At 39.2% G+C, this 72,089-nt stretch overlaps 3 protein-coding genes across 9 annotated transcripts; 2 read left to right on the forward strand and 1 right to left on the reverse strand.

Annotated features, from left to right (window-relative positions):
* Positions 1-15,184: 15,184 nt before the first annotated feature.
* Positions 15,185-46,355, reverse strand: LOC148874873 (regulatory protein RecX family protein). 3 transcript variants are annotated; one of them, XM_088965609.1, is made up of 6 exons: positions 46,070-46,355; positions 45,657-45,931; positions 42,985-43,210; positions 41,487-41,579; positions 23,477-23,564; positions 15,185-15,708 (listed from the first exon to the last, which is right to left on the reverse strand). In XM_088965609.1, exons 1-6 carry the CDS (start codon positions 46,135-46,137, stop codon positions 15,643-15,645), a joined length of 816 nt encoding a protein of 271 aa, XP_088821735.1. In that variant the 5' UTR covers positions 46,138-46,355; the 3' UTR covers positions 15,185-15,642. The 3 variants fall into 3 exon arrangements, with proteins under 3 accessions (XP_088821735.1, XP_088821734.1, XP_088821736.1); XM_088965608.1 differs by lacking the exon at positions 15,185-15,708 and adding an exon at positions 22,312-23,045; XM_088965610.1 differs by lacking the exon at positions 15,185-15,708 and adding an exon at positions 22,312-23,088.
* Positions 15,981-21,194, forward strand: LOC148874874 (LRR receptor-like serine/threonine-protein kinase RGI3). Its single transcript, XM_088965607.1, has 2 exons — positions 15,981-18,951; positions 20,585-21,194. Exons 1-2 carry the CDS (start codon positions 16,125-16,127, stop codon positions 21,049-21,051), a joined length of 3,294 nt encoding a protein of 1,097 aa, XP_088821733.1. The 5' UTR covers positions 15,981-16,124; the 3' UTR covers positions 21,052-21,194.
* A 12,892-nt stretch (positions 46,356-59,247) lies between the features above and the next one.
* On the forward strand, positions 59,248-65,135 carry LOC148874875 (protein disulfide isomerase-like 1-6). Of its 5 annotated transcripts, XR_016096057.1 has the most exons (9): positions 59,257-59,377; positions 59,672-59,744; positions 62,086-62,126; positions 62,370-62,439; positions 62,562-62,681; positions 63,615-63,684; positions 64,128-64,225; positions 64,322-64,529; positions 64,679-65,135. XR_016096057.1 is itself a non-coding variant. In XM_088942103.1 (6 exons), exons 3-6 carry the CDS (start codon positions 62,102-62,104, stop codon positions 64,350-64,352), a joined length of 303 nt encoding a protein of 100 aa, XP_088798229.1. In that variant the 5' UTR covers positions 59,257-59,377; positions 59,672-59,744; positions 62,086-62,101; the 3' UTR covers positions 64,353-65,135. The 5 variants fall into 5 exon arrangements, 1 of the variants encoding a protein (XP_088798229.1); XR_016096063.1 differs by lacking the exons at positions 63,615-63,684; positions 64,679-65,135 and having other exon boundaries at positions 59,248-59,377; positions 62,086-62,155; positions 64,322-64,462; XR_016096051.1 differs by lacking the exons at positions 63,615-63,684; positions 64,679-65,135 and having other exon boundaries at positions 64,322-64,462.
* The last annotated feature ends 6,954 nt before the right edge of the window (positions 65,136-72,089 follow it).

The following is a 72,089-nucleotide window of genomic DNA, read 5'->3' on the forward strand; positions in this document are numbered from 1 at the left end:
TATGGCTTTCATGCTTCTTTATTCTTTACCAAATAGAACAGGAAAGACCATGACTCCTACTATCACACCACAAAGAGCCATCAGACCCAAACCTACTACAAAAATAGGGTTTTGGAATATATGGATCTATTTTGGGTTACTCACTCAACCTTAATTAGAAAAGGTTATGTATAAATAGGAGGTCCCATGTTGGTATGTTTGACCAGTTTATGTAAAAGTACCTTAATTTTTACTAATTTGTCACAATTCACAATCTATCTGAAATTTTTTCTTTGATTTTAAGCACTTCTTTTCATCTCTTCTTTTATTTAATGAATGTATACCTTTTCAAAAAAGGGAAAAAATCACCATAACAGTAACATACATATACTTTATCCATTCAAGACTGAGAGCCTAAGCCAATATATGTTAGACAGTGTATGCCCTTAACTCCAATCGAAATGATGTACCTTATGACATTTATTGTAAATGAATAAAGTACATATTTGATTCATGTTATTATGATGTGTTTCTATGTAATACCCTTAAACTGGACACATATGAGACTCGTGTTAGTTTAGAATGTTCATAGCCGTTGGATAGATCTGGGGAGATCTATCCTGATAAGACTGACATTGATGTGCCGCCAAATTGGTTGGGGTAGCCTGTCTCAGCTGTCAGGGTGAGACCCGAGGTACATGCAGTGTAGGTTTACTTGAAACCCTGAACCGGACCAAAATTCCAGTATTGCCTTGGACCTTGGTGATTATGGGCAAAACTGGAATGTTACACCTGACCCCTATACTCAATTATGATATTACACTAGGTGTCGGATTGGGCTGTATTTGATATGCCAATCAGTGAGATCCTTAAAGGGGGTCAAAACATAGGTATGTTGGAACAGTCCGAGAATTCATCTGAGTGAGTGATCATAGTGACAGGATCAGCCCCTTTGTGGACAAAGGTAATGATCAGACATGCACTCTCTTTGATGGAAACCAAAGCTGCCGACAACCGATTTCAATCGTTGAAATTTTTTTTTGCAAAATATATTTATATAAAGATATACATATATATTACGGTTTCAAAATGTTTGCAAAAGGTTTTAATTCCCGAGATCCATGTGAGTAGAGAGTGCAACACTATTCCTTACAACCGAGGGAGAGGTCCTCTCTTGTCGGGCAGTGTTTGATCATTAGGAGCTCTCTTAAGGATATAAAAGGAGGAGGAGGGCGAACCTCCATTCATCCCATTAGATCAGATCCTAGATCACAGAAAGAGAGAAGACAACTACAGTAAGACTGTGCCATCTTCTGCTCTTGCGCCCTCCTCTTGCTGCCGCTATTTTCAGTTCAATCTCCACTGTAGGAGCAATCAAGAAGTGTTCTTGATATCAAATTTTGGAGAAAAGCTGATCTGAAGTCGTGCTCACACACCCTCCATCGAATTCTTGCTAAAGGATTCGGTTCTTGTGAAGAACCTGTTGATTCTGCTCCACCCTACGTTGTGTCATTTTCAGTGGGAGCAGTCTTTGGAGTTTTCCTTGGGTGTGAACACCTTCGTTGGGATTTATTGTTACTCCGTATCAAGTATATCCCTCTCCTACCTTTTGGTTTCAGATCTGGTTCGGTTCTTGGTTCAAGATTGATCTTTGAAAATACAAATTTTCTAAAATAGGGAATGTGATTCCCACATGGGAGAGAGAGAAATTTTTGAAATTTCACCCTACCTTCCTGTAGGGTTTGGCTATCCATATGATTGATCTCTCATCCCTTCAGTGCTATCAGAGTCATGGTTCAAATCTTGAACTGAAATAAATCGTATCTGAACCTGCGCAAATGGACAGTAGGCGTTCTACCCGATTTGCGCAGATTCTGGTTTTTCTGGGAAATTGTTTCCCAGATCAAGGGCAAATTATTTGAAATTAATTCTTTATAAATCTGGATTTTATTTAGAATTGTTCTTTATAATTTTCTTGATTTACGTGTTGTTTGTACAAAGGAGATCGAATTATTTATTGGCATAGGATATCTGTGATTTTGCAATTCTATTAATTTTGATCTGTAATTAATTTTTTTTAATTTCTAGACTGGATGTATAGGAATTTGGTCTTATGTAATATTAATAGAAAAATTAGAGTTTTCTATTTATTTTGTTTCAAGATCGAAGCTGGATACGCAGGAGAAGGAGATTTTGTAGATGGAGAAATCAGTATCTTTAATTTGCAATTTATGAAACTGTAAATTGTGATCTAACATCTGTTTTGCAGGTTTGAGATGTGAGAACAACCCTGTTACTGATTTCTGATTGTCTTTGATCAGTAATTAATTTCAGATCGTTTTCATGAATTAATTCTTGAATTAAAAATCAAACCCTAGACCCATTTGAACCAGATTGGACCAAACTGGTTGGATCGAATTTGTCGTTCGATGATGGCTGTTCTTAGCCCTAATTTCCCACTTTTGGGTCAAGGGATTGATGTTTAATTGTGAGACTTAATTCGGCCCACACTTGTAAGGCCCAGTTTTAAGGAGTTAAAACTGCTAAAGCTCACCAACTGCAAAAAAACTATATGGGCCGAACTGCTTAATGCTATTCAACCCATGTGCATAGATTATATTAATCAGTATATTATGGATTAAATTGGGCTTTAATTATGGGCTTTACATATATAAATTGATTGTATCAATTCTATCCTTGCATGTGATGTAAGGATGTGTGATGTGCAACGTACATGGGCCATAAGCACTTGGCCTATGCAGATACCATAGTGGCTCTTACGCACACCATGGCTGAATGCACATCATTGCCATGGTGTTCCTAAAGATCAGTAGATGATCTCCCTTCGTGGTGGACCCCACACCTCCCTAAAGAAGATCCCTGTGGAATCCTAGTCGTTTAGGGGCCATCTAAATATGGCTTTATGAAAGTCAGTGGGAGCCACTTTGGTTTGATATAAATCAAAATAGGGCATAACTTTTGTTCCCTCTTGAAATATGAGTGCATGTGATAGGGAGATTCATATGATGAACTTTCTAAAGGCCTTCCATCATTAGCATGAATATGGGTCCTTCGGTAATGAGGAAACTCACCATAAAATTGGGTTATCCATTTGCTGTTGGACTTGTTTGAATGTTTCATAAGATGATAGGGGCGTCATAGACCAATGTGGGAGGGACCTATCCTAAAATGGAAGACTCTCTCACCGTACCTTGGCATTCACGAATATGATGGGTGAGCACTCACTGGACAGAAAAGTTTAACCTAAAATGGCAATGAACCTTGTTTGACAGAGGCCAATGGGAAAGCTCATACGATGAGTGGATATGATCCTTCACAAAAAGGTGGTGGGGTTGTGCAGCTGAAACAGTTGGCTCCATGCACCCTATGTGATTTCCCACATTTCCAGAGACATAATTGCAGTCTCCGTCACCGAGATGGGAGGGAAATCTCGGAGATTAACAAATGAAAATGGAACATAGATTAAAAGCCATATCTATGTATATAACATGAATCAAATTAGGTTGTGGACTGATGTTTGCTTTTTACCATAAATGGCAAATAGACAATTTGCAATGATGTTGGATGACAACAAACATAAAGGACTAAACTATGATGACTGGTACCGTAACCTTATGCTGGTCCTAACTTTTGAGAAGTTGGACAAGGTGGCTAAACCCTGCCCCGGAGCGTCCGGGAGATAGGGCTTCTGAGGCCTGTAGGAGGGACTACCAAGAGTGGGAAGAGAAAAATTCCCTGGTGCTATATCATTGCCTCCCTGTACAATCCGATATAAAGGCAGTTCGATCAGATCGAGCTGGCCAAGGACATATTGGACAGTCTAAAGACAATGTATGAAGAGTAGAACCGTTCTACTCGCCAAAAGGTTTTGAAACAATTCATGACCGCGCAGATGTCCAAGGGCTAGCAAGTTCATGACCATTGTCTTCAGAAGATGGGGTATATCAATGAACTTGAAGCTCTTGGATCCGGGCTGGACAATGTCACTAAGGTAGATACCATCCTGAATTCTTTGCCTCCTTCTTTCAATCCGTTCATCATGAATTAGAACATGAACAAGATGAATGTCAACATTCATGAACAAGCTCTTGGATCCGGGCTGGACAATGTCACTAAGGTAGATGCCATCCTGAATTCTTTGCCTCCTTCTTTCAATCCGTTCTTCATGAATTAGAACATGAACAGGATGAATGTCAACATTCAGGAACTCAACAATATGTTGTAGAGGGCTGAAGAATTGATTAAGAAAGATGAGCCTCTTGCTATGCTTTTTGAAGTTGGCAAGTCGGACAAGAAAAAAATGAAGGCAAAGAAGAAGCCCTAGAAGAAAGCCACCAAGTCCAAGAAGCAGAAGAAGGACAGAACTTCGGATGCTTGTCACTTCTGCAAACAGACCGGCCATCGGAAGAGGAACTGTCCTTAGTACTTGGAATCCAAGAAAGGTAATTTCAAATCCTGTGTCATAGAAACCAATTTGTTGGTAACGCCTGCTTCCTGGTGTATTGACTCTAGGGCATCGACTCAGGATAAGCAGAAGACTGAGTGACAGAGAAGTAACTCTTTACTTGGAGACTTCTGCAAGTGTTGCAGCTACGACCATAGGAACCGTAGAGATAATTTTCAGAGAAGGAATAATTGTACTGAAAGATTGTCTTTATGTACAAAATTTGAGAAGAAATTTGATTTCTATTTCAAAATTGTGTGCGGATGGATATTCTATTCTTTTTTGGTAATACGATTACTATTAAAAAAATAACAAACTAATCGCATACGGAGAACTTGATAATGTTCTCTACATTCTCCATCCTTCTCTAGAAACTAACATAGCTGAAACTACGTCGGTTGACATCCCTAAGAAAAGAATCTGTGATACAGTTAATCCCACATGTCTGTGGCATTACCGATTTGGCCATATTAATATAGATCGTATCACAAGGTTGGTAAAGGATGGTCCTTTGGATTTTCTAACTATAGAAGATCTTCCCACTTGTGAACCTTGCCTTCAGGGTAAGATGATGAAACGACCATTTAACAATAAGCCCGAAAGATGTACAGGCACACTTGACCTTATACATACTAATGTATGTGGTCCCCTGCGTGTTAGGACTCGTAACCAACACATGTATTTTATTACATTCACCGATGATTATTCTCGGTATGGTTACGTGTACTTAATGAGACACAATTCTAAATCATTTGAAAAGTTCAAAGAGTTCAGACAAGAGGTCGAGAAACAGCTAGGGAGAGAAATTAAGACCCTTCGATCGGATCGAGGTGACGAGTATCTCTCTGACGAATTCAGGGACTATATGAAGGTCAATAGGATAGTATCACAGTTGGCTCCTCCTGCTACTCCACAACTAATTGTATTTCAGAGAGGAGGAATAGGACCTTATTGGATATGGTCCGGTCACTTCTCGTACACTCAGAGTTACCCACATCCTTTTGGGGTTTCGCATTGGAGACTGTGATATACGTACTGAACCGGGTTCCAACCAAATCAGTTCCAAATACTCCATATGAACTTTGGACCAGAAAGAAACCAAGTGTCAAACACTTGAAGATTTGGGGTTGTCCGGCACACGTTAAAAGATTGAGTGCAGACAAATTGGAATCCAATACTAGTTGTTGCCTATTCGTAGGCTACCCCAAAAGGCTCAGTGGGTTACCTTTTCTATGACCTGGGAGAACAAAATGTGTTTTGTAGCCGAAATGCCCATTTCTTGGAGGATGATTACATCCTGAACAATCATCGTCAGGAAGTTGTTCTTGATGACGCGAGCTTAGGGTCAGTGGGAGATGTCCCACAAATTCCAAGTAATGACCAACTTAGAAGATCTACCCAGGTTTCCAGGCCTCCGGTTCATCTCGACTATGACCAGGATAGTTATCTGGTGGAAACTACGACTAGTGAGGAGGATTTTGTGACTTATACAGAAGCTATGTTAGACGTAGATTCCCTGAAGTGGTTAGATGCCATGAGAGTTGAGATGGACTCAATGGAGACCAATGGAGTCTAGACTCTAGTAGATCTGCCCCCCAGGGTAAAAGAAATTAGTTGCAAATGGATTTATAAGAGGAAGAAAGGCCCCGATGGTAAGGTTGAGACCTACAAGGCTCGTCTGGTGGCAAAAGAGTATACTCAGAAAGAGAGCATCAATTATGAGAAAACCTTTTCGTCGGTGGCCATGCTTAAATCCATTAGGATCCTACTAACTGTAGCAGCAATACCATGACTATGAGATTTGGCAAATGGATGTTAAAACCGCGTTCCTGAATGGAAATCTTACTGAAGATATCTATATGCAGCAACCGCAAGCTTCTAGGAGTTGGAACATCCGATTTGACTCTATTGTCAAAAAGTTTGACTTTGAGCAGAATCTGGATGAACCCTATGTTTACAGAAAATCCAGTGGAGATAATGTTACATTCTTGGTTCTGTATGTGGACGACATTCTACTCATTGGGAATGATGTAGGAATGTTGACTACGGTGAAAGTGTGGCTTTCGCAGCAATTCTCCAAGGAAGATCTTGGAGAACCCTCCTATATACTGGGTCTTTGACTCTATAGAGATAAATCGAAGCGGATAATAGGATTATCCCAATCTGCTTACATTGACAAAATAATCAAGAGATACATCATGGAGAACTCCAAGAAAGGAAATGTTCCTTTCAGGCATGGAGTCACTCTCTTTAAGGGCATGTCTCCCAAGACTCCTAAGGAGATTGAGGGCATGAAGGACATTCCTTATGCCTCAACCATAGGGAGCATTATGTATGCCATGTTGTGCACTCGTCCTGACATTGCTCAGGCAGTGAGTGTGGTAAGCAGATTCCAAGCCAACCCAGGGCAAGAGCACTGGACTGCTGTGAAAAATATACTTAACTACATTCAAAGGAAAAAAGAGTTTTGTCTGGTATTTAATGGTAGCTCACTACAGATCCAGGGGTACACTGATACCAACTACCAGTCAGATCCAGATGGTAGAATGTCTACATCTAGTTATATCTTCACGATAGGATCGTGTGTTGTTTGCTAAAAGTCAACAAACAGGGGTCCTAAGTAGTAAGAATAACAGTCCACAACCCAAGACGAACACATTGTCATAAGTGAGGCTTCCTAATGAATGAGGGTGTTCATTCAGGAATTTGGAATTCTGCACATCACCCATTCCGTTGTTGTATGACAATACTGGATCTATGGGAGATTGATGTTAAAAGGTGTTATCAGCGGAGAATGTGGCAAACCCATTGACTAAGCCACTGACACAAAAAGTGTTTAAGAAACACGTGGAAAGTCTGGGACTCCGGCTTATACCAGATTGAACCTAAGTGCAAGTTGGGAGCTATTAGATAGTATATGCCCTTAGCTCCAATCAAAGTGATGTACCTTATGACATTTATTGTAAATGAATAAAGTACATATTTGATTCATGTTATTATGGTATGTTTCTGTGTAATACCCTTAAACTAGACATATATGAGATTCATGTTAGTTTAGAATGTTCACAGCCGTTGGATAGATCTGGGGAGACCTATCCTGATAAGACTGACACTGATGTGCCGCTAAGTTGGTTGGGGTAGCCTGTCTCAGCTGCTAGGGTGAGACCCGAGGTACATGCAGTGTAGGTTTACTTGAAACCCTGAACCGGACCAGAATTCCAGTATTGCCTTGGACCTTGGTGATTATGGGCAAAACTGGAATGTTACACCTGACCCCTAGACTCGATTATGATACTGCACTAGGTGTCGGATTGGGTTGTATTTGATATGCCAATCAGTGAGATCCTTAAAGGGGGTCAAAACCTAGGTATGTTGGGACAGTCCGAGAATTCATCTGAGTGAGTGATCATAGTGACAGGATCAGCCCCTTTGTCGGACAAAGGTAATGATCGGAATGCACTCTCTCTGATGGAAACCAAAGCTGCCGATAGCCGATTTCAATCGTTGAAATTCATTTTTGCAAAATATATTTATATAAAGATATACATATATATTACGGTTTCAAAATATTTGCAAAAGGTTTTAATTCTCGGGATCCATGTGAGTAGAGAGTGCAACACTGTTCCTTGTAGCCGAGGGAGAGGTCATCTGTTGTCGGGCAGTGTTTGATCATTATGGGCTGAGAGGTTAAGTGTAAGACCATTGAGGGTAATACCTGATGGGTTAATCTTGCATCTGCCCATAGTCCCTAGGTTTTTATAAGGTGGATTGGCCCAAGGACCACTTAGTGTAAGTATTGGGCCCATTAAGAGACCATGGTGATGGGCTTAGGGGTTTACTGCCCATAATAGTAAATTCGGCCAGGCCTTGTAACAGAGGCTAGGCTGAATCCATGTGGCTGATGTGTAGATCAATGTTTGGGTCCCACGCCATACAAGGAAACCCAATTGGGCAGCAGTCTGGAAGGTTAGTGAGCACATGGACTTAATGGGCCTAAAGCCCAAATTGAACTGGTCTAATTTGATTAGTTAAAGAAGAGGACGGATTTGGGATTTGGATCAGCAGATAGGATAGGGAGTTATCCCTATCCACTCAGAGAGTCTAGATCCAAATACAAATTTGGATTTGGAAACTCTTAATAAGATTAGGAGGGCTAATCTAATCTACAAATAAGATAAGGGCTTATCCTTATCTCTTAAAGGGAAGTCCTAATCCAAATATAGATTTGGATTAGGAAACTCCTATTGAGATTAGGAGCTCTCTTTAAGGTTATAAAAGGAGGAGGAGGGCGAACATCCATTCATCCCATTAGATCAAATCTTATATCACAGAAAGAGAGATGATAGCTATAGTAAGACTATGCCATCTTCTGCTCTTGTGCCTTCCTCCTACTGCCGCCATTGCCAGTTTGATCTCCACTATAGGAGCGATCAAGAAGTGTTTTGATATCAGTTTTTGGAAAAAAATTGATCTGAAGTCGTGCTCACATATCAGCCTTGTGATTCAGTCAACACTGATATGGCCAAGTCGGTAATGCCATAGGCACGTGGGGTTAACTGTATCACGGACTCTTTTCTTGGGGATTTCAGCCGACGCAGTTTCGGTTATGTTAGTTTCTAGAGAATGATGTAAAACATAGAGATTGTTCTCTAGTTCCCCGTATGCTATGAATCTGTTGTTTCTTTTAATAGTAATCGTATTACTGAAAAAGACAGAATAACTATCCGCACACAGTTTTGAGACAAAAATCAAATTTCTTCTTAAATTTTGTACATAAAGACAATCTTTTAGTACAATAGTTCATTCTCTAAAAATCGACTCCACAGTTCCTATGGTCGCGGCTGCAACACTTGCAGAAGTCCCCAAGTAGAGCGTAACTTCTCCTTCACTCAACCTTCTACTTACCTTGAACCCCTACAGCGAGTTACCCGCATGAGTTGAAGCCCCGGAGTCAATACACCAGGACGTAGAAGCTACCAATAAATTAGTTTCTATAACATAAGTTTCGAAATTACCTTTCTTGGATTCTAGGTAGGCAAGATAGTTCCTTTTCCAGTGGCCAGTCTTTTTGTAGAAGTGACAGGCATCCGATGCTTTGTCTTTCTTCTGCTTTTACCCTTAGTGGCTTTCTTCTGAGTTTTCTTTGCCTTCCTCTTTCTCTTGCCTGTCTTGCTAGCTTCAACAAGCATAGCTACAGGCTCATCCTTTTTAATCAGTTCTTCTGCTCGTTGCAACATTTTGCTGAGTTCTTGTAAGCTGACATTCAGTTTGTTCATGTTATAGTTCATGATGAACGGATTAAAGGAAGGAGGCAAAGAATTAAGGATAGCGTCCATCTGGGTCGCAAGGTCCAACCCGGATCCAAGAGCCTCCAGTTCGTTGATGTAACCCATCATCCGAAAACAATGGTCATGAACTTGTTGGCCCTTGGACATCTGCACGGTCATGAACTGTTTCAAGACCTTCTACCGAGTAGAACAATTCTGCTCTTCGTACATTGTCCTGAGACTGTCCAATATGTCCTTGGCAAGTTCGATTTGATCAAACTGCCTCTGCATTATGTTGTCCAAGGAGGCAAGGATATAGCAACGGGCAAGGGAGTTTTTCTCCTCCCAATCTTGATAGTCTCTCCTTCGGGCCTCAGAAGCCCTATCACCCGGACGCTTCGAGACAGGAATTTTAGCCACTTTGTCCAACTTTTCTGAAGTTAGGACCAGCATAAGATTCCTGTACCAGTCAGCATAGTTTGGGCCCTTCAGCTTGTTGTCATCAAAAAGCTTTGCAAATTGTCCGTTTTCCATTTTCTGATAAAAGAGAAAACATCAGTCCACAACCTAATTTGATTCATGTTCATTACATAGATATGGATTTTAATCTACGTTCCATTCCCTTTTATTCATCTCTGAGATTTCCCTCTTATCTTAGTGACGGAGACTACGAGTTGTCTCTGGAAATGTGGGAAATCACAAAGGGTGCATGGAGCCAATTGTTTCAGCTGCATAACTCCACCACCTTTCTGTGAAGGATCATATCCACTCATCATATGAGTTTTCCCTTTGGCCTCTGTCAAACAAGGTTCAGAGTCGTTTTCAGGTAAACCTTTCTGTCCAATGAGTGCTTACCCATCATATTCGTGAACGCCAAGGTACCATGAGAGAGTTCCCATTTTCTAGTGAAACCCCTCTCACATCGGTCTATGACGCCCCTATCATCTTATGAAACACTCAGACAAACCCAACAGCAAATGGATAGCCCATTTTCTGGTGTGTTTCCTCATTACTGAAGGACCCATCCTCATGCTAATGATGGAAGGCCTTTAGAGAGTTCATCATATGAATCTCCCTATCACATGCACTCATATTAGCTGGAGGGAACAGTAAATTACACCCTAGTTTGATCTAGGTCAAACCAAAGTGGCTCCCACCAACTTTCATAAAACCAGATTTTGGTGGGCCCAAATCGGCTAGGGTTCCACACGTAACCTCTCCATGAGGTGTGGGGCCCACCACTGAGGGAGGTCATTCAATGACCAAAAAGGACACCATGGCAATGATGTGCATTCGATCGTGGTGTGCGCAAGATCCACTATCGATTGAGCATGGGCCAAGTACTTATGGCCCATGTACGTAGCACATCACACATCCAAACATCACATGCAAGGATAAATTGATCCAATCAATTAAATATCTATAAAGCCCATTTTTAAATCTATAATATTAACCATTAATATTATCTAGGAATATGGGCCGAATTAGGGTTGATAGGTTCGGCCCATATAACTTTATCTGTTAAGTGGGCTTTTAGTAGTTTTAACTATTTAAAACTAGGCCTTTACAGGTTGGGCCGAATTAAGCATTCAATTAATTATCAATCTTCATGCCCATTTTGGGAAAAATTAGGGCTGACATTCAGCCTTGATCGAACCCTAGATTCGGTCCAAACAATTTGAACCAATCTTGTTCGAATGGGTGTAGGGTTTGATCTTTAATTAAATCTTTAATTCAAGAAAATAATCTGAAATTAAATACTGAGAAAATCAAGAATCAGTCAAACAGGGTTGTTCACACAATCCATCCTGCAAAACAGAGGTTAGATCACAGTTTGCAATTTCATAAACTGCAAATCGCAGATTGCGATTCTCCCATCTATGAAATCTCCTTCCTTGCGCCGCCATATTCGATCCAAAATAAAATAAATAGAAAACCTAATTTCTATTAATAATTACATCAGATCGAATACCTATACATTCAGTCTGAAAAAAAAAAATTATTTTACAGACCAAATGTAATAAAATAATCCAGAAACTGCAAAATCGCAGGTTCCCTGCGCAAATCAAGATTTCAATCTCCTTTTGTACGAACAACCCATAAATCAAGAAAATCATAAAGAAAAGTTCTAAACAATAATCAGGTTTATATAAAAATTAATTTTAGATTATTCACCCATAATTTTGGGAACAATTTCCCAAAACTTTTATCTACGCAAATCGAGTAAAATGCCTTCTGCCCATTTGCGCAGGTTCAGATCTGAAAAGAATTGATTCAAGATTTGAACCATGGCTCTGATACCACTGAAGGGATGAGAGATCCATCGTATGGACACCTAAATCTTGCGGAATAAGGTGGGCGAATTTAAAAAAATTTCTCTCCCTTCAACTGGGAATCGCATTCCCTATTTAGAAAATGATATTTTCAAGGATCAATCTTGAACCGTAAACTGAACCAGATATGAACAAAAGCAGTAGGAGAGGATTATACCTGATACGGAGAAATAATATCTCCCAACGAAGGTGTTCACGCCCAAGGAAGGATCCAAAGACTGCTCCCACTGAAGATGGTGCGGTGTAGGATGGAGCAGAATCAACAGTGTTCTCTCCAAGAACCTAATCCTTTGCAAGTAGCAGGATGGCACGTGAGCACAGTTTCCTATCAGTCCCTTCACAAGGAACTGATATCAAGATCGAATATTGATTTCTCCCACTAAAAAGAAGGTTGAACTGGCAGGTGAAGTGGCGGCAGGAAGGAGGCGGCAAGAGAGAATTTTCGCAAGTATGATGAATTCTCTCTTCTATGATTTCAGCTCTAAAGACTTGTAGTGATCTGATGTTCTTGTGATGTCTAAAGGCTGCCGCCCCTTCCTTCTTTTGTAACCTTAAAGGATCAGCTCCTAATCCCATTAGGAGTTGCTGATCCAAATCATATTTGGATCAGACATCCCTTTAGGTGATAGGGATAAACTCTTATCTTATCTGTAGATTAGATCAGTCTTCTCCTAATCTCATTAGGAGGTTTCCATATCTAAATGTGATTCAGATCTAGACTCTCTGAGTGGATAGGGTTAAGACCCTATCTTATCTGCCAATTCATTCCAGAATTTGCCCCATATTTAACTACTTAAAATTAGCCTAGTTCGAAATGGGCTTTAGGCCCATTAAGGTTATGTGCTCACTTAGCCTTCTTAACTGCTGCCCAGTTGGGCTTCCTTATATGGCGTGGGACCCAAACATTGATTTACACATCAGCCACATGGGTTCAACCCAGCCTTTGTTACAAGGCCTAGCCGAATACACTGTTATGGACAGTGCACCCCCTGAAACCCATCATATGGGCTCTATGGGCCCAACACTTACCCTAAGTGGTCCCTGGGCCAAGCCACCTTATAACACCCAGGGACTGTGGGCAGATGCAAGATTAGCCCATCAGGTATTACCCTCTATGGTCTTACACTCAACCTCTTAGCCCATAATGATCAAACACTACCCGACAAGAGAGGACCTCTCCCTCGGCTACAAGGAACAGTGTTGCATTCTCTGCTTATATGGATTCTAGGAATTAAAACCTTTTGCAAACATTTTGGAAACTATAACATAAATATACTTTTATATCTCATATAAAATATATTTTGCAAAACAAATCTCAACGATTGAAATCGGCTGTTGTCAGTCTTGGTTTCCATCAGTGAGAGTGCATACCTGATCATTACATTTGTCCGACAAAGGGGCTGATCCTATCACTATGATCACCCACTCAGATGAATTCTCTGACTATCCCAACATACCCAGGTTTTGACCCCCACTAAGGATCTCACTGATTGGTACATCAAAGACAACCCAATCCGATACCTAGTGTAGTATCATAATCGAGTCTAGGGGTCGGGTGTAACTTTCCAGTTTTGCCCATTAATCTCCAAGGTTTAGGGCAATACTGGAAATCTGATCCGGTTCAAATATTCAATTAATCATACACTACATGTGCCTAGGGTCTCACCCTGGCGGATGAGACAAGCCACCCCAACCAACTTGGTGGCACATCAATGTCAGCCTTATGAGGATAGGTCTTCCCAGACCGACCCACTAGCTGTGAACATTCTAAATTAACACGGGTCTCATTAAGTGTCCAGTTTAAGGGGATTACATAGAAACACACCAAAGGAATATGAATCAAATATGTACTTTATTCATTTACAATAAATTCATACTATACATCATTCTGATTGGAGCTAAGGGCATACAACTATCTAACAGAATCATCGACCCGAAAAACGATGGCCAGAACGGTTCCGTTTTTTGGTCGTATGAGTCACACACTCGAATGACATAACACGTATGATACTGCTTAATGGACCTCACAAACTCAATTTTTTTACCTGTAATTTTTGTTGTCAGAATGAATCGTCCGTTCGAACCGAATGATCAAACCGTCAGTTGTCAGAACGGACCATCCATTCGAACCAAACTATCGAATCTTTTATATATATAAGATGTTGATATATTGATTATAGGAGTTCATATATGCACTCACTTGCAAGTTGCTACCTCCAATGAAACATGAACAGACCATAAAAAGAAATAAATTCAACACATATCACATTAAATTTTTATTTTAATCACCGAAGTGTTCGTATTTCATTGGCATTCACAAGGGAACGGTCGCAACAAATATGCTCTGCTTTTATTATAGTAGCATTTTGTGATATCATTAGCGAGTGTCGAAACTTTGTTGAGTTTTTTAACCTTAATATCATATTCAAGCATATGTATTGGGAAACAAATCAATTGGCTGATTTGTTACTTTGTAAAGCTTTTAATAATCGAGAAGGTAATAATGAGTTTAGGACATGTGATTTTAATTTTATTTGTAAAGGATGTAAGGAGAAGTGCTACTCCCAAGCTTGTGTAGCTCACCTTTTTCCATCAAACAAAAAGAGAAACAATTGCAAGCATGATTTTCAAACTACTGTTGACCCAGACGGACGAACCATTTGGCTTGGAAATCGGACAGGCAATTGATTTCGTTTCACCCCTAAACCATTCTTTAGACAAAAAAAAAAAAAAAAAAAAAAAAAAAACTGTTTATTTGATTAATGATCTGTCAATCCATTTAACCCGAACAACAGTTTTTGACCATTTTATTATTTGAATTTCAACAGGCCAATCCATTTCGACTGGGAGGTCGAACCGGTGGCAAAAACGGTTCCGGTTACATGCAGGTCGGTTTTTAAAACATTGATTGCAAATTGTGAGTTCATGCTGGTGCAGATGTTCCTTGCACGTAAGTCCATCAATATTTTTTGCAGGTTTATTCTTTCTTACATGAAAAGCAGCCGGACAACATGATCAGCTTTGCATTTTATAAAAGCTATTCTTTGGCTGTTCCTCGCTTCCATGTGCAGCACTTCACTGCATTCTGTAGACCCGAGACACTCTATAGTCTATCCTGGTCCATGCCATAAAGCAATAGAAAAAATCCAATTCTTTTATAGATTTAACCATAACAGATCCCTGACTTTGAGCCTTGTTCATATTATAATAAATCCTATCGGACCTCTCCTATGTTTTTCTTTTGCAATCTACAATCAAGATCCATTTAAATTTCCTTCTCCAATCTCTTCAGTCTAACGAAAAGCTTATCTATTTTCTAAGAAGCATGTTCTTGTGGTTGATGCATGCTCTCTAGTATAGTTATTACCCTCCTGAACACATATAATGGAATCATGGATCATCAATCACCAATTGTTCCAATGTGGGGTCACCTCAGTCTTTCACTAGACAATATATAGCCTTCAAAAAGATGGTCTATTGATGAAAACAATCCCAATTTGTCTTGATAGAGAAACATCTTCCGGGTCTTATTAGCTGAAGACAAAAGTTTATCATCTTCTCCCTTTTTTTCTGTTGGTTCCAGCTCTTTCTTGCTTATTTAAATCATTCCGTCACTAAAGTTCAAGAAGAAAGCATCCACCTTCAACTCAAAGATAAATTTTGCCTGCCCAACAACAAATAAAAATAAAATAAAAACAAATGCCTGCATCAATCATCGAGGCAAACAAATTTGACAAAACAAAAGAACCCAAACAGTGAAAAAGTAGAAAATAGAAGCCCTGTTTTTTTATAGAGCACCCAACTTCCCCATGTGACAATTACCCAATGGTGAATTTCACACATTTCATACTTGCTCAATTGACAGGAGCAAACAAAGAACCCACAAACACCTCCATAAACTAAACAGAAAATCTATCTGCATCACCAGTTCTCAATTGACAACAGCAATAGCAATAAAAATAATATTAGAAAATAAGTTGCTATTGGATCTAAATCTGCTGCTTTCTTCTATAAACAAAACATGGGGTTCACTCCTCTACAATCCCAAAACAGATCATCACCTGTTTTCTATCATCAGCAATGCCTGCAATTCCAAAGAATCTCCTTCTTTCTCCCAATATCTTGTCTATCACCTTTCTTGTTTCAATAAACTCCCTCTTCTTCTTTAGTTGTTTATCCATTAATGAACAGGGCCAAGCTCTTCTCACATGGAAAAACAGCTTAAACAGCTCTGTAGACGCGCTGGTAACATGGAATCCTTCAGACTCAAAACCCTGCAACTGGTTTGGGATCATTTGCAATGCCAATGGCGAAGTAGTCCAGCTTAATTTGAAGTCAGTCAATTTGCAAGGCCCGTTACCTTCAAATTTCCACTCTCTCAAGTCTCTGAATACTCTTATCCTCTCAACAACCAATCTCACAGGCCCAATACCAAAAGAGTTTGGAGAATATCAAGAGTTGAATGTCATCGATATCAGCAACAATGCCATCTCTGGAGAAATCCCGACTGAATTTTGTAAGCTGAGCAATCTGCAAAGTCTCTCTCTCAGTTCGAATTTGCTGGCAGGCAGTATCCCTCCCAACATTGGGAACCTTTCAAACCTTGTCTACCTTGCTCTCTATAACAATCAACTCAGTGGCGAAATTCCAAAATGTATTGGAAGGTTAAGTAAGCTGAAAGTCTTTCGAGCAGGCGGGAATCAAAATCTCAAAGGGATGCTGCCTTCAGAGATAGGAAATTGTACTAATTTGGTCCTGTTGGGACTTGCAGAAACCAGCATTTCAGGAAGCCTGCCTCCTTCAATCGGTTCACTGAAGAAGATTCAAACTATAGCAATTTATACATCTCTTTTATCTGGCCCTATCCCGGAGGAGATTGGTAGCTGCAGCCAATTGCAAAACCTGTATTTGTATCAGAATTCTATCTCAGGTTCAATACCAAAACGAATTGGGGAGCTGAGAAAGCTTCAAAACCTACTGCTGTGGCAGAACAACCTGGTGGGTACGATCCCTGATGAGCTTGGACGTTGTAGAGAGCTCTTGGTTGTGGATTTATCAGAGAATATGTTGTCAGGCAGCATACCAAGAAGTTTAGGGAACCTCTTGGAGCTTCAGGAACTTCTGTTGAGCATTAATCAGTTGACAGGTACGTTGCCTACTGAAATCTCTAACTGCTCAGGTTTAACACACCTTGAGGTCGACAACAACAACATTTCTGGTGAGATCCCAGCTGTTGTAGGCAAACTAAAGAGCTTGACACTGTTCTTCGCCTGGCAGAATAAGCTTACAGGAAAAATCCCAGAGAGTCTAGCAGATTGTAAGAATCTTCAGGCTCTTGACCTATCATACAACCAACTAATCGGACCAATTCCGAAACATATTTTTGGATTGAGAAATCTCACCAAGCTGCTACTGGTATCTAATGATTTATCTGGTTTCATACCACCGGACATTGGAAACTGTACCGACTTATATCGGTTCAGAATAAATGACAACAGGCTCGCAGGAGTGATTCCAGTCGAGATTGGGAATTTGAAAAATTTGAATTTCCTTGACATGAGCAATAACCGGTTTCTTGGTGGAATTCCACTGTCACTGTCTGCCTGTGAGAATCTGGAGTTTCTAGATCTCCACTCCAATGGTCTTACTGGATCTATGCCGGAAAAACTTCCAAAAAGCCTTCGATTTCTTGACATTTCAGATAATAGACTAACAGGGCCATTGACTCCAAGCATTGGGTCCCTGACAGAGCTGACTAAACTCATTCTCGGCAAGAACGGATTTTCTGGTAGAATTCCACCGGAGTTGGCGTCTTGCTACAAGCTACAGTTATTGGATCTCGGTGACAACGGTTTGTCAGGCGAGATACCCAAGGGATTGGCCGATCTTCCTGCACTCGAGATATCTCTCAATCTCAGCTGCAACCGCCTGTCAGGTGAAATCCCAGCTCAACTCTCCAGTCTTCAGAAGCTCGGAATCCTTGACCTTTCCCACAATGCGCTCTTGGGGAAGGTTGACATGCTTGCTAGCCTTCAAAACCTCGTCGCCCTCAACATCTCCTACAACAGCTTCTCCGGCGAGTTACCCAACACGCCATTCTTCCGGAAACTCCCACTGAGCGATCTAACCGGGAACCGGGCACTCTACATTACCGGCGGGATCGTGACTCCCGCCGACCACCTGGAGCCCAATGGGCACACCAGATCGGCATCAAAGCTGGTGACGTCTGTGCTAGTCAGTGCCAGTGCAATGTTACTCTTACTTACAGCATACATCTTAGTACGTGCTCGTGTAGGTAGTCTTGGGGATACAGAAAACGATGCTTGGGAGATGACCCTTTATCAGAAGCTCGACTTCTCGATCGATGATGTTGTTGGAAATCTTACGTTGGCCAACGTGATCGGAACTGGAAGCTCCGGTGTTGTCTACAGGGTGGAAATCCCAAATGGGGAGACGTTGGCAGTGAAGAAGATGTGGTCGACAGAGCAACCGGAGGCATTCAAGTCTGAGATTCGGACACTGGGCTCAATCCGACACCGGAACATTGTGAGGCTGCTGGGGTGGTGTTCGAACAAGAGCATGAAGCTATTGCTCTACGACTACCTCCCGAATGGGAGCTTGAGCGCGCTCCTTCATGGCTCCGGGAAGGGTGGAGCAGACTGGGATACAAGGTATGAAGTGGTGTTAGGAGTGGCGCATGCGCTTGCCTACTTGCACCATGACTGTGTCCCTGCTATCGTGCATGGGGATGTGAAGGCTATGAACGTGTTGCTGGGTCCAAGATTTGAGCCGTATTTGGCTGATTTTGGGTTAGCCAGACTTGTGGATGCATCTGATGCTGGTGATGAACTTTGCAAATTGAATTTGAAACCTCAGCTTGCTGGATCCTACGGGTACATGGCCCCAGGTAATCAAACTATTCATCTCCTTTCCTTTCAGAACTTTTTTTTTTATTTTTGCTTTAATTCGTGAAAAATACTTGGCTGCTCCCACGTTGGAAGGATATGCATCTTACCATAGTTTAGGATTTTGGGGTTTACAGTTTAGAATTTAGGTTTTAGATTTAAGGGCTTAGAGTTTAGGATTTTGGGGTTTGGGGAACTAAAGTTTAAATCTATAAATCAGGAGGTATAGTGTTGCCTGTAGTTGGTGAGCCTCAGTCTGGTGCATGAATAGTCTACTAGAATTAGGTGTTTTACTTGAGATAGGATTAACCGAACACAACAGCTGGAATCATTACTAACACTCCACATCAGTCATAAAATGGAACGGGATCTGCTCTTCGTACATGGGCACCTAACAGGCACATCCACCTTGCAATGGGAACATCTACTGAATAATAATTTATCCCAATGCATTGTAGGATGTGAGTGCGAGGTCGGTGTGAGCTGCCCTGTGTGAAGAGTAGATTAGGTCTCTCATAAAATACATGGAACCTACAACCATTTACCCTCTCAATGAAAGTCCCATGTATTTTTTCACTAATGTGGGTAGGGGTGTTCACGGGTCGGGTTGGGTTGGGTCGGTTTATTGGGGTTTTCCCAACCTGGTCGGGTTACCTGAAGTGGAAAGCAAAACCGACCCACTGATAGGTCAAACCGACCTGGTCGGTTTGAGTCGGATTGGATCGGTTTCAATTTTACTCCTGTACAAAAAGACACCTAATTGAATTCTAATTGTAATTGCCTAGCGGGTTGCCTATTTGGTGTAAAAAATTATAGAAAGTTAGAAATTATGATAGATTGCCTATTCTAATTGTAATTGCCTAATGGACCTTCTAGTTCTAGTAGAAGATTAGTTATAGTTGAGTAAGAAACTACTCAAACTAAACTACCGAACTAGTTCTAGTAGAAGATTAGTTGTAATTGCCTAATTGCCTAACCGACCCGATATATCGATTTATACATTTGCCCAACCCGAAACCGACCAATACAGATGAAAACTCGGCTGACTCAGGTTGGTCGGTTTGGTCGGGTTGGGCATTCTTATGAATAGCCCTAGGTGTGGGTCCATTGCCTGCTACACAGTGGCATTCATGTGAAATAAAACCTGGTGTGGGGCATTATCATTGGTTCCCACACCAATCATAAAATCAAGGCCATTTTTTATTGGTGGGTACCACAGTAATAAATCCAAGGCCTTGATTTCCGATTTTACCCTTGAGCTAATGACTGTACCGTAGCAAAAGTGAACTCATTCAAAGGGGAACATCAGACCTGTTTCACCCGCAGTGTATTGGAAACATTTCCTGATGATAGTATCAAAATCAATGATGTCATCATCGGGAGATGTTCACATGGCAGAGATGTACTGTGGGATGTTGTGGGGCAGAGATGTGAACTCAAGGAGGGCGGATTCAGTCCTCACACTGTTCTGTCATTTCCAGTTGTGCATCGGGAACATTTCCATACTTATATCTTTTTATTCATGGAGAGATACTCCCAATGCAGGGGCTGAAAAGGGCCGTAAAACTGGTGTGAACACAGCTTTGTGAGCACCAAATCCGATTTCACTTCTCTAACAATTTTGGGTTTGTACAGAGCATGCATCCGTGCAACCTATCACAGAGAAGAGTGATATCTACAGCTTTGGTGTACTATTGATGGAAGTCTTAACTGGAAGACATCCCCTAGATCCAGCCTTGCCCGGAGGGGCGCATTTGGTTGAATGGATCCGAGACCACTGGCAGAGTAAGCGTGACCCCATGGAAACCCTCGATCCAAAGCTTCAAGGGCAGACCAACATTCAGATACACGAGATGATTCAAACACTCGCAGTTTCATTTCTGTGTGTCAGCACTCGAGCACATGACCGTCCTATGATGAAGGATGTTGTAGCCATGCTCAAGGAGATCAGACATGTCGAGATTGCAAAGATTGAAATGGACCAATTCAAAGGTGGAAAGGGAGCTTTTTCATCAACAGCACTCGCATCCTCTCCTGCACAGACTAGGGTCTTGCAAGTATCTTCCAATTGTTCTTTTTCTTTCTCTGATGACTCGATTTGAGGGAAGAGGAAGACGATCATGGGCTTGAATGCTTGCTGTAAGTTTTCCAAGTTGGCGGAAAAATTCCCCTAAAGGAAGCGCACGCCTCTGGATTTACTCCATTAAAAAGAATAAAAAAGAGAAAAGAAAGAAAAGAAATTGAATTTAGGGTTATACAAATCCTGTTTCACCAGTACATTGTATCAAGGGCTATATATCCTTCACCTTCTATCATTAAAGTTCCATCATATACATACAGATTATAGCAACTAAGTTCAACCTCTTAATTTTTTCCACTCTAAGCTTACGCTTAAAACCAAAAAATCCTAATCAATTTGAAGATTCAAATGTTCATACAAGACCTCAAATTAGTGGGGTTCTTCATACAATCACTCTCAAAACAACGGAAAAAAAAAGCATCCACTTCAAGAACATTTTTTTTTCATGCACAATTACCTCTATCAAGTACTCACTTCAAATGATATGAGAACCCATATTAATAATGTCGAACCTTTCTCATTGAAATTTAATCAAAGCACAAAGAGTTAAACTGAAAATCAACCAATATCATAGAAGTGGTAACCAATCAACTGGTAGTCGTCAAAATTCACCCAGGGCAATCTAATTGGTCAACCTCATGTCATACGTTTCCAGCATCATTGACATTGAGAAGCACAACCCACAGTGTAGAACCCAACCAATTAAAGTTTCGCTTAAGTTGAGATATCTTTCTTAACATCTAGTTTTTCAACTCAAATAAAAGCCCCAACCCCAACAAAGCTTTTTTAGTCTTAACAAAAAATACACAAAAGCTTTCAATACCTGGCATGGGGGTCACATTACTCTAGATAGAGTGTATCATTATTCACAAACAAAACCTGATTTAATCTCTTAAATCAAATAAAGAAAATCTAACATGAATTTATCATATGGATAATTGGTCCTAAATAGGTGGCCAACTGCCCATTAACTAGTATCCTAGATAGGGAGGAGTGGACTGCCAATACGATGATGGGTATGACCAAGAGAAATACTCTGTACCCAAGGGTCAACTTCCCTGGGATGAACCTCCTAAATGTATAGATCGACACAAAAATCTTGTGCATTTAGACTTCCAATCAAGCTGACCTTCACTATCTTGGTGAAACCGTCCCAATTCCAATTCACCAATTGGTAATCCCTCGGTCTTATTTAGATTTGAGAAACGCCTCAGTCGCATGGCTGCTCATCATCCATAAATAATACAAGTATGGCTCATCAAAAAGCCGATGCCTACACAAATTGCAAGAAATGGTGTTTCCATTAGCAATATCAAAGATTACATAAAATAAAGAATTCTTCATTCATCAAGGAATGTGCAGCCAATCCAACTGCCAATAAACTCCAAAGGTGATGTCTGCTTGATATTACAGTTGACTCTGCAACCAGATCATTTTAAAAAGAGCTTGTCATACAAGATGGCAGCAGGTAGGTTGACATATAACGCAGCATGGAGAGCCATGTGTAGCTTTAGTCTTGGCTACTTATGCAACCTTTTATATGATGAACAGATTGCCAGAATGTAGGGCATTGCAATTATCCCTGATCCAGACTTTTGCATGGAATCCCTGGTCCACCAAATCAAATTTTAGGGAACTAAACATGGAGGTACCAAGATCGTCTCTCCTTTACATTGCAGGGAAAATGAATGTGTGAAGTTACACGAGAATCCCCTAGTCAGGTTGTCAATATACTTAGGGAGGATGCTTGGATTCCAACCTCTTTACAATGTAGCTGGTAACAGCCCAGTTAAACCCACGGTACTGTAGCCATCTAATGATCCTTGATTTCCGTGTCTCATGAGGAACATCTCGACCCTGCAACCACTGCTTTGAGGCCTTAGTAAATAGGCTTTCGAGTAAAGACTTTGACATACCAAGATTCAACTCCTGACTGCTCCCAGAATCATCCTGCTCGAAGACAAGTTTCATTGCCTTTTCTGCGTCTGTTTCATTCACTCCCTTCTGGAGAAGTGCCTGATTCCACAGCATTGAATCATCCCCAGGTTTCATGTATTTTCTTAACAATTATACCAGAAATGAGGCATAAATAACTATAAAAAGTTGTTAGTTTTTTTAATCATTTATAAGTTTTAACTACTATAAACAAACAAGGATCTTCAACTTGTTAAATCTTTTCACCATGTAGTAATGAAAAGTACACCTTGATATGTCCATTTTATTGTGAAACAAACACTGCCTTGACATTATTATATATCTATCACCGCCATATTTCATCTATAAACTCAGGGAAAATACGCAAATTTAATTAAAAAAATAAAACCAGGCACCAAAAGGAAAGGTAAGTCAAATTGTTCAGAAATCGGGAATGATAGATAAAGGTTATGCAGTAAAAACCTTTAAGAGAATAGAAATCAAACAACAGTTCAAAAAAGAATATATCTTACTTGCTTAATTCGCCTTGGCCCCCAGCAAAATGAAGACCATCTAGACCGAGAAAATGCTTCCGCATATAAGAAATCATTAATCAATCCCCTACAAGAAACCAAAAGTGAAATGAAATTGATTAGAAAAAGGGGTAATAAAGAACAGTATCTGATATCACTTTTTTTTGTTTCTTGTGCATTTGGATGCATGCAACTGTGTTCCTATGTGTCACCATTAAGAGGAAATGCATTAGCATAAGAATGTCTCAAAACATTAGCCCAGTAAGTCTCACATAGGCAATCAACTTGTCTAGACAAGATCTTTACCAACTGAATTTAGGTCTAGGAAATTGGTGGGTGTAACGAAGTACCTGCACTGATGATAAACATATAATATTTAAATAGAAACCCTTATTAAACACAATTATTTAAATTATATTACTAATTCATTGATATCGTCACCATCATCATCATCTAAGCTTCGTCCCAACTATACAGGGTTGGCTACATGACTCCTGTTCTGCCATTCTGCTCTGTTCAGTGTCAAATCTATTGTTAAATTATGGCCTTTAAATCATTGCTTACTACTTCAACCCATATCCTTTTTGGTTTTCCCCTAGTTCTTGCAGCCTCTTCAACTTGAAACTGATCACTTCTTCTTACTGGTGTCATAGATGATCTTCTCATTACTAATGCATTGATATGATAATTAAAATTTAGAAATATTGTTTAGTATAATTAACGTGATTAAATAGACATCCCACCAGATAAGGGTTTCAATAATACAGGTATGATTGAGACGTTGAGAGGGTGAAAAGAGTAAGGAGTGAAGAAAAGGGATATAGTGGCTCAATGCATTTGTACTTCAAAATTCTGATGTTCTAGTTACATGACCCTTTTATAGAGTGGAATTGCAATTTGCAAAAGAGGAACTCTGTGGATGATCCCATATGTTACCCAGGCAAGGGCGTGCATTGACAAGCCACCACCTAGGTGTTGGGTGGGAGATTGGCTGCATTAAGGATTGTGTGCAAGAGAGATGAGATCATAGAGAAGTGCATGATCATAAATTGATAATAATAACAGATAGCCTTCAGAAAAAAAGCTACTACAGAAAAAGAATAGAGAATTTGTTCACTTTTGGGATGCCCTTGAGTAGAAACTTAAGTTGGGTTTGAAGCTCATCCAAATTGGGCATACATAATAAAATAGTATCCTTCCAGATAAAAATAGACTTATGAAATATTATATTCCATAGAGATAATATTATCTGTTCCCATCCATCAAGGGTTCATTTTAAAAAGCATAGCATGATAAATATGTTTATGATATAAAATACTTAAAAGGTCATTGCTTGGTAGTTAATGCAGTGGTAAAATCTTCTGCTGCAGCATAGAACATGGGTTCAGTTCTGGAAGTGACCACTTCATGCAAGAAAATGATGGTGGTTACCAAGACCCAAGATAGTTGGGACCAATATTGGGTAATGGCCCTTGTATATAATAACTAACCATGTAGACACCCCATTTTCCGCACACTTTCTTGTAGAAAGACTGGACCAAATGGGCCCTAGTCCTTTAGTGTCATTCTTATTAGTTCCTTCTTGTTATGTTTTCTTATTGGGCCTTCTTTCTTTATGGGCCTTTAGCTTCTGTTTTATTTTATTTTTTTTAAGTGTATTGCTGATGTGGACGCTTACTTAAGGGCCTCCTTGTAAATTATGTAACTTAAATAAGTTTAATAAAAAGATAAGAGTAGGGGAAAGAGGAAATTATCAAACTCCTTTCTTCTCCATTTTTCCTTCTTGCTGTCTTCCTCTTCTTCCTTTCCTCTTTCTGTTCTAATCTAAATATTTCTGCTAATTTTATTGGTCTGAATCACATCTTCGTATCAGAGCAGGTCCTCCTTCACTTTCTCCTTTTTTTTTACTTTTTTTTCCCAAACACTTTTTCCTAATCGAAAGGTGTGGAGAGATAAATTGCTGATCAATCAGATATCTTGTTCACCTAGTTGGTAGAGGGTTTGGAGAGTGGGAAGCTGGCCGAAGATTGCCAAGAAAGTGGGACTGCAGTTTTTTTTCCCAAAACCCTAGCCGACTAGGCTGTTTCCAGTTACAGGTTGAAGAGGATTTTTGGGTGTGGTGCTCAAGGCTTGGAGGGTTCCTTTTTTATCTCCAAAAATGGGTGGCTGCAGTTGGAAGTGGTTTTGATCACTCCGGTTTGAGCGGCTACCTCCTCTCTTTCTCCCCGAAGGCCAGGTATGGTGAAACCCTAGTTTTGGGACTTTTGAGTGTTTGATTGACCTTAGTTAGGTCTATAAAGGTTGAAAACATTGTTTTTTTATTTTCGTTTGATTGATGGAACAATCTAGAAGTGAGATGAAGCAGATCCCGGTGTTGGGGGTTGGTCCCGTAGATTCCATTTTGACAAGAGTGACTACAATTAAACTTGACGGAACAAAATACCTTGCTTGGGCACAATCCATTAAGATCCATGTCTGTAGTAGAGGTAAACTGGGGTTTCTCACAGGTAGTAAGGTGATGTCGTAAGAGACTGATCCTACATATGAGAAATGGATGTAGGATTTATTGGGTGGTTGGTAAATTCTATGCAGCCCCACATAAGTCAACACTATCTGTGGATGACTTCAGCCAAGGAGATTTGGGATAGTGTTACAGAAACATACTCTCAGAAATTAAATGTTGCAAGGGCCTACAAACTGAAGAATGATGTGAAAATTTTAAAACAGGGGGAGAAGAGTGTGTGTTGAGACCCAAACACTCCCTCCAGAACCCACTAGGGGAGTGGAGTAGGCCACCACCCATCAGCCATTCACAAGAAGACAGAGGAGACAGGCGACAGAGCCCAAGAATTAGTTACACTCAGAGTTGGTTACTCTGCCGCCTGAAGATATTCCACCCATGTTATCTGCCAGAGTTAGTTACCCAGAAATCAGAGGATATTCCCTCTGATATTACACCTGTAGGCCAGCTATATAAGGCCATCATCATATAATGAAAGCAATGAATGATTCTCTCTTAATTTCCTTCTCCTTGAGTCCAGATTATTCCTTCCTTCCCTTCTCTCTTTTCTCTCCATCTTCTGTTTCAAGAGGTCAAGCCTCCCTAGAAGAGGCTTCCGAGGTGAGCGGAACTCACCAAGTTGGTATCAGAGCCTAGTTGCAGACCAGCTATGCCGCAGACAAGATCCTTTACCATGGAAGATAGAGTCGACCAACTTGAGATTGGGTTCCACCAGGTACTAAACGAACTCAAGGATCTCAAGGTGGTCATCTCTAACGTCACCTCCCAACAATAATCAGGCGAGACAGTCATCCAGCAAGGGCTGATGCCTCTGTTTCCAATAGCCAAGGAACTAGTGTTACCCCGCCGAAAAGGTCACTAAAATCAATTTTCCCAACTATTCCGGTGGAGATCCCATTCCTTGGATTTTCAGAGTTGAGAGATTCTTCGAGTACCATGAAACCCCTGCACACCAGCGTGTCGCCATCGCCTCCATTCACCTAGAAGGAGATGCTAATCTCTGGCTCCAGTGGTATCGACAAACCCATCCTCAGGTAACTTGGGCGGAGTTCACAGAAGCCCTGTGCATCCGTTTTGGGCCGACGGCGTTCGTGGATTACGACGAACTCCTCACTCAACTAAAACAGACTAGGACGGTAGTAGACTACCAGCTCAAGTTCGAAAGAATGGCGACCAGGGTACATGGATGGCCGGAGAAGGCCTTAGTAGGGTGTTTTGTGGGAGGTCTCAGAGAAGACATCCGCCTGGAAGTGAGAGCTCTTCGACCAGCGACAGTCATGGCGGCGGTGGGTATGGCTCGCCTGCAAGAAGAGAAGATTGATAGTATGCGTAGAACCAGCAAGCAATCCTACCCGAATGTGAGGATTCCCCAAACAGCAACCCATGAAACAAGTTGGGGATTCTCAAAAGCCCATTTTGCCCAGGCCCACTGTGCCCTTCAAGCGCCTCTCGTGGGCTGAGATGCAAGCCCGACGCGAGAAGGGCCTCTGTTACAATTGTGATGACAAGTTTGGACCGGGCCATAAGTGCAGAGTCCAGCGCGTGTTTCTCCTTCAAACAGAGGAAGAACCGGAAGAAAACGTAGAAGACTGTGAACTAATCTCATTTGAACCTGAACCTGTTGGAGCCAAGATCTCCTTACACGCCCTCATGGGCCTCAACCTTCTTCAATCCATGCGAGTAGAAGGAAGGTTGGTGGGCCGATCTATGATGATCTTGATTGACAATGGCTCTACCCTGAATTTCACCACTTGTCGATTAGCAGGGCAACTAGGTATGTCTATACAACCCACTCCGCTCTTTTCAATCTATGTGGCTAATGGAAGTCAGATGTTATGTGATGGTGTGTGCAAGAAGGAAAAGATCATTATACAAGGCCACTATTTCATGGTAGATCTCCACCCATTGGATTTCTCAGGGGCTGATATTATTCTGGGAATTCATTGGTTACGTGACCTAGGGCCTGCACTGTGTGATTGGGCCAAAATGACAATGGACTTTTATCAGGATGGTCAAACTTGCCATCTACAAGGGATGCGGCCTCTGAGTCCCCAAGGTGATACTGTAGCTTCCATGTTACGGGCCTCCAAGGATACTGGACAGCCCTTATTTATGCACTTAGGCATGCAGCCCACAGTTCCAACTTTAAACAATCAAGGCTGTGACCAACCCACGGAAGCCCAACACGAGGCACTACGATCGATACTCGACTAGTTTGGTGATGTGTTCAAGGAACCAAGCCAATTACCTCCACCCCGGGCCCATGACCATCAGATACCCCTCTTACCAAATTCTAAACCGGCCAATGTGAGGCCATATAGATACCCCTACTTCCAGAAGCTAGAAATTGAGAAGGCGGTAAGAGAGCTAATGAACAAGGGGCATATACAGACCAGCACCAGCCCATTTTCGTCCCCTGTACTCCTAGTAAAAAAGAAGGATGGTGGTTGGCGGTTTTGTGTAGATTACCGGGCCCTGAATCAGATTATAGTGAAGGAGAAGTTCTCGATACCCCTCATTGATGAACTGCTGAACGAGTTAGGCGAAGCACAGATGTTCTCCAAACTGGACCTGCAATCCAGGTATCATCAGATCCGGGTTCACCAGGCTAACATCCACAAGACAGCCTTCAAAACCCATGATGGCCATTATGAGTTTCTAGTTATGTCGTTTGGGCTCACAAACGCCCCCTCCACCTTCTAGGCCCTCATGAATGACATTTTCAAGCCATTCTTAAGGCAATTTATTTTAGTATTGTTCGATGACATTCTGGTTTACAGCAAGGATTGGGGCACCCATATGGAACATCTGAGACTTACCCTCACCACTCTAAGGGAACATCAGTTATATGCCAAAATGACCAAGTGTTCTTTTGGACAAAAACAGATACAATACTTAGGCCATGTGGTTGCAGTAGGGCGGGTCATGGCAGACCCAGAAAAGATAGATGCCATCCAAAAATGGCCTAAGCCCACTACTGTAAAGGCTCTCAGGGGTTTCCTTGGGCTTACCGGGTATTATAGGCATTTCATTAAGGGGTATGGGCTCACGACCGCCCCTCTAACGCGTCTGTTGAAGGAGGATTCTTTCAGTTGGGCTGATGAGGCCCAACGGGCCTTTGAAGACTTGAAGACAACAGTTTCGAGCCCTCCAGTCCTTACTCTTCCGAACTTCACCCAACCCTTTGAGATAGAGTGTAATGCCTCGGGTGCAGGGGTAGGGGCCGTCCTGATGTGGAAGGGACAGCCCATTGCTTACTTCAGCAAGGCCTTATCAGCCGCCCACCAGAACCAGTCCACTTATGTCAAGGAGATGATGGCAGTGGTAATGGCAATCCAGAAATGGCGTACATACCTATTGGGACACCAATTTATCATAAGATCAGACCAACGAAGTCTAAAGTATATAGCAGAACAAAGAGTGCACACCCCGGAGCAGCAAAAGTGTCTTAGTAAACTGATGGGCTTCGACTACCAAATAGAGTATAAACCTGGGCCCGCCAACAGGGTAGCTGATGCCTTATCGCGGGTAGAGGAGCTGGCCCAACTAATCTACTCTCAGCCCAATTTTCCCTTGTTTGAAGCCATACGGCAAGAGGCAAGGTCTAACCCACAACTGCAGGACATTAGGGAAAAATTGAGGCAGAACCCTTCCTAGGTTGTAGGGTACCAAATTGTGGGACCAGACCTCTTCTTTAAGAGCCGATTCGTGATTGCTCCAAATTCTAGCCACAAAACTGAACTATTGAAGTTGTTTCATGATTCCTCTTTGGGAGGACATTCAGGAGTGCTAAGGACTCTAAAGAGGCTCAGCAGCCACTACCATTGGGTAGGAATGTGCAAGGACGTGTTACACTATGTATCTGAATGCCAAACCTATCAACAGGGGAAATACTCCTCATGGTCTCCTGTGGGCCTTCTACAACCCCTCAAGATTCTAGCGCAAGTATGGGAAGACCTCTCCATGGACTTCATCACCGGACTTCCCCGTTCTTTAGGGAAGGAGGTTATCATGGCAGTAGTTGACCGTCTCACCAAGTATAGCCATTTCTCTGCCCTACCTCACCCTTACACCGCAGCAACGGTGGCTGACATCTTCATACGGGACGTCACAAAATTGCATGGGACACCAAGATCCATTGTCTCGGACCGTGACCCTACCTTCTTGAGTTCATTCTAGAAGGAATGCTTCCGATTGCAAGGAACCCAACTGCACCCATCCACAAGTTACCACCCCCAGACAGATGGACAGACTGAAGTTCTTAATCTGTGCTTAGAAGAGATGCTTCATAGGGGAGAAGCCCAAACAGTGGGCCCACTGGCTTCCATGGGCAGAATACTGGTACAACACGACTTATCAGTCAACGGCAGGAATGACACCCTTCAAGGCTCTATATGGCAGAGAACCTCCTCTCATATTACCTTATGAATTTGGGTCGGCTAAGGTGGCAGAAGTAGAGACTCGCCTACTAGCAAGGGATGAGATCCTTAGACTGCTCAAGGCCAATTTGACTAAATCCCAGCAACGGATGAAGGCCTACTATGACTTTCACCACCGCCCACTAGAGTTTCAAGTAGGTGATTTTGTCTACCTTAAGCTCCAACCTTACCGCCAGATCTCAGTGATGAGACAGGCTTGGCACAAGCTAGCTCCCAGATATTATGGGCCCTATAAGGTGCTGGAGAGAATGGGCCTTGTTGCTTACAGATTGGACCTCCTTGCTACCTCGAAGCTACACCTAGTGTTTCACATCTCACTTCTCAAGAAAGTTGTGGGGAATTATACCCCTATCTCACCCAACTTACCCCAATTTACAGATGAAGGGGGCATTTACATGGAGCCTATCAAGATTGTAGATTTCCAATGGGTTCGACAAGGAGGGCAGGTTGTGACAGAAGCCAAGGTTGAATGGGTCAGACTGCCTCGAGGCCACTTGGGAACCTTATCTAAGGCTGAATGAGAGGTTTCCTAACCTAGACCTTGAGGGCAAGGTCAGTGCTAAGGGGGGAGGAACTGTTGAGACCCAAACACTCCCTCCAGATCCCACTAGGAGAGTGGAGTAGGCCACCACCCATCAGCCATTCACAAGAAGACAGAGGAGACAGGCGACGGAGCCCCAGAATTAGTTATACTCAGAGTTGGTTACTCTGCCGCCTGAAGATATTCCACCCATGTTATCTGCCAGAGTTAGTTACCCAGAAATCAGAGGATATTCCCTCCGATATTACACCTATAGGCCAGCTATATAAGGCCATCATCATATAATGAAAGCAATGAATGATTCTCTCTTAATTTCCTTCTCCCTGAGTCCAGATTATTCCTTCCTTCCCTTCTCTCTTTTCTCTCCATCTTCTGTTTCAGGAGGTCAAGCCTCCCTCGAAGAGGCTTCCAAGGTGAGCGGAACTCACCAGTGTAGCTGTCTACTATTCGATGTTGAAGTCACTATTGCAGGAGATAGATGTTATGGAAGCATTCATATGGGAAAGCACCAAAGATGCAGAAATTTTCAGAAAATTTGTGGAAAGAAACAGTGTTTGAATTCTTTACAGGACTCAATCCTGAATTTGATATTACAAGGCAAAATATTCTGGCCAAGGATGAAGTGTCACTTGCTCAGGCATACTCTATGGTGAGCAGTGAACAGAGCAGAAGACAGGTACAACTACAGACCCCACCTCCACTAGAACATTTTGCACATGCTGGATTAAAACCAAAGGGGGTAAATGAAAAAAAGGAGGTGATATGTGAATATTACAAGAAGCCGAAACATACAAAGGATTCTTGTTGGAAACTTCATCCAGATCTTCCAGAAAGGTTTCGGAACAACAGCAATTTTAGGAAGGGTGGTCAATCTGGAAAGACCAAGAATGCAAATGTTGCTACAGTATCTGCTGTGGAATAGCTGGCAACAGTGAAGGCGGAATTTGAAAGATATGGGAAATTGATACATCACTTGGAGTCTACTGTTGCATCTTCCACCTCAGGCACCCCCTCTACATCTGCCTTTGCCCATTCAGGCAAGTTTCAAAGTATCGACACGTATCGGCTGATACCATTCTGGGACCCCTCCGATACGCCCCTACAGTGGGTGTATCGGAGGTGAGCGGTTCAAGGGGTAGAGAAGACCTAACCCAGCCCCCCTAAACCGGTTGCAAAAAAAATAAAAAAAAGGCTCCAAAATGTGTATCGATTTGCCCAATACGCCCCTATCAGCGTACCGAGTGTATCGATATTTTGAATCTTGCATTCAGGTGTTCATGCTTCTGTAAATCATGCTACAACCTCAGGTAATCGTAGAATTCCTTGGATTATAGATCCTGGTGCATTAGACCATATGACTAGCTTACCCAACCTTTTTTGTTCATACTAGCTCCTCTTAGGTAGAGAGAAGATTTCTCTTGCCGATGCGTCTCTTGCTCCCATCTCTAGCAAGGGGGACGTTAGAGCCTCTGACTCACTTGTATTATCCTCTGTCCTTCATGTTCCCAAACTTAGCACTAACCTTTTATCTGTTAGTAGTTTAACAAAATCAATGAACTGCAGCATAACCTTCTTTCCTACTTGTTGTGTTTTTCAGGACCTAAAGTCTTAGCAGACGATTGGGAGTGGCCATGAAGCGAATGGGATATACTTGTTGGATGTCTCTGATCAAAGTTCTGGATTACTTACTGCAATAGCTTTGGAGTCCATTTTATTAGAGTCAGTTGATAGAGTCATATGTCATTTCAGATTTGGTCATTTGTCAGATTAGGGGAATATCCCTATTGAGTCTTCATTGTGAGTCATGTGAACTTGCAAAACATTATAGACAATCTTTTCAGCGAGTAATAAAAGATTTGTTTCTCCTTTCCATATTGTGCACTCTAATGTGTGGGGCCCATATCATTTACCTGCTATGGGGGGTTACAAATATTTCATTCTTTTCATTGATGATTTCTCTCATTACACCTAGATTTACCTCATGAAATCCCAGGATGAAGTACCAAATATTGTACAAAAATTTCATGAACTTATACTTACCTAGTTTAATACTCGGATCCAAATATTCTGATCTAATAATGCAAAGGAATATTTTGAGAAGAGTCTTTCATCCTACTTTGATACCTTTGGAGTTATTCATTAGAGTTCCTGGTCCTACGCTCCTCAACAAAATGGAGTGGCGGAAAGGAAGAATAGACATGTGGTTGAGGTTGCAAGGAGCCTCCTTTTTGCTTCCCATGTTCCTATTAAGTTTTGGGGGGATGCTGTTCTTACAGCTACATACTTGATAAACTGAATGCCTTCCCGGGTTCTGGGGTTTAAAACTCCCTTTAGCTTGATTTTCCCAAATGAGGATCTCTTCTCTCTTCCTCTCAGAGTGTTTGAGTGCACTTGCCATGTTCATGTTCACAATAATCAAAGACATAAGTTTGAACCTAAAGCACACAAGTGTCTTTTTTGGGATATGTCTCCACACAAAAGGGATATTGTTGTTTCGATCCGGTTCGTGGCACTCGCTTTGTTTCCAGAGATGTCACATTTACAGAGTCTATTCCTTTCTTTGGTACTTCTCCTGACGAGGAGAATTCAGAGGAGTTGTTTGCATTGTCACCATCTGTTCCTCTTCCAATTCCCATTGAATCTTCTATGGAATCTCCTCCAATCGAGTCCTCTATTGACTTTTCTTCTCATGTTTCTGCTCCCCCTACTCCTCCTGCTCATCCTCCCACATTTCCTTCCCATCCTATTATTCAAAGGTGGTACTAGAGACAAAGACTCAAAGACATGCAAGTTGTTTCCATGCCTTCAGATGTGCCTCTTGCTCCTCCCATCACTACTAAGGTAACGGGTCAGCCCTCTTCTACCACTTTGAATACCTTCCCTGACCTTGATCTCCCTATTGCCCTTCGCAAAGGCAAATAGAAATGTACAACTCATTACATTTCCAAACACCTGTCCTACAGCCTTCTTTCCCCTTCCTATTATTCCTTCCTTGCCTTTATTTCCACACGTGACTCCTAGATCTGTCCCAAAAGCCTTGTCCAAACCAAAATAGAGGGATGCTATGATGACTGATGACTGAACTAGATGCTTTGCATAAGAACAATGCTTGGGAAATTATGGATTTGCCTTAGAGAAAGGAACCGGTTGACTATAAGTGGGTGTTCACTATTAAGTATCATTCTGATGGTACTATTGAGAAATATAAGGCCCGTTTGGTTGCTAAAGGGTATACTCAGATGAATGGTATTGACTACCTGGAAACTTTTGCCCCAGTAGCCAATATGACTTCAGTTCGAATTTTGCTCTCTTTAGCTATTGCTTTTGATTGGCATCTTCATTATTTTGATGTAAAGAATGCTTTCTTGAACGGGGACCTACATGAAGAGGTCTATATGTCTTTACCTCCAAGGGTGTATGGGAAGGAGATGCAAGGAAAGGTTTGTAAACTGAAGAAATCCCTTTATGACCTTAAGCAATCTCCTCAAGCCTGGTTTGATAAATCTCGGGCTGCTCTTGTTGCTTTTGGGTACACACAGACTCAGTCGGATCATACCTTGTTTGTTAAGAGGAGAGATTCCTTAGTGACCCTTCTAATTGTCTATGTTGATGATATTGTGATTACTGGTAATGACACCCAGGAAGTTGTTCATCTCAAAAGTTTTCTTAACACTGAGTTTGAAATTAAAGACTTGGGGGAACTTAGATATTTCTTGGGAATTGAAGTTGCCAGATCTAAGGATGGTCACTTCATTTCTCAACGGAAGTATGTTCTTGATCTTCTTGCAGATACTGCTAAACTGGGTGCCCGACCTGCTTCTACTCCTATAGACCTAAATCATAAGCTATCAGCTACTAAGGGTGAACTGTTGCCTGATAAGAGAGTGTTCCAGAGACTAGTTGGGAAGTTATTATACCTTTATATGACTCGGCCAGATATTTCCTATGCAGTTAGTGTACTTAGCTAATTTATGCATTCTCCCAGAAATACACATTTAACTGTTGTTGAGAGGGTTTTGTACTACCTAAAAGGGACTCCAGGGAAAGGTATCTTGTTTGTTAATCATGGACACATGAAGCTGGAGGCATACACTGATGCTGACTAAGCCGGATGTAGTGATGATAGGAGGTCCACTTCAGGCTATTGTGCTATGGTAGCAGGGAACATTGCATCATGGAGTAAGAAGTAGTCTTTAGTGGCAGGATCCTTAACTAAAGCGGAGTACAGGGCAATGGCACATGGAGTTTCTGAACTTTTGTGGTTGAGATCACTTTTAGAAGAACTGGGTATAGACTGTGAGAAGCCAATGATGTTATATTGTGACAACCAGGCTACTATCAACCAGTGTTTTAAAAGGCATTGGAGCCTCCAGGCGAGGCGCTCCCAAAACACCCTGAGGTGTATGCCAGAGGTGTTGATACCTCTGAGGCGTACGCCTCAGGTGCAAGAGGTGTACGCCTCGTGCGCTTTTTTCATGAGGCGTGCTAGAGGTGTATGCCTCTTGCGCCTCATGCACACCTGATATGAAAATACAAGAAAAAAATGAAAAAAGAAAAAAGAAAAAAAGGAAAGGAAAAGAAAAGAAAAGAAAGGAAAATAAAAGGAAAGGAAAGGAAAGGAAAAGAAAGGGAAAGAAATGGAAAGGAAAGGAAAGGAAAAGAAAAGAAAAGGAAAGGAAGGGAGAAAAGATAAGGGAAAAGAAAATGGTTTGCCCCTTGCCCCTTCGGCTGGGGGGCTTTGCCCCCCAAACCCCCCGCCCCCTTTTCGATGCAGCCCCTTTGAACTACTATTATGCATCTTTATTCTTCTTAATATAAAATATTTTTATTAAAAATAAAGAAAAAATGAGATCCCCCCTTCCTCTTCATCCTCCTCTTAAGAAGGCTTACGCCTCCTTGTGTTCGAGAGGCTTACACCTCTTGCGTTCTGAATTATGCCTCACGCCTCTAGGTAGTGGAATGCCTCGCGTCACGCCCGCATTCTAAAACATTGTTATCAACATTGCACATAATCCTGTTCAACAAGACAAAACTAAGCACATTGAAGTTGACAGACATTTTATACGAGAGAAAGTTGCCTCAGGAGAAGTCTGCCTACCATTTGTTGCTTCTAAAGAACAATTGGCTGATGTTTTCACAAAAGGTGTTCCTAAAGGAAAGCTGGTTCACTATATAAGCAAGCTGGGCATGATTGATATCTATGCTCAGCTTGAGGGGAGTGTAGAGAGACTGAGCCGAATGGGCCCTAGTCCTTTAGTGTCATTCTTATTAATTCCTTCTTGTTATGTTTTCTTATTGGGCCTTTAGTTTCTGTTTTATTTTATTTTTTTTAAAGTGTATTGCTGATGTGGACGCCTACTTAAGGGCCTCCTTGTAAATTATGTAACTTAAGTAAGTTTAATAAAAATATTAGAGTAGGGGAAAGAGGAGATTATCGAACTACTCCTTTCTTCTCCATTTTTCCTTCTTCTTGTTGTCTTCCACTTCTTCCTTCCTTCTTTCTGCTCTAATCTAAATATTTCTGCTAATTTTATTGGTCTGAATCACATCTTTTCTTTTATTGTGCTCCAGGCATCAGTCAACCCGCGATCTTCTCAGTTGCATGCATCTATTCAAGCAAGGATGAGAGACTGGTCATTTTGAGCCCTTTCATACCCCTCATGCCCAAATCTGAGCTAAAACTTCCATCTGATGAGAGACTGGTTAATTAAACTAATCACAAGTTGTCGTTTGGAATTTTTCCACTAGAAGCCAATCCAAGACACAATCAAGAGATCAAAGCCTAGTAAACAATAGAATTATTCATTTAAATGCAATCAATCCAGTGATCTCATAGACCAGACCACAGATCAACGGTTGATCACACTTGAATGGATATAGACACCACCCGATTGAGGACTTCTTTAGTTAGATCAGGGAATCAAACTCAACCATCGGGAAGACCAACCCAATCGGATGCAATTCATATAAAGATCACAAATTTCAGACCCTGAGATCACGATCAAAGGCTTGTGCCAGTGATCCAATTAGGAAATCCATATTGGAATCTTACGCTTAGAAGTTTAAGGGGGATGTTGCATTTAAATCCCACTTAGGATAGAAGTAGAACTTCTAGAAGCCTAATCCATGCCTAGGATTCTTCCCTGTGGTTAGGGAGGAAAAGTCCCCATCTCACAAGTTTCCCTAATCCCTATGACTAGTCTAAAGTAAATTGCCTATAGAGATACCCAGTTCAACCAACTCTCAAGGAAGAGCCTCATTTTGAAGGTTTTTCCAAAGGGCCTGTCTAAAGTTGACCAGTTATAGGGATCAGCCTAAAGTAGACCAATTGGTCTTAGATTTGATCTAGTAAGGTTTTGTGCATTTTTTCTAAAGTTGACCAACCAAAAAGTGACCCTTTGCACAGCCAGCCTAAAATTGACTGGCTAAAATCCTCCGAGTAAGTGATCTTTCTTAAACCAGTCTAAAGTAGATTGGCCCTGAGTAATTTCAGAATTTTGGAGAACTCTTCCCCACAGTTCTAAGACTTGTAGAACCTCTATTCCAAACCAAATAGACCAACCTAATCCCAAGAAGATCATCCTTAGTTGCAAATTGGACTAGGTAACTTCTAGCTCACTAGTTTGGGTGCAATGGGTCCTCTTCCCCCTTATAAAAAGAGAACGCCCCAATGGGATGAAAGAACTTTTGTTAAACAATCTAGGATACCTATAAGCTAAAGATATACTTTGGAGCATAGTTGTCAAGTCGCCTAGGCAACCACAGGGCGCTCAGTTGCCTAGGCGACGCCTAGGCCTAGGCAATGGAATTTGGAAGTATAAAATAAATTTCCCTACCCCTCTTAGGCTACTTTATTGGTTTTTTATACTAACCAGCATACCTGTATGCTAGCTATTAGCAACAAAATCATTCGAATAAACATAAAATGCCATAACTAGCATCCAGGCCAACAAAAATGGGGGAGTGCAGATAAGAAAAGAGAGAAAAATAAGGGAGCAGAGCCCCTGTTTCATTCCCAACATAAGTTGTCCAAGAGGATGATGTGGACTGTGTTTAAGGGGGTGGAGACCCTATTTCAGGCTAAAAAAAAATGGAGGAGGATTGTTATAAGTAAGAAAGAAGGAGTACCAATGTGATTTTAGGAAGAAGGAGGAGGAGGCGGAGCCCCTGTTTCATCCCAAAAATATTTCAAGAAGAAGAAAAAGAAGAAGAAATGTACCTGGAGGTCTTGGACTACTTGGACTGAACATGGAAACTTCTTAGTCATCGCTTTCTCTTCTCAGCTCTCAGTTCAAAACTCAAAGTCTCAAACCCAAAGAAACTTTCGTAGTTTTAATGTAAAAGAGAATTACTTTAATAAAAAAAGATAACATACAACAGGGTGTATCATAGTTGTCAAGGCGATAGGCGATTTTTAGAAGTTGCCTCGCCCAACTCCTAGGTGTTTTTGTATTAGGCACTCACACACATATACGCTATACTATTTTTTTGAATGTTCACATGTATTATATCATTTTTATTGGTTTGTTTTATCTTATTACAATACACCCTGTTGTATATTATCTTTTTTTATTTAAGTAATTCTCTTTTACTTTAATTAAAGAGAAGAGAAAACGAGAGCTGAGACCGAGAGCTGAGAAGAGAAAACGATGACGGGAAGACCTCCTGGTATGTTCTTCTTCTTCTTTTGGGATGAAACAGGGGCTCCACCTCCTCCTCCTTCTTCTTCTTCTTAACAATCCTCCTCCATTTGTTTTAGCCTGAAACAGGGTCTCCACCCCCTTAAACACAGTCCACATCGTCCTCTTGGACAACTTATGTTGTGAACGAAACAGGGACTCCGCCCCCTTATTTTTCACTCTTTTCTTATCTGCAATCCCCCCTTTTTTTGGCCTAGATGCTAGCTATGGCATTTTATGTTTTATTTGAATGATTTTATTGCTAATAGCTAGCATACAGGTATGTTTGTTAGTATAAAAAACCAATAACTTAGCTTAAGAGGAGTAGGGAAATATATTTTATACTTTAAAATTCCATCGCCTAGGCGACTGAGCGCCCTGTGGTCACTTATGCTCACCTAGGCGCCTTGACAACTATGAGGTGTATTCTAATAAGATAAAACAAACCAATAAATGATATAATACATATGCACATTCAAAAAAATAATATAACATATATATGGGTGATCGCCTAATACAAAAACACCTTGGCATTGGGCGAGGCGACTTCTAAAAATTGCCTAGTCGCCTAGGCAACGCCTAGGTGCCCGCCTAGGCATCGCCTTGACAACTATGCATTGAAGGAGAAGTAGCTAGAAGATCAAGAAAGGCTGTTGAAACACCAAGGAGTTTTCCAGCCAAGCATTGAGGTGGTCACATACTCCACAAGGAATGCTCTCATTCCTTCTCATGTTTTGGCCAATTTTCTATCAAATGAATGCCGTGGGTCATGTAGATAGTAATTTAATTCATTAGATGCATGCTGGTTTCACATTTTGATTATATAGTACTTTGTTTTGTTGTTACCATAGATTCCTCTCATCCACAACATATAATTTAGCTCCCTAGCATTCTCTTAGTTTATTTTAGTTTAATCTCACTTAAATTTGCATCTCATAATATTTTTTTAATCAGTAGCATCCCATGATAATTTTAAGTTGTGCATCTAGTACAAGTCTCGATATTCATATCATATTTGCAATATATTTAGCATCAACATTCTCTGTTAGTAGACTGCATACATTGTCTTATCATTTTTCAAATTGCTTCTTATTTTCTTTTGTTCTCTTTAAAAAATCCCTCATTAAAATTGTTTTCAATGGCACTCATCCCCCTAGGTCATGCATATAGAGATAGAGTGCATACATTTACATCATAGTAGCAATTAGCATCTAACTTCCAATCTTTTTGGTAGATTTTCCAATCTAGATATTAGCGCTTTCATTTTCTTTTTATTGCCATTCCCATATTAGATTTTCCTAGGTTTTTTCAGCATAAAATTCATCTTATCTCATTATTTATTTTCAGAAAATTCATTTAGCATTAAGGTTCTATTTACAGCTTTGCATATCTATCCTCATTTGCATAGTTTTCTTTTCCCAAAATTCTGTTTCACTTAATTTGGCATTTTTGGCATTTCCATACTCATTTAGATTTTAGAATCATCTTTTCTGTAAGATTTTTTTTAGCTACATCATTTTGCTTTTCAGAAATTAGAACATTCATCATAGATAGAGTTGGTAGTTCTTCAGTCTATATTCCATTGCTAGATTTTGCTTTGCCAGCTAATTCTTGTTCTTTAGTCTTCAAATTTGGAATTCTTGGCTCACACTTCATTTTGAGTATTCTCGTTAGTTTAGAATTTAGTTTATAATTGTTTTTATTTTCCATTCTGTACTTAGTTTAAATCTGATTTGTTTTGCTTCTAGATACAATTTAATTATCCTTGCTTTAGAATTTCTGTCTAGGATATTTATTTTTTTAGTTAAGCTATTATTCTTGTTAATTTCGTTCTTTTCATATCTTGTTTCTTAATTGCATGCTAGAAGTTTTCTGCCCAAGATCAATAAGAGTTTAAGTTGAAAATCTATCAAAGGTCAGTTTTACAGTGGGTGTGTGTGGGGTTCTAACATCTTCCCACAACATACCTTGGCTCCCGAATCCAAGATTTCTGATTCAAATTGGGTGAGTAGTGAAAAAAAGCTTTTTTGGTAAACTCCAGGTTTTCCTTGCCCTCAAATTTAAAGGCTTAGGTGGCGAGTCCTTAATCAGCACAATCCCCTTTTTTTGGAGAAACCAAAGCAATTTCAGTCCAATCTCTTTCTCTCCCAAAAGGGGAAGAGAGTGTGGGGCTAACGCTTGCCTTTTGGAGTTCTAATACCAGTATTCTTAGAACTTGGTTATCCCCCCCCCTGAAAAAAAAAGGAATTGTGCATGATATCTAATGTCAAGAAATGAGATTCAGATAGTTGACAAGAGAAATGAAAGTCTTTTTCAGTTGGATTAAGCAATTTGATAATTTGGTAGCTGATGCTTTAGCCAAACAAGGGGAGGGAAGAGAGACCTTATTGTGGGCACAACTGTATATTAGAGGTTTTGTTGTGGGGAGATAAGAGACCTTGTCTCTCATTGACTTTTTATTTCTTTTCTGTGTGCAATCTTTTATCTATTTCTTTAATAAATTATGCAGTTATCAATCAAAAAAAAAAAAAGAAAAGAAATGAGATTCAATTTCTGAACACAATCTCCTAAGGATCACTAATGGAGTGTTTGTAAGTATGCAAGTCTTTGTAATTATTATTTTCTTGAAACTTCAAGGTCTATGCTTTGACTCTTGACATCAGATAACCAAAACAAGGGAAATTGCCTTTTAAACACTAGAGTCAAGACCATTATCAGTTAACAAACATAAAACAAGATGGAACATATTAGGCTGCTTGGTGTATAGCAAAGAATACTCATCGGAATGGATGCGAGCATTCAGGACAGTTATTGAAAAATCATTACATACCTGCTCTTGAAATCAGTTATTACTCCTTCAACTATATTGAGAGGAAATTTCTTCCCACAGAGTTTCTTTCTGAGCTCTACTGCTGTAAATGCTCTGCAGTGACATCAAATGTGCATTCAAACTATATAAAAAAAGAGTATGAGAAATGAGAATAGCATCTAAAGATGAAAGAAATATCTAAGTATAACAAAAAAGGTGATAATAATTAGGGTAAAATATAAAAACCTTCCGTGTTGTGTATTGACTAAAATAAAAAACTCCCTTGTAGTTTTGAATAAATTGACAATTACCACCCTTCCATTACCTGGCCAGATGGAAAATGCTGACATTTTGCATTTGTTTTTTCAAAATGCCAATTTTACCCTTAGGGCTATCCATTAAGGTGTGAACTTACTAAAATACCCTGACATAATTTTAACCTTTTTATTGCTCTTCTCTTCATTTCACTTCCCACCCCTGAAAAGTGTATACTCTAAAATCATCTGGCTGAGTGAAGTCTAGAAATAATTTAGAATGATACCTTAACAGGTAATAGGGGATTTCGTAACTTCCTTGTCTCCATTACTAGCCAGATGTTGGAAGAGAGGTAACTGCCAATTTATTCAGAACTACAGGAGAGGTTTTTTGTTTTAGTCAAAACACGGGAGGTTTTTATATTTTACGCTAATAATTAAAAGGTGCTTATCAAAAAATAATGATTAAAAGGTGAGCTTTCAGATGAAAGAAATACTATGAATGCCTGAAAGCTTTTATTAACAATAATTTAGAAATTTTATTAGAATGAATGAAGTCAAGGAATAGCACAGAAGAAAATGAAAACCAGAACACACACTAGAGAATGAGAAGAACCCAGCCTCAGATGGAAAATCCCCCCAGGGAATGCCAATAACAACCATCCACGCCAGAACAACTATGGGAAGGAGTAGCCCATAAAGCTTTGCTCTGTCCACGCTAGATTTTCTAAGGCTGTCTGCTAGGGAAGCAGTTCTCAACCGGCTGAATGAGACACACTTGGTTTCACAGACACAATGTTCCAGATCTGAAGCAAATGCCTAGAAAATTCATTTGAGAATTTAGAGCAAGAAGCAACTTGAATCAACAGAAGAAACAAAACTAATGAAACAAGATCATGTCTTGTTATTGATGAAATCAAAGACAGTCTAAGACCAGCAAGAGGTACAGAATTGGGAAGATATGCTAAGCATTATTAAGATCCTAAAAGAATGAATTAGGTTGATGACTATTAAAGTTCACTTCTGATTGGCAGCCAAGCCACCAAAATAATAGGGTGTGACATTTTAGCCAACAGGTTACTTTAGTCTACAAGAATAGGTTCATTAGTTTGATGGAGATATCTCCTAACACTAGTTTGCTTTAGCTTGATATATCGACTTTAAGCTTAAGCTTAGAGAAAAGGTAACATCCTTCATGAAGGAACTTTCAAAATCATGACGGTCATGGTGGCAGTTTTAAAATCATGCAAGTAAGATTTAATAACCTTGTAGCAAGTGCTTCAATTGCAACCTTTTCAGCATCTTGTTTGGTTTTTCTAGAAGACATTGCACTCCCTTCATAAGTCTTCTCATGAAAGTTACCAAATTCATCAGTAACCTCTTCTTCAGGCTCTTCCACAAAATTTGGGTCTATGATCCCCATTTCATGATAATTGTAATTCTCCAATTCTGAGAACCCCCTGATATTTCTGACCATAACATTTGATCTCACTACATAAAACAGAGTATGGTCAAATCAATAAGAATGATCAAATGATGGTATAAAAAATTTACAACATATATCAGGATCAGAAAGAAGAACCAAGATAATTATATAAAAACAGTGAGTCATGTGGGCATCCAGGTGCAATGTGCACAGGCTGAGGAATAAAATATGTATGGTACAGACTCCCATGGGGATCAAGGCTCTTGTTAAGCTCAGATGTCAGATCTACATGCAACTGTTCAACTAAAGGATATCCAAATACTACTTCCTTGAGAGAAGCAACCTTCTTACTTTCATGGATTGAGGAAACACCTTCCAGCAAGGTGAATTTTGATAAGGATTACTCGCACTTTCCTCCAGGAAACCTCTAAAAGGGACAAAAATGTCAAACAATTGTCTACGGGGTTAAACCATAGTTTTCAAGGCGCCAAGGCGAGGCTAGGTGACAAGGGGGGGGCGCCTTGTCGCCTAGTCGCCTAGGCAATAGATTTTTTTATGTTGAAACCATAGATCCTAGGGTAGTTCCCTAGGTACCGTAACCATATTTCCTTAATAATTATTCATAATTTTCATAAGGGGATGAACCCTTAAAGAACAAGAACAAGAAGTGCCGACTAGATAAAATTTTAAGTTCTTCCTTACTTATTGGTTCAGGTTTTGAAGTCTTTGAGGGTTCAATACAGAATTTAGCAATGTTTGTGTTGATTAAACCTTAATAACTAAGAAAACATTAAAAACAAGTTAGTATATAAACACACAAAATGATTATTTTAGTTTAATAATGTCTATTTTATAATTATAATCTCAAAAAAGAATGAACAAAAAAGTATTTTATAGTAGGAAGTAAAAAACTGCTTGGTGATTAGGCGAGGCGAGCCTCAAAGGGTGCCTTGTCGCCTTGACAGCTATGGGTTAAACTAATTTTCTGTACATACTTTACAGCTCTCCCTAAAAATTGTTATAAATACAATTAAAAGCATAAAGGTACAATCTAACAATCATCCACATCTCTATCCTATACAGTTCCCTTACTGAAACTAGCTTACTCTTATGAAAAAAGAAAAGAAAAGAAAAGAAAATAAATGAGTGAAACAAATAGGAATGGCATGAAGATGATCAAGGGTTGATTTCAGGATGTTGGTGAATTCAACTCAAAAGGTGAGATTTTAAATAATCATACTTCAAAACAAATAGCCACCTTTTTTTTTTTTTAATACAAGGCAAGAACAAGGACCTAACGAAACATGGGCCTGTCCCACCTGTCCATAAAAAAGATGTAAGCCAAGGCCCAACGAACATTATCAACTAGATCTAAACTAACACTTTGAACCATATTCGCTAACCAATCCTAAATATATGCCTGTCCCACCTGCAGTTGAGCTTCAAGTCCCCTTCAATCCAAATACTGCAGTATCCACTTTGAGCCACTACTCAATGAGCTTCAACTGCAGCCCAGTACTCCACAACAATGGAAATGTGAGTCCTTTTTTTTTTCTTTGCCATTTAACAAGTATGTTCACTCAAAGCTTTATGTGAGTTACCTAAGAAGCTAAGAAGTTCAATAGTTGATTATGGGATTATTTACATGTAATACCTCTAAGATGGGGATTCTGGAATTTCTGGATAGAAAAAGCTGTTTTAACTACTATATTACCAGCCCCTAAAACCTTGACAGAAAGACAAAACCCCATTGCAAGAAGATAGTGGGTATGATGCCCAAATTAATTATCATCTCCTACAAGGTCATCCCCCCACCCCACCCCACCCAGTACAGACCTGCATTTGTTCTTGACAGCATCATTATTCATTTGAATGCAGAATTGATGATTTGATGCAGATTGAAAGGGCTAGAAGGGTTAGGGATAGACCAAAAAGGACATAGGTAGATGTAGTAAGAAATGATTTAAGTGCCAATAATTAGGGGTGCAATAATATGGAATCCCATTATCCTAAATGGCTACCAATAACACTACATGCTGACATCTGTAGTGGCTCAACTATCAATAAAGGGCACTAGCCATCTTTCCTAAAAAGTGGTCCTAAATTAAATTGTTTACTTACCGTCTTACTGTATTATTTGTATTATTTTATCAATTATAAGAAATTTTGAAGTCATGGGGTTTAGAAATTTGGGAGTTCGTCTGGATGTAATTGTTCATTGTCTATATATGAGGTGCACGATTCCATACCTTAAATAGAAAAATAAAAATTTCCCCAAGTTTCATTACTGTTGATGAAATGCATATATTTAGGATATCCATGAATTACAATTCCATCTTGTTGTAACTGCACGTTGATTTCCTGTGAAATTGTATTCTTAAGTGAAAAATGGTGTTTTAATTTCGTGGCAACCTGCAATACTGCATGTGCTTTTTGCTAGTTTATAAAAGGGAGAAATTTGTTTAACAGCATGAGATATGCAGGAAATATGGATTGAAAAGGAAAGTATACCAATTCCGGAATTGAAGGCTCCTTTGGAATAGGAAGATTGATATAAAGACTTCTCACGGAGACCTGATAGTGTAACTGGACCTCTCATACCCTTTGAAAATTTATCTCTTAAAAGCCTTGAATCCGAGATCTCTTCGTAGCAATTCTCTTCAGAAGACTTGGTAGGGGGTGAAGTTTGTTCTTCGTTGTTCTTGGAACATTTCTTAGGGATGTACATAACGGGACCTGAGGATTGGTAAGATCTGCAGCAGCTGATGACACTGGCTTTCTTCACCCTATTTTTGAAAATCAAACACGGCAACCACTACAAATTACATTTCCAATGGTTGAAAATGTGAAATTAACGCACAATAATGAAATTAAACTCGAAACGTAGCATGTTGACGAATTAGAGTTGGATAATAAACTTCTACCATGGACCCGGGTGAACAAAAAGCTCGCTTGAGAATTTAATGCGGAGATTCCCCGCAAAAATCGCCATCACGTTTTCACTAGCGTTTCAGGTTCAAGTGAAGAGGAAGCCCTAAAATGGAGTTCGAGCGGCATTTATCTGCAACATCGCAGTGTCTGTTTGTTTCTCTTTGGTCATGGACTCGTGGATGGAGAAATGTTATCTTAGAGATTAGAGCCATCGTGTAAGAATGTTTTCTTCGCCGCGCCTTTAAGTGCCAACCACCCTACAACCGTAACTCCATCGTCAAACTCTATAACGTATATCAATGGCACTATTATAATATTATAGTATTCTTTTTCACCTTATGTTTCTTATTGTCACTCCCCCAAAAATAGTCGAGTGAGTTCATAAGCATGTAAAGGTTAAGTACGAGATCCCCTCGACACTGTATTGTGTGCTTGTGCTTGTCACTAATTATTGCAATACAAATAGCCTTTTGCTAATTCATGTTCCATCTTGTTGCCTTTTTGTGTGTGTTTGTTTTGTTGCGTAGGCTTACTCGCCCCTTTCAAATGCCACACGGGGCCCCAATAATTATCCCCGTGACAGTTGGTATCAGAGCAGGAGCTCCTCTTAAGCCATTCGACCCGCGACGTGAGTGATAGCATGAAGCACAACAAGGACATTGTGGTGGAGATCGAGCATAGACTCTCCACAGCCCATGAGGCCGATGATGTGCCCGCCGATGACATCGGCAAGGACAAGGAACCGAAGCCCAGCAAACGTGAGAAATCTTCCAACAAGCATGCAACCGTTGAGTTGCGCATGATACGTTGTGAAGCCACTGTAGGTGAGATGCGAGACTCGATAGACGAGCTGCATCAAAACATGGAAGCCATGGACAACGCACTAGTCAAGATTGAAGGTCGCTTGAGTGGAGTCGTGGATGAGGTCCGAGACATAATCAATGCCACACTCAAGCAAATTTGCAGCACTACGCGCCAACAAGAAATAAGCTTCTCCAACTCGCAGGTCCAAGACAGGCTTGATAATTTTCAAGCCCAGCTCGATGAGATGAAGAACGAGTGGGCAACGTGGAGAAGAAGCACCTCCACATCAATGGCCGTCCAGGCCCAACTAGATGAAATGAAAGCAGAGTGGGCCTCAATGAAGTTCGCCGCATGTTCCTCCTCCGACACCCAAGCTCAATTAGAGGAGTTCAAAGCAGAATGTGTAATCCTGAAGAGGCCGTCGCTAATCCAACCAGCACTTCCTTTACACATACTCCCTCCCACATCAAGATTAGGGAGCCAACCCCCTATTCGGGAACCCGCAATGCAAGACTTCCTGTGGCAAATGGAATAGTACCTTGCCGCTGCCAATGTGACTGATGAAATGACTCAGGTACATACTGCTACTATGTATTTGACTGATATCGCTATGTTGTGGTGGTGCAAAAGGTGTGTTGATATAGAACGTGGTACGTGTGTTATCCGTACCTGGGCTAACTTTAAAAGAGAGCTGAAGAGACAGTTCTACCTAGAGAATGTGGAATACCTCGCTCATCGCAAGATGAAGACTCTCAAGCACGGCGACTCCCTCCATGACTATGTCAAAGAGTTTTCAGCCCTCACATTAGAAGTTACCGATATGTCAGACAAGGACTTATTGTTCAACTTCATGGATGGTCTAAAGCCTTGGGCCGAGCTCGAGCTCCAACGACACAATGTTCAGGACCTTGCCTCCGCCATGGCCGTGGCCGAACAACTTAGTGAACAGAGATTGTCGGATGACGAAGGAAGCAGACCAGCCAGCCCGCGTACCACACATTTGAGTGGGGGAGATAGACAACCCAGTCCCCCGAAAGAGAAGCCACCCTTCAACCACAAACCAGTCGAGCACCACAAGGAGAAGCAGCCACAAGGAAGTCAAAGCTACTACAACAACAGATATCAAGGGAGACCAAGCTGTCCTCTCATTTGCTACATTTGTGGGGAGGAGCACTTCACCAGGAATTGCCCAAAGCGAGCAAAGCTGAATGCCCTCATTGCCAAGCTAAGTGATGATGAGCAGAGTGATAGGGAACGGAGTACCCAGGCGCCAAGAGTGGGCGCCCTCCAACTTTTCAATGCCATGAAGAAGAAAGGGGTTACCTCTAAACAGCCCTCCTCAGTCAAAAGAGGACTGAGGTATGTTGATGTAACCATTGGCGGGAGGCCAACTAGGGCCCTAGTTGACACAGGGGCCACTCACAACTTCATATCCATTGCAGAGGCCAAGAGACTAAACTTGGCCATTTCCAAAGAGCCTGGCTGGCTCAAAGCAGTAAACACAGGTGCCAAACCTATTGAAGGCATGGCCCGCCGAGTAAGACTACAACTCGGTACCTGGGATGGAGAGATTGACTTCTCTGTCGTCCACATAGATGATTTCAATATTGTCCTTGGAATGGATTTCATGATACAGGCAAAAGCTGCACCGACGCCTCACCTCGACACCCTGATGATCTTGGACAAGCAATCACCTTGCGTGGTTAACATGATCGGCACCACCAGCACCAAGAAGAAGCACGTCTCTGCCTTACAACTCCAACACCACCCTCCACCATTGTTGGCAGAGAGATCTACAACTACCACCATTGCAACAGGAAGTGATCGCAGCAACTCTGGGAAGAAGTCAGCGTCAGTGCTAGTGCCGCCACAACAACAGCAGTGGAAGCCACCGTTGCAGCAGAAGCCGCACACACCCACAATTGGTGGGCCCAACAGAAGACCCAAGGCCGTATCAAACTTTGCCCACGCCTACTACCACAACCATCGGGGAGAGCGAGTGCCACCCGAGCCATCTAGGGACCACATTCACATCATCCCTCAAGATAAATTCCGTAGTAGCCTTATGAGTCACCCTTGGGGAAAAATGCATGGGAACCAATACCCTAACAATCCAAAATACCATTTTGACCCAGCCTTGGCCACCAACTTTCCTACCACCATCAGGAACAAGTCAAAATCCTACCTTGAAGCAGCCAAACAGGGACTTAACTTAGGGACTAGCCATAGGTTTTCCCACCATCAAGAACATCCACTAGCAACCTACCCAACCTACTATCTGGGCCTTGGAAGAAACCCGATTCGTGGAGCAGTCGAAGAACATTCTTTCACCAACAACAAGTTCAAGCCTCAAACAGAAGATAGTCTTCGAAGACGAAGACTGAATTGAGTAGGGGAGACTGTAACAAGTGTTCTCTTCGCCGCACCTTCAAGTGCCAACAACCATGCCTACAGTCGCCACTCCAGCATCCAAGTGTATGCAGTGGGTGGACTATGCATGTACTTTTGTATGAGGGATTGCCAATGTCACTATTGTAATATTGTAGTATTCTTTTCCACATTTTTTATGTTTCTAATTGTCACTCCCCCAAAAGCTTAACGTACTCTTTGAGGGGAGATAGGTTGTCGAGTGAGTTCATAAGCATGTAAAGGTTAAGCACGGGATCCCCTCGACACTATATTGTGTGCTTGTGCTTGCCACTGATTATTGCAATACAAATAGCCTTTTGCTAATTCGCGTTCCATCTTGTTGCCTTTTTGTGTGTGTTTACTTTGTTGCATAGGTTTACTCGCCCCTTTCGAGTGTCGCACGGGGCCCCAACAATTATCCCCGTGACAATCGGGCCTAAAGAAAATGGCTTTCTAAAAAAGTCAAAAAGCTAGGGGCGTTCAGGACCTAGCTTCTGGCATTCCAAGTTGGCCAGCAGGCCAACATGTGTTGACGAAAATCACAAAAACCGATGTGTGTTTCCAACGCTAAAAGCATAGCTACAATTGGAAGTTACTCTGGCCGGTGTATGGCATAGATGTTGTTTATGAGAAAACGGTGCTGTATGGATGATGTTGCACTGTTTTTTGAGAAAATAGCTTTTTTTTCTTTGTTTGGTATCGGTGTTGCCACATATGATGTTTTATGGGGAAATGGCACTGGCGTTTGTTTGGTACCAGTGCTCTATAAACATTTTTACCCATAGTGGAGGGGATTCATGGCCCCCCATGCCTTTAAAGTTTCCATAAAATTTAGGGATAAATGGACTGCAATCCACTTGAGAAATCTAAATTGCAACCCCCTCCTACTCCTAGTCTACTAGTAGCCCCCCTCCCCTAAACTGCATCCTTCCCATGAATTTGGCATCTTTTCATAGGTAGGATTGAGTCCACCCTTAGAAATCCTAGCTCCACCTTAGGCCAGGGTGGACTGAACTATAAAAACCCCTAAATTTTGTTTAAGTTTCACTTATATTTTAGCCCCCCTTATCCATGTTTCCTAGCTTTTGGCCCCCCTATCCAGGTTTTCTAGGTTTTGGCCCCCCTCAATAAAAAATCTTAACTCCCCTCAATAAAAGCCATTAGTCTCCATTATCCAATATTTCTCATGCCTATGTATTCTTTTGCACCCAATGGTGCAAAAAATCCCCACATTTATCATATGGTCCCAATTATAGAATAGCATATGAAATATAAAAATAAAATAGAAAATTATGGAAAAATAGCAAGGGAACAACATAAAATTAGAGGAAATTTATAAAAAAAAAAATTGCAAAAAAACACAAAATAATAGCAAAAGGATGCAAACTACCATAGAAAAAAAAAGATGTATATAGAAATAGTGACTTGCAAAAAATGGATAAAACTTCAAGAAATTTGGTAGAAAAATGAATAAAAGGATGCATTAAATTATTAAAATTCATAGAATTTATAAAAGTGTATAAAATTAAAGGAAATTGCATAAAAATGCAAAAAAAAATATAGAAATTAACACAAAAAGTTGTAGAAATATGTAGAAAATTATATTATAACTGTAATTAAAAGGAAAAATACAAAATGTTGTAGAAAAAACATAAAACAATGCAAATAAATGGAAAGTGCAGAAATTAATAGAAAATTATAGAAAAGTGAAGGAAATTGCAAGGAAGGTAAAAAAAAAAGCAAAAATTAATAAAAAATAGAATTTTTCAAAACAAAGTTGTGGAAATGTAAGAAAATGCAGAAAGTGAAAGAAATTTTAGGAGAAATGCATAAATTAACATAAAATTACATAACTTTGTAGATATCTACAAAAAATCATATGATAATTGTAGAGAATGGAAAATACATCATGTAGACCCCTAATTTGCTAAACAAATACCATCACATGATCATAGGAATTATAAATATAAGCATAACAGTATGACTTAGTTCATATAAGTATTTGTCAAAATGATTTGATCTATAACGAGAGATACATCACTTGAAGAATTTCAGTAGCAACAAAATTATCACAAGCCACACCAATAACATAATATATATGATGTTACATCCACAACAATCAACAATTGCAATGAATTTTTGTGTTGGGGTTGTGATGTGGATGAGTTATGGTAACTAGTATTAGTCCTAAGTGATTTTGGATGAACATTAAGGTATTGGTCCACCCAAATGAATGACCCTTTGTGGTCTTCTCGAACTAGACAACAGAGAAACTATCACCCATAATTTTATTCAGTACTTTATTTTTTGGATCAATAACAACAACTTCATTAATTTTGAAAGAAAAGAGGGATTATGGATACGAGAGGGGAGATAAAATATCTTATCTCCTCAAAAACATAATACAAAGGGAATACAAAGAGAAGAAATTAAAGGCTAGCCCAAAAGACAAACTCCCTATTCACCCCTTGCTTGGCCAACCCATCCGCAAATGAATTGGCACTCCTCTTCTCCCAAATGTATTGTATCTCAATGTCCCTACACAGCCATAAGAACTGCTTCTTTTCATTATTATAGTTCTACAATCCAATATCCTCTTTCTTCAACCAGTTAACCACCACCTTTGAATCACCTTCCAGGATCAAATGATTAATATTTAATTCCTTTGCTCTTCGAATTCCTTTAAGCGCTATAAGGATCTCAACCCTAAGAGAGTCGCCTTCTCCAATAGGTCCAAAGAACAAAGCAATAACATTCCCTTCCTCATTCTTGAAAACTCCTCAATTCCCAGAGGGCCCTAGATTCCCTATACTATTGCCATCAAAGTTCATCTTTATAACACCCAAGGGGGAAGGGGACCAAGAGGGACAAAGAGTCCTCTTGCACCTAGTAGTGGAAGCAATCTCTTTCCAATTTCTTAGTAAGTCATCCATAGGAAAGTCTGTAAACAACTCTAAAGATTTTAACTAGTGGACAACCCTTAAAAGGATTAGGTCTAACAGTTCTTCCAGGGTTTTTCCTTGTCTAAAAAAATACATGAGTTTCTTTCTTCCCACAATGACCAGCACACAACTTTCCTAATACTCCTCCACGTAGTCTTCCCTTGCTTCTTAGGCCATTTGAAAAAAGGAGAGAACAAGCTTTGGACACTCTCCAACGGATTCCAATAACACCAACCCACTCCCACACAGTTTTAGCAACCTTACAAGAGACCATGAGGTGGTAGCCGGATTCCCCATCAGCTTTACAAAGAGCACATTTATTAGGAATTTGACAATAATTGGGTATCTTTCTCTGAAGTAAGTCAAATGTGTTTATTCTTTCTAGTTCCAAATTTCCTTAACTAGAAAGGACAACCCAAAAGGGACAGAAGGTTGAGTTAAGGTTTTAAAGAATGAAGCACAAGAGAAAGTACCAGAGGTAGAAGGGGTCCAAAATCTAGTGTCTTCCTTATCAAGAATTAAGAAGACATTCTCAATGATGGCTAACAAAGGTAATAGGCTTTCCAAGTCCGTATCCTTAATTGCCCTTCGGAGGCCTAGGTTCCACCCAAAACCAGAAGTGGAGTCTAAAGGAACTAAGAAAGAAGAGATATGTTCATTTTTCAAGTATGACAGAGCATACAAGGATGGAAAACTGGTCCTTTAGAGGTGAAACCCCTACCCAAAGTTGTTCTTAGAATTTTATTCTGTTACTAGAGTTTAGACTATACCTAATCCAAGGGGAAAAGATTGGAAGCATATTGTGAATGGATTTCCAAGGAGAAGTAGTTATAGCCCTTGCCAAGATTCCTGGACCCTAGCCATTGTCTTCCAACCCATGTATGCTTGCCACAATCTCAGTCCACAATTTATCAATTTCCAATGTAAGCCTCTACAACCATTTCCCCAGTAGAGCCATATTCCTTTTCTTGATGTTACCAATCCCAAGGCCTCCTAGTTTTTTACACCTAGTTACCACCTCTCAACTCACCCTATGATATTTCTTATCCTCTCTAGGTTCCCATAGAAAATTCCTAATTAATTTTTCTAAGAGATTTGAGACCTTTAAAGGGATCTTAAACACTGATAGGTAGTAGACAAGTAAGTTAGCTAGAGTAGACCTAATGAGAGTGACTCTCCTTCATAAAGAAAGATAATTTCTCTTCCAAGCCGTTAGTCTCTTCTCAAACCTCTCCACCATCGGATTCCATAAACTTACATTCTTAAGGTTGTCTCATAAAGGGAGACCCAAGTATGTCAATGACCAGTCCAGATTGCGCAACCTAGCTCACCTACAAATTCCCTTAGGTCCTCTCATCCACATTCACTCCCACCACATAGTTCTTATCAAAGTTCACTTTGGGGTTAAATATCTGCTCAAAGAGTTGTATTGCCAAATTTAGATTCCGGATCCAATTAATTTCCCCCCGCTCCACAGAACAAGATTGTATCATATGCAAAATGTAAATGTGTTAGAAGAACCTCCTCCCTTCCTACTCTCCACCTTCTTGTCAGATTCCTCGAGTCTGCTCTATGGATCAATCTCTCAAGTACATCGGCAATCAGGGTGAAAAGAAAAGGGGAGAGAGGATCACCTTGTCTTAGACCTCTCAAGCAGGAAAGAAGTAAACCACAGTTTTGTTCACCAAGATAGAATAATGACAAGTCTAGATACAACCCCATATCCATTTACACCACCTGTTTCCAAAACCAAAACTCCTCAAAATCTCCAACAAGAAAGACCAATCAATAAGGACATAAGCCTTCTCCAAATTCAATTTGCAAACCACTCCCTTCTTCTTCGACTTCCTAAAGCTCTCCAAGCTCTCATTTGTAATGAGGATCTAATCAGTGATCTGTCTTCCCTCCAAAAAAGCACATTGGCTGGGGGCAATAATAGAGGGAAGCACCTTCTTTATCCTGAGAGACAATACTTTTGCAATAATTTTGTACAAGCTAGTCACTAGACTGATAGGTCTAAAATCCTTTGGTTGTGATGCCTCTTTTTTCTTTGGGACCAAAGCAATGAAAGTTGAGTTCAAGTCCGGATTCATTATTCCCCTTCTATGGAACTCCTTAAAAACTTATCCAAGATCGTTCTCCAAAATATCCCAGCAATCCTGGTAGAAGGCCATTGTGAAGCCATCTGGACATATGCAGGGTCGTATCCATATCTACATGAGCATTGCAAGAAAATCTCTTCAACTATTTGTATCTACACCATGCAATGTTAATAAACATAAAATAGTCAAAATTGTACTATAATTAAAGCAACATGATAATTTGTATGAGATATCCTAACAGATATTTTGCATTGCCATAATTATAAGTCCAATAGTCTTCAATCAAAAAATATTAAAACAAAATATATCCAGTTACAAAATGTGACAAGTGTTAATATACACACTAAAAACTAATGATTATTGTAATAATTGTAACTAAAACACTAGCTAAGTTGTCGATGATTCCATCGGTATTGCTCCCATAAAGCATTTGAAATATTGTCCTTCATAGCATTCGTTTTGGTACTAGAGTTAGAAGAACTCGCAACTTGATGTCCAACTCTATCACTGTCATTTTCATCAATTGATGCCATGCCCTTGTTAGCTCAATGATCAATATGTGCTTCTTTCTTTATGAAAATATTTGTTATAAAATACACCCATTACGGTGTATTATTGGAACTTTAAGCCATAGCATGGCATGTTCTTCAATATTGGAAATTTACCCTTTAGTATCCCCAAGCACCATTCAATGACATTGCACAAAAGAGTTATTGTAGTTAAAATGATACTCCTTGCATCTAAACCTGCCACTGTTACCTTGAAACTCACTAACATGATATCATTCCCTAGCATATGGAGTTAGGAATCCTGGTGTACTAAGAAAGTGAACATCAATAAGGTAATATTTACCTACTTTCAATAAGTGGTTAGCATGAGGAAAATGGAGCAAATGTAAATGGATTCAACATTATATTTTGAATCATCTAGCGGAGGTACTGGAAACCCAACATTCGATTTGGTCATGGCTTTTACAATAGACCCATTCATTTGTCCCAATCTAAACCCTACTTGGACCATATGCCATTTTCTAATTGACAACTAAGTGTTTAAATATAGTGAATAAAAATTAATTTTAGAGAAAAAGGTATACAAGTATAAATCATAAATGTAGTTCAGGCAAAGGATGAAGAAAATGGCATGTTGAAGTGGGTTCATCATTCGGAAGCCCAACATTGTTGATGTTGGATGATCAATGGGTCACGGTCTTGTTGGATGAGAAATAAGAGGCAACAACAAGCAACAAATGTATATTTGATTTGCGAAGAAAAATTGAGGATTAATAAAAATAGTAAAACAATTACAAGTGGGGTTGTTGTAGAGATGCCAAAAACCTTTTGAAATCAACCCCTCATTAAAACCTCAATGTAGGTCAGTTGATTCAGCAAAAGTGAAACAATGAAGTCAAAACCTCTAAAACTAATGTGTCTCTCCTCCTTAGGGGTGAACATGGGTTGATTTGGTTCAGCTCCATGGCAGAACCTAGAACCTACCTTGTAGGGTAGGTGCCGATTCTAGGTTTTTGGAACTAGAACCTACCCTACGAATGTTGGTTTCAGGGTTGGTTTTGGCCTTAGTAGTTCCAGGGTCGGTTCTAGGGTCTACCCATGGAAACTATTCTTTCTTTACTCCTCCCCCCTTCAAAAATGAGGGGTGGATTGCAAAATGACAATGTCTAATGCTCCTGAACAAAACCCAAGGAAATTCGGATTTTCTACTTTGCCACTGTGTTCACTTGTCTTCAAGGTGAGACCCAATAAACATAGACCTTGATCATCTTCTTTACAATCTCAGTACATTCATAAAAAATAGTTTCTATTCTCCTGGTTAGAAGCACCTAATTGAGGTAAATTTTGGTTGGACAGAACTACTTTTATACAGTCTCGATTGAAGTTATTATCTACTAGAAGCCAATTATTACCATGGTTATGATAGTACTAGGGCACATCTAAATGATATTTATAAAATTTAACTAGATTGAAATTAGCCTCAAGAATACTAAAGCACAACCATGGAGGCTTGGACCTACTGCAAAAGCAAGGACTAAATTCCAAGCCCTACACATGGGGTGGATTTCATCACATTCACTGCACTAGATCAAATATATATGAAAAAGTTTCTCATGTCAATGATTCATTAATTAATGTGCTGGGTAAGCAAGCACCCGGTACTTGGCAAATTTATTAGTTATGTTAATTAATGTATTGGTACCTTGCCAGATTTGTTAGTAATGTTAATCATCCATTCTTTACTCTGCTGCAGTTATTTCTGTTCTTGTCATTTTCATTAACCTGGTCTTTTCCGTTTGGCATTGTTCTTCCATCGAATTTCTATTATTGGTTTGTGTCAGAAGACTCATAAGTTATAAGAAATTGATTGGTCCTGCTAACCTGATATTACATGTCCAAATTTTAGTTTATCCTCTCTTTTTTTCTTGTTTTAGATTATGGTTTTTGAATCGTTATTGACCTGGACGGTCAGACCATTTGGCCCAAGAACCATCCAAGCAACCATTTTGTTTTTACTCCAAACCCGGTCTCTGGCCAAAAACTGTTGAATCAGTCAATGACCCATTGACCTAGGTGGTCAAACCATCGACCTGTTCAATAGTTTTTGGCCATTTTTATTTTTTTAAATCTTTTTTGTCAGAACGGGCCATCCTTTTGAACCATCGACCTAGGTGGTCAAACCATTGACCCATTTTTTATTTTAATTATTTTTTTATTTTTTTTGTCAAAATGGACTATCTGTTCAAACCGGACGGTTGAACCGTCAACTTGAAAACCAGTGGCTAAAATAATTTCATTTCTAGGTCGTTTTTTAAAACCATGTTTTAGATTTGACAGTGCGCTATTGATTGTTTAATTCTAGTCTTTTTTTATTCTGTTGAAGGAGTAAGAATTTCTAGGAACCCATTTGAATAGTCGAAAACAAAAGATTTAATTCTAAAAGTTTCTCTAAGCCACAACTTCAATCAATTCTCCTCCTCTACAAATCATATCAGAATGTGCTTTGAATCTAATACAGTCACTCAGATTTCACTTATTAAGAGCAAAATATTTGCAGATAAAATCCTTCAACAAAGGAGACAACAACCTACCATGCATACACTTGCCAATCAATGACCACTTGAAGATATCATAAAATTGTCGTGAAGTATCTTTTCTAGAAAGACAATTGCTGGTTCTCCTTGTTTCAGCGTGGTTGGAATCACTGGCACTTGGAGAGAAGATGTGGACATTGGTGAAAGTTTGGAAAGAACAATAGCAAACGAAGGCTTCTGGGGAGGCAGATTAACATTGGGATTTGCCATGGGAGGGAGACGACGCCTAGGGTTTCAATTATATAAAAAGAAGAAGATAAAAGGCTTAAACCTTCCTTTGAGATTTCACCTAGCTTAATAATAATACTGGAACCTCCCCTTATCATTAAAGGACTTAAATCACCCCTAATGACTCATATAACAAGACAAAAACTAACCCCTGTTAAAACTATCATTAATTGCCCTTAGAACATGATCATTTGTACCATTAAGGGGGCGTTCTTTTTGGGATTCTCAGAGGGGGAAAGTTGGTCAATGGGATTGGTTCCCATTGACCAAAAATCTCATGTTCTTTTTTCAGATTTATTTGGGGATAAGGGAATGTTTATTTTCCTAGGTATCCATCTCCTAAGTGGGTAAATAACTTTCCCACCTAAGGGGAAAGTTGTCAACAGTTGAATGGGACAAAAATGCCCTTTTAATAATGGATTTTTATGGCTAAAATGGTCATTGACTTATTTATATGAGAAATAAAAGAACATGGGTAAATGCACTTACCCGGGTAAGTGTTTCCTAGGAAAAATTTACCCAGATAACTACATTTACCTGGGTAAGTAACTTACCGAAAAGTGAACGGGGCCTAAATTTTTATCAAAAAACCAGTTGTAACCCTATTTAACTCAATAATGCTTTCTTCAATGGAAACAAAGTAGACTCTTCTTATATATCGAACTTCCAAGTTATCTCAACAACACCCTTTTTGGCTTGTTGCTCCCTTCATTTGTCTCCCTAACTCGTTCCAAACCACTATTGGTTGGGACTGCTATTCTTGTGAATATTGTGTTGCAAGGTTTTTTAAAACCAAATTGGTCAGCGAACCAGTCAGGGGTCCGGTTTCCGGGTCAAACGATCCGATCATTCGAATTGAATAGAAGGCTCATTCTGGCAAAAAAATAAAAATAAAAAATAAAAAAATAAAAAATAAAAAAATAAAAAACTGTTGGACGGTTCGAATGCCCGAGTCAACAGTTTGTTGACCAAATCAACAATTTTTGGCGAAATAACAGTTATGGGATAAAACAGAACCGGTCAGTCTCATTTTTTTTTCTGGCCCAACCATCCGATCCAGTCCGGTTTTGAAAACCATGCCGTGCATAGTCTAGATTCGGTACCACACTAAATTCTTGGAAGAACAAATCAATTCATGCATCACAACAAGCCTAGCTCTCATTCATTATATTTTCTTTATTTTTCTTCGTGACAATGAGCAAAACCAGGATTAAAAACATATATTCATAAGAAAAATGCACAACCAATTAGTTTCTTTTTTTAATTGTTTGTTATAACCATGAACTCAAAGAGCCCATTTTAGCTTTCAAGAAGATAGTTGCAATAGTAGGGAAACCGAATTAATATGTCCTAATTACAAGTCAAGTCACTAACTTTTTTTAACTGTAATAGAAGAAAAAGGTGTTCTCATTAGTATGGTATTTTTGTTTGGCCAATAAGCATTCTTTACCATTAAAGTCAAACATGGGTCAGATTATGATATGGAAAACCATTTCATATCTAAAATTTCTACTACTGCCACGTATCCGACAGTTACCGGAATTATTATTTTTATATTTTAATTAAAATTTAAAACATTCTTTGACCTATCCGTTAACCGAATCTTATCTTCTTCCGGTTCCCTCCTCTGTTCGAACTTCTCTCGCTTGAAATCGTAAATCTATAGATCACAGTGCATTTAATCAGCATCCAATCTCTCACTCTCAATCACAGGTATTTTCTTCTTCTTCTTCTTCATGTTTTCTACAATCGATTCCATATTTTAGTAAATATCCTCACTAAACATCTCCCTAACAGTCGATTCCATATTTTTTGCAATCACTAAACATCTCCCTAACAGTCGATTCTATATTTTCTGCAATCAAACAGTCGGCAGTCGATTCCATATTTTCTATATCCCAATTGGCCAATTACCACTAACAGTCGATTCCATCTCCTTCTTTCTCCTAGATTTTTTTTTTTTTGCTGAACACAATACCCTCACGTAAGTCTTTGATTGTATTATAGGTTTGGTATTGCACAACCCCATTGGATTGGTTTTCTTGCCACCACATCAAAACCCGAGGTGATATTGAAGAAAGTAAGTACCTTCCCTGATTTTTTATTTAATTCTGTAGTTGTTCTTTCAGTTCGTGCATATAGCCATAGGCAAACACAAATTGTATTTTTCATGCATATTTTTGTAGGTTGTTCACAAGTTATTAAAACAAACTATTTAAAGCTTAGAACTTTAGATGACCAAATTCCAATGGTAAGATTATTGGTTATGGAGATAGCTAGAGTAGGAAGAAGTCTGACTATAATAGATAACTATGCTGAATTTCCCCATTCCAGTTACAATCCAGCTAATTACAAGTTACAATCTAGCCCTGAATTTCCCCATTCCAGTTGCTCCTTTAATATGCCTACTATTGCCAATGCAATTGCCATTGCATTGGAATTTCTAGGCATCCAATTGAATGAGGTATTCAAAGAAGCACATAGAAATAGTCCCTCCCTCATCATTGGTCTAACCCTGCGAGGTGACTCATCTTGGTTCTTCAACCATCAAATAACAGTTTGACAATCATTTTCTACCTCAACATCTTTAGGCCTTGGAGTGTTCCTGTAAGCAATTGGTCTAACCTTCTACCACCATCAATTCAGCCCTTAGAAAGTCCCCATAAACAGTTGGACATGAAAAACTAAGAAGATGTTACCATTTTCATCTCAGTACACCCCCACACCTGACTCTTGGATTTCCAATACAGGAACCATTAAAGTTAAATTAATCCTTCCAGCTATCAGTGGGGACCACACTATCAAGTACAACTGTCCATTTGAAAGAAGCCCCAATCTCCTTTGTTATGTTGGTGATCTCCCTTTATAGCATGCCTATAAATCCAAGTTTCCAAGCTGCCAGACTTCAACCAAACAATGAGCACTTTAGAGTCTCCTTCCACCTCTATTTACTTTTCTACATTCAAATCACTCTAAGAAGAGATAGTCCATCCATCTTGAGATAATGGAATTGGAATGTTCAAGAATGTTGAGATCCACCAAACAGCTTCACTGGATAACACACTTGAATCATGATATGGTAACTTTGTCTCAAGCATTTAACTTAGTGCAAGTTGAGGAGACCTGTTGTTTGATCATTCTCCACAAACTCTCATAAACTTTCATATAATAATTATTTTCACATGTTTACAATAGATATTTTCAGATTTTCAATAATTGTTAGTGCAAGTAGGGTTTGAATAATTGTTATAAGCTATTGGAGAGATATTTTCATTTAAACAATTAAAATCTGGAAATTTTAAACACAAAAACTAAATATATCCATGGCAATCATAATTTACATAAAGAACAAGACTGTTTTCTGAATTCAAGACAATGATGTCTGCAAATAGTAATGGACCAATTTTCACTCTGCATAGAAAATGAAATAATGACATGTAAAACCAAAATAATGTAATTCTACCTTGGACGTGTCACAATCACAGGAGTAGCAGCTATTGCTGGAGTGCTCCAGCTTGTATCAGGTTTAATATCAAACAGAACCTCGTTACATACCCTAGAATTTTCAACCTTTTCCAAACCCAAGAAGCCATGGTTTCCTCATGTCTTCTTTCATCTCCCAGAAACCAATTGGAACTTAAACCTCAGAAGGCCCTTGAGAGAGGTATAGATTGCTGAAATTGCAATCCTTTAAACTCTCTTAGATAGGTCTATATCTCACTTGCTACCCCTGACTGATAGATCTAGAAACCTAGCTCAAATATCAACTAAATCTTTTTCAAGGCCCTAGTGTTGGATGATCAGGTGTCAAACTTCCCGCTTAAGAAGGTTTGGTTTTCACACATCCTTCTTAGAGTCTCCTTTTTTGTGTCGAAGTATCTAAAGAAAATAAACACTTGTGACCTGCTTCACAAGAAGAACAAAGGCAGATTGTGTATTTCCCCTCATGTTTGCACTCCTTGCCTCAGTAATGGTGATATGGCTAAGCACCTCCTTTTACATTGTCCCATAACTAGGAAGATTTGGTGTTATTTCCTCAACTTAGTTAGGTATAGCTGGGTCTAGCTTCTACATCCATGTGGATATTTTTCTAGCTTCTACATCCATGGGATATTCTTCAGTACAGCAAGTGATTTAACTGATCATGGAACCTGTGAATTAATGAATTTTATCTGGTATACAAAAATTAAAATTATTAAAATAATAATTATGGTATCCTGTTACTGGCTTTGTAAAGATTAACTAGTCTAGTTAGTAGTTAGTGTACTGACTCTTGCAATGATAAAGTAAGGAGTTCTTGGTTTAGAATAAAGGTTTAAGTCATACCTTCATTATGTAATGCTTTAGACATTTATTGCTATACTCCTTCTTTTTTTCATGCTTTTTTATTCTACATTCATTGTTCATGGTGTTTGTTGCAGATGGGGAGAGCTATTGATGTCTGTTTACTCAGCTTCAGAAGGTAATTTCCTGAAACCAAGAATAAATGAGGTACTGATCCATTAATGCCATTCTTTTCATTTTCTATGATATGCCTGCTTGTGAAGATAATGACCTAATGATCATAATTCATGTAAAAAAACAAGACAAGTAATAAAAGCTTTGTATAGTTTGTGGATTTATTGCCTTAAACACATAGACCTAGTTTCAGATGCAACTTGCATTGAGCTTAACAATTGGATTGCTTGATTTGTCACATGGACAGATTCTTGAGACAAATAGAATTTTATTCATTAAAATCGATGGGAAACAACTAAGAGCTTAAGCCAAACCCTGTATGTTAATATTCTACACCCTACACTTGCTTGCTTTTACATATTATTCTAGTTCCCGATTTCTTAACCTACACTTTAAGATTACTATTGATTAATCATGTTTTGTTTTGACTTTTGTGCAGAGGACAGTTTTGAAAAGGACAAAATATTGCAGTTTTTTGGAATATAACAAAATTCCATTAGTTACCATGCTGACTAAACTTAATTCCGTGAAAGTATACTCCAACCCTATCAAATTCCAGGTTGCCATCACTCTTCTCAAATTTGTACAAATTCTATTTGATTGGTTCTTTTAATAAAAGTGAAGTTACTCATCAAGAAAATTACTCTTCTGAAATCTTTCTTTTGGCTTAATGCTAATTTTTGGGGGAAGCGGTGATTTTAGTGTAGGAAGGTCCATCTAAAAAGCTGCTAATTTTTGGGATTTTTCAGCCAAACTGTGAAAACGTAATTCCTTTTTCTACTTTGCATTTCCATTTCCAGCGCAATTTAAACACAACATAAAAGAAAACTTATGAATGGAAAAATGATTTATTAGTTTGGAACCATCAATTTATCCACTGTGTGATCAGACACCTGAAATTTTCATGTTATTCAATATAATCTTGCTATAACCTCCTCTCCTCTTGTCTTCTATAACGTGCCTATGGTCTATGCCTATGTCCTTTGTTGATGATCAGAATGCCAAAGACATCAATAGGATATGGAATTTGGTTGCATAGTTTCTAGGTGGCCCTCTATTGGAGAGTGACAGAGAACGTGTGTTTGGGTTTGATGGTTCGGTTGGAGGAAATAAATTTTTTGGTCTTGGGGGAAACAACCATGGTAAAATTTATAGTGTATTTTTCCATGATAGCTGGGACATTATAAAGGATGGCCTTATGTCAAGTTTATGGAATTATATGAGAGGGGGGATCAATAAAACACTGCCATTATCTCTATTCCTAAGAGGTCAAGTGCTGTTAAAGAAAAAAATAGATATCTAGGAAGTTTGGCACTTTCAGCTCTATTGTTTTATATGTGTTGGTCTAGTGGGTAGTTTTTATGTGGTCATCTTTAAAATAATATCTAATAGTATTGATAAGGATTTGTTCACAAGTGACTTCAGATTTCAACTTTTAGCTATTTATGATTGTAGTATACAGCACTCTAATGAAGATTCTTAAATTGATTAGTCAGGAGGCTGTAATTACTCTCAGTTGGACTACAAAGGAACATAATGTTATTGCTGATCCTTCCTATGATGTAAATCTTCTTTTACCTATTAATGACATATGCTTTTATTTTGTGGAAAATTTCCAGCCTTGGTTGAAACTTGAAGCTGATTTAGAAATACTTTGATCATTGTAAAATGTCTTTGTTTTCAAGTTCAGGGCTTTATCATTTTCAAACCTGTTTTTAACTTGTGGTTGCTTACAACTGTATCTTTTTCGAATTTCAATTAGCAACTTCCCCATGGAAACTTTCCTTTCTTGGTGTGATAGAATGGCCAAAAGGATCATATATTATTTGATTTTACTTAACTATTAGGTCTAAAAGTCTACATGAAAACCATTAGGCATAAAAACTTTCTATGCCTCATGTATTATGTAAATGCTTTGGTGTGGCCTCTTTGATCCATAAGTGTATCCTTGTTATAGAAGATGGATATTTATCATAATGTCCTGTATATGATGTCCTAAAAACAGGTCCTCTCTTTTCTTAAGTTTAAGAAGAGCAACCAAATGCCAGAAGATTATATGAAGCCTTGTAAAGAAGCAGTTGCAATCTTTTGGCATGCTAGAATGTATGTTGATGTTGTTCAATTTAGCAGTTGATCTATTATTGATTCTTATTGCTTTCCCTAATGAATGGAATTGATTTGTCACTCTTTTTTATGTAGATATGATGCTGGCTCAAAGACTTCATTTTGAGGTACCTGAGCTGAAGTTGAATCTGGCCAGTAGGTCTACCTGAGTTGTTTTTGTTACTTCACTGCTTCATCCTAAATTTGATGCTCCACTTGACACTTCGTTCTCCTCAAGGGGAAGGGCTGGAGTGTGACCTTGGAAGATGTGACATGTCCAAATAACTTGTCTTTCCTTGAGAAGGTTGTGCTACAAGAGCATAGCCACTTATCATGGCCACAATGCTTTTCATTTGTCTTGAGATCTGTAATGACAACTTCTTACTGTTGCATCTGTTGCAAGTGTAGCTCTTGTCACAGTGAGATCACTTATAATGACTTTTTCATACACAGCATAGTCTTCAGTGGTTGGAACTTCATATAGGATTTGTCTACGATGGAAGTTAGACCATTCTACTTATAGGATCTGCCTCTGGGACAAGGGAAAACAAGAGATTTATGTCTATATAAAATGTCAACCTGCGGGTATGTTGGTGCTAATCTTGCAGCTCTATGCACCGAGTTTGTTCTTCACTGAATCTGCTTTAGAGAAAGATGTGATCGACTTGGAAGATGAAAAAGTAGATGCTGAGATATTCAACTTCATGGCTGAAATAGTACATCTTGTGATCACCAAGTGGATTTGCATTGGAGGATATGATACATTATTCGAAATATTGATTTGTTTAAGTCCTTGTAATATTTATATATCTATTGGATAATGTATTTGAATAATTTATTTTGGATAGTGTATTTGAACATTTTATTTTGGATATGATAATAATTAATATTTAAATTGTTTGAGTTTTCATGTATCAATTTTCAAAATGTATGAAGCATGTATTAAAGTGATGGATCAATAAAGTGCAGGTGTAAAAAAATTATTGAAATTAACCTTCCATATAAATAAACACAGCTCTGAGCCGGCGATCAACTAATTGATAGCTTAGTCATAAATAATGTTATGTGTGGCAATCGGATATATGATATAAGCCAGCGGTTCAAACCGCCACCTGAAAGAGAAGTCATCTTTTGGCAAAACTTTAGCCGGCGGTTCAGACCGCCACCTAAAGTAACTGGCCATTTTTGGCAAAACCTAAGCCGATGTTAAAAAATGCCTGCACAAATGTTAATTTCAAATCTAGCCGGCATTCTACTATTATTTGTACCGGCGGTTTTCAACGCCGATTTTTTAAATATTTATTTATTTTTTTACTTTTTCCCGGTGCATAACTACCGGTATAAGGAAGGATAAGCCGACAATACTGACAAACTGCCAACAATGCTTAATTTAATGGACTAAGTTGGTGCCCACCCACACTAGTGGTTTTATGCGAATATTGTGGTGGACTATATTTTTGTTGATGGTGGCTATACAAGTCAATGTCGGCGCTCATGAGATTTGTGTCGATGAATCAAGACCGCCAGCTAAAGCTTGTTTTTTTGTAGTGTCCATTCACCTCATGGCAGGGCTGAGCAAATCCATCAAATACTTATATGGGCAGCCTCCACATTATTTGACCAATACTCTCCTAAAACAGTGGGGCCAAATTCTCATAAAAAAGTATACTTTTTTTTTTTAAATAACCATTTTTTTCTAATTCGCTTTAAATTATCTATTTTCTCTATATTCATTTAAACTGAAATAAAATACAATAAATAAAAAAATCAATTACAATAAAATTTAAAAAACCATTCTTCATTCACAATATTTGAATCACAAATACATCGTAATTTCAATTTGATAAATTTTTGGTTTGTACAAGAATTCATTAGGGTCTGAACCAAGCTCTCTTCATCCACCCCTCGTGTTTCCAACCACTTGTACTGATCGTACGTCTAACTCGCTCTTGGATCTCTTGTGGCAGCAACCTATGATGTATCCACTGCTTTGAATCAAGGACCCAAATTCCACTTTTGAACAGATATATACACTGTTGAATTCTTTGCCCTCCAACTCTTCCCAAGTTTCAGTGGCAGGAAGCTCTACAATACACAAACTACCACTTGATAAGTACACAACAAAAGGCTTTTGGAGTTTTGGGGGAAAAAGGCCATATCTTGAACAGACAACAAAGAATTCCAGGTTGAATATATAAATACAAGGGAGGTGGCATTAAAGATAAAGCAAGAAGTGATATTAGTATGTTGGAATTATCTATCACCAAATCTGTTGAATTCTCCATCACATCTGTTACCCAAACAAAGTTGTAGGTTGTGATCTTTCCACCAAGTGTCCAACAAATCAAACGCAATGCCTTTGTCGGGTCCCACATGGATTTCACTCCATCATTCTTCAAGTATCTTATTTCATGTTTCAAGTACCAATGGTTGTTACTGAAGGACCAAATCTTAACAGCATCATGCCTTTCACATCTGGCAATGTCTGCAAGAAGATCTGATCTGCAATTCCACTTCATGACTTAAATTGTTGTATGCATTGGCTCATCAATGCTAAATGAGCTTCTTTCTAACCCAGTCCTCTCAAAGAAAACAACCAGAGGGCACTTGTTTGCAGCTTCCCTGTCATATGCTGCAAGCTATTTTGGAACCACTTGGCATCCAATCCAAGGCTACTTTAAGTTTTCTTTACAAGGAAGAGTTGTGCTCTTTATTCGAAATAGCAAGACATTTCCCATCACCTCGCCAATAAAGGGTACTTTCAAATTTATAATCTCCACTTGCTTCACCTGAAAATCATACTCCAATAAAAAGATTCATCTGACCTTAACATAAACAAAGAAGAAAATAAAGACTGATCGACTTGGCTCATGCCATTTACTTAAATATGAAATAAAATATTCATCTGACACTCTAGTAGATTACTGCATGAAAAAAGAGCAACAGCAAGGCAAATAAGATGTGATTAATTACATCAACCAGCATCCCAGTTTGTCACAATATGATAAGGACTAATAATTAGCAACATCTTTATTTCATTTCACATTTTCAGAACCAGATGATAATGCACGGCTGAAAGATGAAGGCATCATAGGGTAGAAGGGGTTTTATAGCACTAAAACAGAGATTTTTATCTAAGCACTTAATGAATGAAGCACCAAAATTTCCTATCTTTCAAAATAAACAAAGGATATGACCAAGTATGCATAGCAGGACCCCAACTTGAAAATCTTATTGCCCAAAACTGCTGATAGTTATTGTAGACCAGATTGTCTGGATTTTGAGTTCAACCTCACACCAAAAGGAGGGTAGGTACCCAAGTTGGACACTTTTCAAGAATGTTCAATTTCTTGTCTACACTGAGAAATGGTTTTTCTTTTTTTATTGAGTGAATTTTACAGGTCAAAACCTAGGTGGCCCTTGTGTACAACTAGTAAACATGCTCGGATGTTCTACCATCAGTTTGGCTAAAAAAATAGGACCCTCAAAACTTCACGAACAAAATGCTAAACATCCACCTACCATTAATGGTCCAGTTTATTCTGACATCTCTTTCATGGCTTGAACCATTTGTCCAGATTTTGGATCTAGATCAGAGAGTTTGTAGTTCTTAGGAAAGTCTCATGCCACTTATTGAGCAATTTCAATAGTTAATTCTATTAACCCTTTGTAAGTAAAAAACCAGGAGAGAAACCAATCACTATGATTTGCTACAAGCACCAGTCCAACCTGATCCAGTCTAATGTGAGTCCATTTACAAATGGGCCGAACCCAATCCAGTCCAAATCTAATACAAACCAAATCCAATCCAATCCATTAAAATGTAAATGGACTGGATTGGATCCAATCCAAACCAAACCAAATATCAAAATTTATATGAAAAACAGAACATATAAAAAAATTACAAAAATATTTTAAAATGAAAAAAATCTGAAACATTAAAATCAAAGCTTCTTCACAAAATGTTTTTTTTTTTATTTTATTTTTTTAATTTGTTCTTTCTATAGATTAATCTTCTTCACCACATACAACCAATCTTCTTGATCTCAGAAAGCTCTTTTCTGCAAAATTTCACCCACATACGTGCTGTCAACCAGTACCTGAAAATACAAAAAGGATAGCTCGTCAAAATCTCACCGCCGTCCAACTCTGAGTTAATTAAATATTGAGTATAACCTACAGAGCTTTCAATGGCAAGGTTGCCACCCCATTTTTTAATAGAAAATCAACCAAAAGTTTCCATTATTATAAGAATTTATTTCCCTAATCTCATGAGCCAATTTCATGGCCTTGTACCCTCGTCCTTGGTTTACCGAATGGTATTAGTAAACCTCCACAACTATTGGTCTGATTACATTTTCATTAGAATTTTCTGGCCTTAACAACAAGGCTCTTCATTAGACTTGTTTTTTCCTATGGGACTGTTCTATATGGAAACTGCCGAATAATATTCCCAACCCCATTCTAGTCTTCTAGTTGGTAGATCACAGTGTTGCCAACTCCATTCTAGGATTCTAGTTGGCAGATCTTAAGGTCCATATGCACAAGATTTTCATACTGGATCTTGGGGCTCTTCAGTACTGCCACTCATGCATAGGGCTAAAAAAATGAAGAAGCTTTCATCTTGGAGGATTTTGAGAAATCATACAGTCATTTCCTCTTACAAATTTAAGATCTACCAGATTCACTGTAAAGTCATTATATTGGTCCTTTGGGCTGTACATTTTTTTGTTTTGAAATAAAAATGTTTTGTTAAAAAGGGCAATATTCTATTTGTCGAGCTGCATTTTTTTGTTCTCATAAGATTCTTGGAGACTGATCCCAAAACTGTAGAAAGTTGTGCTACAAGTCTTGGTTTGTTAAACCAAAGAGCTCTCAAGAGCTTAGGTCCATTCCTGCAACTGATTCAATCTGACTCTTTACCATTTATGGACCCTACAGAAGACAAATCAATGTATATCCTTGTGAAAACACAGAAGATAAGTGTGCCTTCTCATTTAATGGGTTTTAAAAATGGGATTTACTGAACCCATTACACCTAAAAGATCTTTTTCAATATTTACATTCTTCACAGCAATGATTGGTTCCCTGATCTCTAAAGTTGTAATTAATAATCTTCAATATCTTCAAAAGGAGCGTTTTTCATTCAAATTGCATCACCAAGGGAATCTCTTACAATTAATAATCTTATAAATTGGAGATTTGAGAATCATTAGCCACCTTTTGCTTGCACAGATTCACTATAAGGATGTGATTTTATTTTCTTTGTGGGTTCAATGGGATGCCCAGAAACTATGTTTTGGGTTGCCAAGTTTAATCATGTTAGAGGAACTTCTAGTTTATCTATACATCTCATAACTTCAAGCTATAGAGGGCTAGAAATTAAAGATCTCAAGTCTAAAATAAAACTGTCATGCTTAAAAAGCATCCTACCCCAAGCAAAGCATTCAGCTGTGTATCGAATACCCTATCTTCAATACCCAAAGTTCTATGAGAAGTGGATCTGAAGCAATTATTTCAGCAGTTAAACCTAATTGCAATAGAATAAACAAAGGGTACCTTAAGATGATAGCAGCTTCAACTTGCACTTCATGTCAAAAAATAAACAACCTTGAATCCTACAAAATCATTAAATCAGCAGTCAATGAATCGTGCAACAAGGAAGTCCATGAACAACTCTAAACTAATGAAGCAAAATAACATGCTTAAGGAATACTTATTTCTTCAAGTTCTGCATTTCTTAACAAGCCTGGCATATTACAGGATTTACCTATGAATATAAAAGTCAAATAACCATGACTTTTTTTTCAAGACTGTCATCATCTAACCATGTCCTGTCTATATGGGGTTTGGCTACACGAGTCCTGTGACAATTAAAAGGCAATAACACACATCCATTTTCACACAAGAGAGAATAAAGTTAAAGAGTATAAATGACTAGAACACCACTCCCACAGCCTCTCATAAACTTACCCAAGCAAAAAGGAATTGGAATTCTGTCACTAGTTGGAAGAGAGGAGATGCATCATAGGCAGCATGCCTCGAAGTTGCTAAGCTTATGTTCCCAATAATAGCGATTCAAAGAGGGGAAATTCAGCAGGGTCATCAAATTCTTCCCTCCCAATCTACTGTAAGTATTTTGCTGCATTTGTAATTCTGTCCTGGTATATGATTGTCTCATGCACTAGTTTGGAGGTTTTTCATTCCAATTGTCTTAAGTACACACTAATGGAAAGATTAGCCATACAGTCTGACATAAATCAAGGCAGGTGATGAACAAAGCCCATAATTTGACGTTGTGATCAGACAGTGCAGAATAGCATATCTACCAGTGGACCAAAAGGTGGATTAAAACTAACAACCAAATAATAAGGTATCAAGTCTCTGAGATCTTCAGATGAACCTCATTCCCTCGGCTTCATTGTGATCATAGTAGCTCATATCTATCCTCTCACCATCTTCAGACATGAGTAAGTTATAATCCCCCCTCTCGCTCAGAAAGAAAAAAAAAAAAAAGGCAAAAGTGGTTATCAAAAGTAAATATTAGTTTTTTTAAGAGAGAAAAATAGTTTGTGGCATTATCTAATCAAAAGTAAATATCGACTTTCAAATAATAGTTGGGCTGTAAGGTATTGCAAATGTCTATTGGTCCATATGCATCAAAATTCAATGACAAATAGACAGCCCTCACTAGTCTAGCATGCTTTTCATGGAAAGGGACACCAGAATTCAATGACGACTAGACAGCTTTCTCGCTGATCCATATGCAACACTTACTAAGAAATTGGAGAATGGTTAAACTTACTACTGCAATTCTAAGACTGGGTTGACAATAATCTATTTGACTGTAAGTAATAGACCTAGGTGTATAAATGAAGTCATTAGTAGTTCAATAAAGACCAGGATCACTTTCTGAACTCTGTTATTTTGACTTAAATCAGAAATTGACTAGAGTTCAGTTTTGTTATTTGCAATATGAATAAATCAGAAATTGACTGAATTAATTTTTGGATTACTGTTCATGCTACAGAAATCTTCCTTACTTGAGCCAAGTAATCCTAGACTCTTTATCCCTTCTAATCTTTTATTGATAATGAGAGGATCCCTACTGTTCCTAATTTTGTGGGTTAGATATTATTGACCCATGGCTTAGTGGCAGAAACACAGCCTTTTTTACCTGCCTTTCTGTTTCTCTATTATTTTCTGTCAAACTAAATGCAGCCTTAGACATGGGTTAAACTTACTAATGCATTTCTAAGACATGGGTTGACAATAATCTGTTTGACTATAAGTAATAGACCTAGGTGTATAAATGAAGTCATTAGTAGTTCAATAAAGTCCAGGATCACTTCTTGAGCTCTGTTATTTTGACTTAAATCAGATTTTGACTAGAGTTCTGTTTTGTTATTTGCAATATGAATAAATCAGAAATTGACTGATTCAAATCCGATTAAATATTCGAATATTCGATTTGATTCAAATTTAATTAATTAATTATTTTAGATAATTAATAAATATATACAATAAACATTTTGTTGATGTAAAGTATATAAATTATTTATATAACTTAATTATTATATATATAAATTATATAAAATATTTTATATACTATATATAAGAATTAAATAATCGATCGAATTTGGATATTTATCGAATCGAATTAGATCATATCCGAATTCGAATCCGATTAACTATTCGGTATAAATAGGATATCTGAATTCGACTGATTAGATATTTGAATTATTCGAATTTGATTCGATTATATTGAATATCGAATTCAAAATCAGATTTTGAAATACTGTTTACACCCCTAAGTAGGGGTGTCAATTGGACTGGATTTGGTCCAATCTGATCCAGTCCAATA

The sequence above is a fragment of the Nelumbo lutea genome, chromosome 1 (assembly GCF_056320005.1).
Source record: "Nelumbo lutea isolate HS-2025 chromosome 1, American lotus-T2T, whole genome shotgun sequence".
NCBI classification, from domain to species: Eukaryota; Viridiplantae; Streptophyta; class Magnoliopsida; order Proteales; family Nelumbonaceae; genus Nelumbo; species Nelumbo lutea.

What these genes read in the sequence shown, in the direction of transcription:
- LOC148874874 (XM_088965607.1), top strand. Translation starts at nt 16,125, where the DNA reads ATGCCTGCAATTCCAAAGAATCTCCTTCTTTCTCCCAATATCTTGTCT. An exon ending in CTACGGGTACATGGCCCCAG is followed by an intron (nt 18,952 to 20,584) that starts GTAATCAAACTA and finishes GGGTTTGTACAG; the next exon opens with AGCATGCATCCGTGCAACCT.
- LOC148874873 (XM_088965608.1), bottom strand. Translation starts at nt 46,137, where the DNA reads ATGGCGATTTTTGCGGGGAATCTCCGCATTAAATTCTCAAGCGAGCTT. An exon ending in ATTGAAGCACTTGCTACAAG is followed by an intron (nt 41,580 to 42,984) that starts GTTATTAAATCT and finishes ATGTCACTGCAG; the next exon opens with AGCATTTACAGCAGTAGAGC. An exon ending in ATAACTGATTTCAAGAGCAG is followed by an intron (nt 23,565 to 41,486) that starts GTATGTAATGAT and finishes GGTTTCTTGTAG; the next exon opens with GGGATTGATTAATGATTTCT.
- LOC148874875 (XM_088942103.1), top strand. Translation starts at nt 62,102, where the DNA reads ATGTCTGTTTACTCAGCTTCAGAAGGTAATTTCCTGAAACCAAGAATA. An exon ending in TGAAACCAAGAATAAATGAG is followed by an intron (nt 62,156 to 62,561) that starts GTACTGATCCAT and finishes ACTTTTGTGCAG; the next exon opens with AGGACAGTTTTGAAAAGGAC. An exon ending in CCAACCCTATCAAATTCCAG is followed by an intron (nt 62,682 to 64,127) that starts GTTGCCATCACT and finishes TCCTAAAAACAG; the next exon opens with GTCCTCTCTTTTCTTAAGTT.